General features: G+C 34.2%; 2 protein-coding genes, 2 long non-coding RNA genes and 1 pseudogene across 13 annotated transcripts; 2 read left to right on the top strand and 3 right to left on the bottom strand.

Annotated features, from left to right (window-relative positions):
* Window positions 1-196, top strand: part of LOC113703849 (beta-amyrin 6-beta-monooxygenase-like) — a 1910-nt pseudogene extending 1714 nt beyond the window's left edge.
* A 1323-nt stretch (window positions 197-1519) lies between these two features.
* On the top strand, window positions 1520-7094 carry LOC113703946 (uncharacterized protein At1g32220, chloroplastic-like). Of its 2 annotated transcripts, none has more exons than XM_027225484.2 (7): window positions 1520-1825; window positions 3413-3515; window positions 3611-3699; window positions 3875-3930; window positions 4730-4894; window positions 6316-6441; window positions 6589-7094. In XM_027225484.2, exons 1-7 carry the CDS (start codon window positions 1686-1688, stop codon window positions 6867-6869), a joined length of 960 nt encoding a protein of 319 aa, XP_027081285.1. In that variant the 5' UTR covers window positions 1520-1685; the 3' UTR covers window positions 6870-7094. The 2 variants fall into 2 exon arrangements, with proteins under 2 accessions (XP_027081285.1, XP_027081286.1); XM_027225485.2 differs by having other exon boundaries at window positions 1522-1825; window positions 4748-4894.
* Window positions 7095-7462: 368 nt separating this feature from the next.
* Window positions 7463-12659, bottom strand: LOC113703947 (uncharacterized). Of its 9 annotated transcripts, XR_003451538.2 has the most exons (7): window positions 12361-12659; window positions 12010-12068; window positions 11047-11516; window positions 10915-10977; window positions 9453-9567; window positions 8046-8399; window positions 7463-7813 (listed from the first exon to the last, which is right to left on the bottom strand). XR_003451538.2 is itself a non-coding variant. In XM_027225486.2 (5 exons), the coding sequence occupies exons 1-5, from the start codon at window positions 12439-12441 to the stop codon at window positions 7771-7773; spliced, it is 900 nt and encodes a 299-aa protein (XP_027081287.1). In that variant the 5' UTR covers window positions 12442-12646; the 3' UTR covers window positions 7463-7770. The 9 variants fall into 9 exon arrangements, 2 of the variants coding, with proteins under 2 accessions (XP_027081287.1, XP_027081289.1); XR_003451536.2 differs by having other exon boundaries at window positions 10915-11516; window positions 12361-12657; XR_003451537.2 differs by having other exon boundaries at window positions 8046-8345; window positions 10915-11516; window positions 12361-12654.
* A 21766-nt stretch (window positions 12660-34425) lies between these two features.
* Window positions 34426-38866, bottom strand: LOC140012610 (uncharacterized). Its single transcript, XR_011819793.1, has 5 exons — window positions 38658-38866; window positions 37101-37213; window positions 35599-35739; window positions 35316-35495; window positions 34426-34507 (listed from the first exon to the last, which is right to left on the bottom strand). It is a non-coding gene; the product is annotated as an uncharacterized lncRNA (long non-coding RNA).
* Window positions 38867-43651: 4785 nt separating this feature from the next.
* LOC113703848 (uncharacterized) lies at window positions 43652-48092 on the bottom strand. Its single transcript, XR_011819789.1, has 5 exons — window positions 47885-48092; window positions 46327-46439; window positions 44825-44965; window positions 44542-44721; window positions 43652-43733 (listed from the first exon to the last, which is right to left on the bottom strand). It is a non-coding gene; the product is annotated as an uncharacterized lncRNA (long non-coding RNA).
* Window positions 48093-72089: the final 23997 nt, after the last annotated feature.

Here is a 72089-nt window from a genome sequence, read left to right as displayed (position 1 = left end):
CGTAAACACAACTCACAAAAATCCCAAGTATTTTCCTGATCCTGAGGAGTTTGATCCAACAAGATTTGAGGGGAGTGGACCTGATCATGTTCTTTGTTTCCCAGATTGGAAGCGATTCATTGGCCATAAATCCTCTGGGGTTGTTTCTTACACAATGACTTTCTTGATTGAGCTGCTAAAATTTCCATTTTTGTGAAAAATTGGTTGTCAAGGGAAGAAGAGGATGTTATAAGAAGATACTCAAATCATTATAGAAAAAATCTAGACCCAAGGCATGGTCAGAGATTATCTCTCATGATTTTCTTCTGGTTTTTTCCATTGTTGATGATCAACATGCATGCAATATGAGTGGATCTATTTTTAAGAACTTCTAAAATCTTAATTAAAAAAAAAATACTAGTAACTTGTATCCATAATTGTTCATTTTTTCTTTAATATAAATTTAAAATAGAGTATGTATGAAGGAAGTAATATAAATTTGCATTCCATTTTCCATTCTTTGCAAGTTGCAACTCAGTGTAATCAAAGACGCTTAGACGTTAAAAGAAAATCTCTATAACTTATAATTCTATCGTGTAAAAACCTATAGGATAATACATTGTAGTAGTATAATTTATCTATGAAAAAATTCCAACTATAGAAAAAGATATATGTAAAAATTCCGACTATGTAAAAATTTCTATGTGGTTTCCCTATTTAAAAATTCCAACTATTGTTTGGATTGTAATTTTTTTTCAAAAAAATTTTATATTTTCCGTAAACATACTTTTCAATTAACATTTTATCTCATGTCCATCATATTATTACAATATACTTTTTCTACAAAAATTCCAGAAAATAGTAATTGAAACGAGAAATTTTGAGATTTTAGAAATATACAATTTCGCAAAGTTTAGACATAAGTGTATCTTTTATCTTTTTCGTTTCCTCTTTTTTTTTCCTTCTTTTTTTCTGGTAAATAATTATGGGGTATAGATAATATGTGAAAAACTGCTATAATGATTTGAATTAATCTTTGCTATACACGATCAATTTTTTATAAATGATAACTATATAAAATTTAAATTTAAATTTTATATTTTATATATGTATCATGCATCCAACAGTGATAATGTATATACGTTCTAATGATTTACTCTAATGACTTTCCATGACACCAAATAGTAGCCTTGATACTTGAAAATTTTACCCCTACACAATCAAAATGGTGAAACAGAAGAACATGGCTCCGACGCCTTTACAAGTCATAACAATTGTACAACTAATTGGCCCCCGCGTGAATGGTCCAGCGGTAGCGCCTCACACCAGTGACCCTTGAGGTCACAAGTTCGAGTCTCCGCTACGTTGGATTTCTCCGCGCACTTAACGCGTTCGGGCCGGGTTGGGGCGTCGGGTCCGGATCGCAGGGGATTAGTCGGGCCCGTAAGGATTGATCCGAACACCGCTGTGTCGAAAAAAAAAAAAATAAATAAAAATTGGAGCGTCTTTTTGCCACTGCCTTCACAATTCACGCGCACCACCACACCACCAAATCTGGCAATTCTTTTCACTCACAACAAAGGAATCACATATTCACACATTTTCCCCATTTCCCATCTCAGTTTTTAACAGAGCTTTCTTTCTTTGCTCGGTTCCAAAACTTTGCTCTCTACTAAGTGGAGTCCTCAATTTCTGGACAGGGAGAAATGATGATGTCGCTTTCATACGCTCCTCCTGCTGCCATATCCACAGCTCCATCATCTTCTTCCTCTTCTTATCTTGCTAGCAGGAGGGCTCTTCTTCCCACTTCTCGTACCTCTCATTTTCCCCGCATTTGCCACTCTGGGTAAGTTTTTTTTTCTTTTTTAATCCACTTAATTAGTATTACTGTTAATTTTATCATCAGCTCTTGTGATTGGAATAGTAAATTTTTTTTTTTGGTTTGTTATTAAAATAGAGAGAAAAGGGTCCTTGTGGTATGAAATCTTGTTGGATATGTGTATCTATCAAGACCCTTTTAAAATAGAGAGATTTGGCCTTTTCTTTTGTTTTTGTTTGGGGATTTTAGCTTTTAAAGATGATCAACTCACAGAAACAAAAACTCATTAATAAATCTAGGCCTTTTGTTTGTTTGGTAAAGATAAAAAGGACAAACAAACTCTGGTTGATAGGATGGTAGCTTGGGTTTTGCCCTTGTTTTGTAATAGAGTTGTATACTTGTATAGCTTCAGCAAACTCCCAAAGGAAATGGCTTTATATGTCCACGATGAAGGGCACCATTATAGCATTAACCAAGACTTACAAAAAACTTGTTTGAAGTTACGTATACAGTGCTGAAAGCTCATAGGGTATTGGATTTGCATAAAGTGCAACGTTACAAAAGGGCAGTAAGGAGAAAAGTTCAGTACAGGGAAAAGTGGATGATCTTGAATAAGTTGACTATTATAAATGCGAAGTATCCAACCTGAACGTAATTTGACAGGGATATTTACTCACGTATTGCCTTTCTGATTGTAAGGTAAAATATATATATTGTTGATTTTAATGGACTTCCAGAGATACAGAAGTCAACTTCTTGGATTTTTTCCTTCGATTTACTTAGTCTTCCCTTCCCTTCTGAAAGTCGAAGTATACTAGGTGGTTGTTTTTCTATGAATATGGCTATAGAGGAAGTCTGGGGTTTTTGTGGCTCTATCCTTCAACACCCATGTCCATTCAGTGAATTTTCCCTGTCCTTCATCAAGACTAAGAGAATTAAGAAGGTGAGTATAGTTGGGAAGCATGCAGTTAAAGGGAAGGATGTTCGTATTTGGGATTCAAAGACTAGCAAAGTCAATGCCAGCAGTGCTTACACATTAAACACTGTTAGTGCTATGACTGACAGGAGCATCATCTGTAGCTTGAAGGAGCAGAATGAGAGTTAGATGAATTTTGGTGGAGGGCTGGAGAAATATACATTTTAAACTAAATAAAATTTTAAAAAACCATTGAAACCGACACTAGTTTCTTGATTTTTGATAGAAGAGATAAAATTTGAGTAAATAACACAAATTTGACTGGTTTTGTTGGCAAATATGGCATTATCGCACATCTACAGACTGGGAAATGCTCGACTCAATGAAAACTTGTAGATTACAAGTTTATGACCTCATTGGAAAGGCATGCACCTTGAAAGCCTTTTAAGTTAAAAGAAGACCTCTGCTTATCCTTATATGTTATTGAGTGTACAATAAGCAAATTTACATGATGTTATCTGATATCAGCACATATATATTTCTGTGGCTGGGTGGGAGGGTGGAAGTTTTGCGTTTCATCAAACAGTGTGCCAACTGGGGATTTATCCCTTTTGTATTTTGTATTCCTGTTCTTGGTGTCTTTTAGTTATTTGAGGCTTGAGGTGATGCTGACATCTAGTTGTTGTTCTTTTTTGAAGTTCACATAGGGCTGGAATTAGATGTAGTTATGCAGATGCTGGCATAAAAGAGAATGTCAACCCTGGCACTATTGATGTTGTGGCTGATGTCAAGACTGAGCGAGTATGACTAACGACTTCTGCTTTGTCTCAGATGAAGTTTCTTACAACTCCGTTTCCTTTTATAGAGTATATCAATTGTGCATTCTATTATACCAGGTTGTAGTATTAGGAGGTAGCGGTTTCGTTGGTTCTGCAATATGCAAAGCTGCTGTATCCAAGGGTATTGAGGTCATAAGTCTTAGCAGGTGTAAGTTTATCCAAAATTTGGCAATTTGATTCAATTTCTTTTACTAGTTCATTTACTCAATTTCTGCAGTTAAATTGCATGACTTTTGGGTTTTCATAATCAATTTGTTCCTCTCTTGGACACCATGGGCTATCATGTACTGGATTTTGAAAAAGAAAAAAAAAATTTTGCAGGTCAGGACGTCCTTCTTACACAGATTCATGGGTAGATCAGGTCACATGGAAGTCAGGCAGGTCTCTATCATACCTCATCTAGGCTTTCCATTTTGTGGCTTATCTTTTTGTAACTTGACTGGAAGTAAAAGGGTTCCAAATTTACTGGCCATTTTACGCAGTTCGTAGTATTTAGCCTTACCTTTACCTTGATTAGTATAACCTTTGTTTCTGTGGTCCCCTAATATACCTTCTTATGGTACTGGAAAGAACTCAAAACTAGGAATTTTGTAATACCATTAGACTCCTGTAAGTTGACTGCTACTTTTATCGGATGATTTGCTGCAGATAATGTAACAACTCATTCTTATACTCCTTACAGATTGTGTATGTATGCTTGCTGCATGTATTTCTTGGATTATCTTTGTCCATAGGAAATGGAAACCAAGAATAGGCATCCTCTGCAGAATATGTGGTATGGAGCCAAGAACCCTTCGACTGTGTAAATCTGTAGAAAAAGGAGGTCTACACTTATAGGAATGCCCATTGTGTTTCTGGTCCCATTGCCTTGGGGATTTAGACTAAAGTACAAATTTTCAGTTGATGTTATGGAACATGATGACCTACTTTGTTAATGCAATGCCAACTTTTTCTGACTCTGGGCTTCATTCCATGCTACAGTCAATGGGCAAGGAAAGATAAACGAAACTAGTTATTCAGCTAAAGCACGGATGCTTTATGACATGAACTTGAAACTCTTCTGCTGTTAACTTTAAATGCAGATCTCTTTTGGGATTTTGGGTTTTAATTTTTCTCTGGAGGCCTTATTTCAGCTCTATGACTGGTACTTTCACCCACATGGGCAGATTGTTTTAGTCATTCTTCTTCCTGCAGGGGATGTTTTTTATGTTAACTGGGATGAAGTGTTTGTTGGGGCCACTGCAGTTGTTTCAACTCTTGGTGGCTTTGGCAGTGAGGAACAAATGCTAAGAATTAATGGCGAGGCTAATGTCGTGGCAGTTAATGCTGCTAAAGATTTTGGTAAGACTTGCGAATTGTTTTGCTTATGAGTTTGCAATCGTAATGTAAATGGATCAAATGCTTTTTCTTTCAAATTTAGCTAAGTATTATGTTCATCATTCTTTCTGTTGATAATAATTGTTAAGAGAATATAAGTACTCTTATAGATAATAAATTAGTAAGGGTATTTTTGTAAATAGATTGTTAGGTTTGTACTACTATTAATACTAGTTGGTCACTCATAATACATGGGCTAGACATTTTTCTCCCAAAATGCATGTTATCAATAATCAAAACTCTATCAATGCTAATTTTATTGCGGTTATTTGTCATAAATACTTCAGTTTTAAACTACTTACTGCTGCCCAGATTAGTTGAAAACTAGTTATCAACTGCAAGAGGCTTTACGCATCAAACTGGCAAATATGCAATGCATCGTCAACAACTTCACATCAAAAAACCAAGATTGATCCCAAACCTTTGCATTTGCATCATCTGCCAGCAATGCTACTATTGCTTGTGTTGTGTCAGCACATGCTGATTTATTACTAATGTTTGAGTATGTTGATGATAAACAAAGATAAAAACTTCAGAAAGTAGTCACTAACATCTTTCCAGAAAAATTATACATAACACAAAATAAAGTTTGATCATAGGTTCAACTCAGTGAGAGGTCACAAACCTTGCACATGCATGGCCCATAAAGTGATAAAAATAAGTTCAGGTTATGTGTCAGGTGGCATCCCTTAGAGCCTACAGATAGAAGAATTTACTTCTTTCTAAGAGCTGGAGCTTTTGTACATGTCATACTTAATCAATTTAAGACGGTATCCGCACTATGTAAATCATACAGCATTGATTTGTTAAGAGAAGGTTGTATATTTATGATTGCAAGCATCAATTTTGGCTGGACCTTAGTGAATACGAGTGAGGATGTTTACAGTTACGATGAGGATTATTTGGCCTAGCATCATCTTTTTCATCCTAAGAAACTAAATGTATTCACATACACAGCTGGGATTGTAATGAATCTTGGAAAGCTAAAGTATAAGATTTTCTCTTTCATGCTTGCTTGCATGATGCTCCACAGATTGTTGCCAAATGCCTGTTTATTGTGTATGTCAATTTGTGTTACAACCATAAGACATATGAAGCACATGTTGAGGAAACCAAAAAACCGCAAATATGAAGGAAAAATCAAACAATGCGCTGTATGAAGACATTATCTATTTTGACTGAAAACCTAATGGGGTGAAACCTCAAAAAAATTGATAACACCTATGCCAACGAGCCCTCTCGATGTTTGTCATTCGTATATTCTATAAAAAATATATATGTATTACATGCAAGTGTCTGTCTTCAGCTAATTTATAATGGAACATGATTTGGACGGTTTTCTCCCATTTGCAACAACGATTCTTCCTTTCCTCTGTCAATTGCAGGGATCTCTAAGTTCATCTTAATATCGGTGCATGATTATAATCTGCCATCCTTCCTACTTAATTCGGGATACTTCACTGGAAAGAGGAAAGCGGAGTCTGAGGTTCTCTCAAAGTATCCAAACTCAGGTACTTCTATCCACCCCTTCTTCGTTTTTGAAACTCAGATACTTCTCCGTCACATTAGTCCAAGCATCAACAACTTGACAAAAATAATATAGCCAGCAGAATGTGTTCCAAGAATGGTATTCATTATCTTAGATTTGAGTGCAACAGGTGTTGTGTTGAGACCTGCTTTCATCTATGGAAAGAGGAAGGTTGATGGCCTTGAGATACCTCTAGATTTTATAGGGAAACCACTTGACAATTTTCTGAGTGCTACGGAAAACTTTATTAAGCCTTTGAGCTCTCTGCCTGGCTCTGATTTGCTCTTGGCTCCACCAGTCAGTGTAGATGATGTCGCCTATGCAGTGATAAATGCTATCGGAGATGATGACTTTTTTGGAGTATTCACTATTGAGCAGATAAAGGAAGCAGCGGCTGCCATTAGAAGCTGAAAAATATCCTGATACATGATTCACCATACTTCCAAGAATCCTTGAATTGCTGCAATTCAAGTAGTATGTTACTGTTTCTTCTTGCAACGTTTCTTACTTTGTCTTCTACGCTTAGAGAGAATTATATGTTAGCAAAAGAAACGCGACATTTTTATTTCGAATCGCTGCTGGATCAGACATGGCACTGTCAGCTGAATCAAATATAGCACCAACAGTTACAATTTCTGCGCTTCTGGCCTGAGCTCTCTCATTTTTATGTCGAACTTTTTAACTTATAAGAGAATTTGGACGGCAACCCTATCATTCTGTTGATTTCCAAGCTATGACTTTGGTGCTAGGAGTAGGTTCAGCCATTTAAATGCCTGTCAGAACAAAGTCTCAGATCAGCATTAACTGAAAAAGAGAGATTTTGTACGAGTTCCAACTCCAACTCCAACTCGTTGAGCTTGGCTGGCAACGTTGTTCTCAAGTCCTTCGGAAGAGCAGTTTTTGTTAGATTTGGCTTGTGGCATCAAATTACTACCGGCGGAAAGTTGCTTAGCTCGTTATCTTCGCTACCAGATTCGCAATTGTAGTACGACAATTTTTCTACGTACCGAATATTAGCTTTCTTATAAGATGCCAATGGCCAATATTGCCACTTTACAAGGATCCGTTGATACATACTCAAACATCCCTTGGTACAGAGAAGAAGAAACTAAAAAGGTGAAACCAATTCAGGCAACACACACATAGCTGTCTAACAAAAGAGTCCATGGCATTGCTGCCTGGTCATAGCATGGGTACCATAATACCACTTCTCGTTTGCCATTAGATGTTCGTAGAGCAAGATCTTCTTCGGACGCATCATGGATGCGAGTTACTTGAAATTTCAATTTTTCTTAGCTGAAACATGCGAGGCTTAGCCATGTCCGTGCCTAGCAGAAGACTGCTCGGTAAGATACCTGGATCACAATGTGGAAGTGTTATTAGATCGAAGACATCAAATTTATCATGAACTGAAATAACAACATTACAACTGATAATATTTGGAAAAAAAATGGGCTAGCAATACAGAAGTCAACCATGGAAGATAAACCCTCAGAGGGAAGGGATGATTAGTATCAACATGTAATGGGAGTATTTACATAGATATTTTTTAATCAATTTAAAGAAATATTGGGCTTTTGCAATTACCAAAATTATAGAAGTCGATATCTTGAAAATCAACTTCAACCATAACAACTTTGAAGTCGATAATCAGAACATAGACTTTAGAGTGAAACCACCAATAATCCTCACTATATGATCTCTCCCTCATCATGCTCCTTTTAATACTTCAATGGCAATCCCCGGCAAAACCACCAACACCGCTCAGAGAGACCTCCCAACGCCTCCCTTCAAAATGCGGCAGCAACTAACATTTCTTCTGTGACAGCAACTACCATTGCTACCGCGGCAGCAACTCACGTTTGTTCACCCTCAAGCCCCTCTGCACTTGAAGAGAATGAAAGAACACTCCCATAATCCCACTGATTTGGATGGAGGTTTCTAGAAAAAGTTCAAATATATAATGAAGATACTCAACTATGTGGGTTGCATTTAAATTGCTGATTTAAGGCATATGATGAATGTAATTTTTTAATCTTAAAATTGGTTGCCCACAACTTCAGGTTAGAAAGGTTAAAATATTTTACTTCATCATCTGGGCAACTGGATGTCATTTGTGTTGGAGTTCAGCTTTTTAAGCGGTTAAAATATTTTACTTCATGTTATTTGCATGTGTTGTTCGTGTTTGGATCTTTAATCATAAAATGGTGTCAGGGAGGCTTTAGACTATGTCTGTGCATCTTAAACTGGTTGTTGTTGGAGGAGATAGATGCTGAAGGAAAATGGTTGATGTCCAAGACATAGATGCTGGGAGGAAGGGAAGAGAGAGAGAGAGGAGGAGGAGAAGTCAAATTAAAAAGCACAAAGCAAGAATGAGAGGCAAAACAGTGAACAACGTGGTTATTTCCTTTAAGTCGACTTCCATTGTTTTGGAAGGCAAAATAAAGGTGCAATAATTTTTGAAATTTGATTAAAAAAAATAAAAACAACAATTTCATGGAAGAAACCCAAAGGAGTTTAGATGCAGATTTCAGATTGTAGTCTCAGTGTTACCCTCAAAGAGCCAGACCCAACATGAGACAAAGCAGATAAGCTAGTCATGTACCTACCTTGGGAACCAAGCTGTAAGTTCCAGAGATACATCTAAAAAATGTTTTAACAGATTTTATCGCCTGCTGATAAGCCTCTTGTGCAGATATTGTAATCACTTAGCAGAGTTATCAAGTTCCATTTTTGTGCTATTCTGGTAATGAGCACTATTTCCTATGGGATTTTGTCGAGGTGACCCCAACATGAAGTTAGCTTTGTATGTTATTTTTTTTCGCTGAGTGCAACTTCCAAGTGAACTAGACCACCACAAGAGCTTACTTCAAACCAAAACAAGAATATAATTTGTCACAATTGATTTTAAGTGCCAATATCAGGTTTAGAATTATTTCTCTCTGAATGCAGCATAATTTAAGGTATCGAAACAGGAGACTCTTCCATACTTACTTGCCAGTGTAGAAACCAGCAGAATACCAAGCATTCAAAACAACAGTAAGATCTGTTTCCGAACTGGTACTTTTCTCTAAATGACAGAAATTTTTCTGTGACTGTTTCTCTTTCCCTGCAATTCAATTACAAAAGTAGAGGAGGCAGTAATGAGTAAAGTCCTCAGATGTAGATCCAAAATATGATTGTTTCACCATATTATGGCACCAACATACTAAATAATTGAATAACATAAATCCGCAAGGTGCAGGCATAGCAACCTACGTATATGTCAAACTTGCAAATATTAAAACACAGTAGTCAAATACATAGGATAATTATATCTTAGACAACTATCACAAGATGAAGAATTTTGCACCAATAAGAGATGTAGTGTCATGTTGTTCTACTTTGAAGTCCAGTAAAAATTATCTTAGAAGAAACAAACATTCTGTTCTACAGATTAAGGATCAGTACATTGGTCACTGTAAAATCTTTTCTCCCAGTAAATTTATCAGTGAATACAAATGTCGGAAAAGGTTACTTTATAGCACTAATTATAAAGCAATAATTCAAGCTCAAAACTGCCTAACAATTAAAGATAAAAGCCCAAAAACTTTTCACATCGTAATCTCCAAAGAGTAGAAAAGGAAAAGAATTATGAAAAATCTAGTGTGCTGAATAGACGTACAATATTTAGTTCTGACATTGCGGTTTGCTAATGTCCAAAAAGTCTGCCAGTCATCCTAAAACTACTTGATAATGTCAATTTGTGTAATAACTTATTACGAGAAAAGCTAAACCAAATGCAATGTTTATTATGATTTGGCAATATGCATCAGTAAGGGTTTGACTATTGCGAGAGTAAATAGCAATCAGTTGTTCAATAAGGCAACTACAACAATCACTTCTGTGTTTATTAAGCCATATGCAGAAACTTGATTCATCATCGAACATACCATGACATGATAGCTAAAAGCTATTAATTAAATCTTAATGCTGTAATACAGTAGTTCAACTAGACGCTCCAAAATCAGCCTAATCAGCAAATATCTGATACAGAAGCAAGACGAAGATCCACAGCCCGCAAAAATTTTGAAGAATCCCATTGCCTCCTTTTTGTTGATTTTATCTTCAGGCTTTGTGGACTATTTGTATTTCTACAATATGTAAGTATCAAGTTACCACCAATTAAATAGAGATGATATACCGGTATATTCAGTAGTACTTTTTAGAACCATCAGTCCTTCGTTTCCCCCTTGTCCCAACCCAGTGGACCCATCAGGAGCAGAGCAACAATGCTCATTAGATTACTAAACACAGCAGATTTGACAATTGAGGACATTGCTGATACATGCCATGTTAACTACAAGAACATTTGAGTTATATTTCTCTAACATTCATGTCATGGTGATGCAGGTTTGTGCCCAAAGAGGGTGGTATATACATTGTTTGAGGTTATAAGCAAGAAAGCCATCTTTACCTTCATTTACAGAAGCATCACAATTAGTGCAAGCTTGTGCCTTCAAGGAAGACAGTGCTTGTTCTGCAGCAAACATTGCTGTTTTAACAAAATCAGTTTCTCCTGGAGATGTTAAGTTTTTAGAAGTAGCACCTTTTGCAGAAGCATTGCAAGAGTTTCCAGCACAAGCTCCACCAGAGAAATAACAAGGTACTGAAGTGCATGGAGCTACCCAACTTTGACACCCATAAGGACAGAAAGAACTTGGAACTGTTGGATAAGCTTGGGAAGTAGAGGTTTCAGGCTCTTGAGACACGGAAGCAGTTAAACCAGAATCATAATTCCAATAACCAAACTGGTTAAGTTGCTGCAGAATCTTTTGCCTCTGATCCTCAAGCTCATAATATTTGTTTACCAACTGATTGTAGTGTTCAGTCGTCTGCAAGTTTAGATAACCCTCAGGCTCTTGATGGATGTCTTGCCCAGTAGATGAAACTACATGGTCTTCAGGAGCTTCTGATTCCAAAAAAGATGATTCTTTGACAGTTGGCACATTACCATTTTCTTCTGTTTCAGCAGCGCTGTTTGATGGAACCTTGTTGTCATCACTTATCTCATCAACCCTTCATCAATAAAGAAGAAGAAATCAGACTTATGATGAAGATTATCAGCCCAACAATTACAAATACATTGGAGTTCTTCCGCAAAACATGAAAAATATCAACAATCAAGCACCATACAGACACACAAAAAAAGATTGGCTCAACGGTTATAGTTGCCAAACTCCTGTCACTACAGTTTTTATTTGCCTATCACACATTACGAGTATATGCCAATAACTCTTCCTAAATGAAATTCATTTTGGTTCAGTCTTGGTTCATGATACAAAGTGTGAAGAAGCCGTCCAATTCTCATTCACGTTAATTGTTAAAACTCCAACTATTTTCTCCCCTTTATGAATCTTTGACCAGACAGAAGAAACCCTCCCCCATCCTAATTCTAGTACTGCGTTCTACACAGGCCACCAAGTTTCCCTAACCCCTAGACAAAATAAACGAAAAATGAGACAAATAAGAGTAAGAAAAGGGATTGCTTTCCAGTTAGTTATGAACACACCTTCCAGCATGTTCTTGACCATCAGCTGAGCTGACTTGGCTTCCTTGAATATGCATTTTCTGGAAATCATCAAGATTGAAAGAAACATGAGCATGAATATATGATTATGATAAATCAACAAATCTGTCTCAAAAACAACCACTGAACCACCTAATGAAAATGAAGTATTTCAGTACACTATCGAAAACAAAAGTTAAAGCTCCTTGACTCCTTTCTTTTCTTTTACTATAGGTATAGTTATCCAAAAAAAACAAAAAAAAAAAACTGAGTTCCAAAAGACAAACAAAAGAATATTGGTGCAGAAAGAACAAAACCCAGAAAGGTTTAAAGGAGGAAGAGGAGTTGACAAACCTTGTACTTGGAGATGGCATCATTGAAGGCGTTAATCAGGGCAGAATCGTCCCACAGTTCATCTTGCTTATTTTTCCTCATCTTGATTACTTTTCTTTTTTTTTCAAATAGAGAGTTATCAAGCCAGTTTATTAGAGTTGCAGAATCTCTCTGTTTCCAGTTCCAACCCGAGAAATAGGGGTTTTTTGGTGGAACGTTTATGCCAATCCGACCCTCTAAAGTATGTAAAAATCAAATTTTGGCCCTCTAAATTAGAAACGTTCTGATTTTATCCAAATTGAAACAATTGTTCTAATTTGGTCCTTCCATCCAACTTCATTAGGGATGGCAATTAAGGCGGGTGCTCATGGACTAATGGAATGGGGGTTGGGGTGGAGGGGAGGGGGGGAATTTTTTCCCTGTTAAGAAACGGGGTGGGAGGCAGGGGAGTGTGTGTGTATATATATATATATATAAAATATTTAATTTAATTAATTATAAACTTATAATAATGATATCATTAGTTATAAGTATTATATAATGTATATTAATATATGTAATATAATATAATTGATATTATCAATTATACTAATAATTATACATGTCTATTAATAGAAATTATTAATTAGTTATACTAAATTAACTAATACATTTATACTAAATTCCTAATTATACTTAACACAATAATACTTTTTCTCAAAAAAATACAATAATAACTTAGTGATTGTATTTATTTCAAAAGTGAAAACTTAATTACTTTAGTTGTATTTATTTCATCATGTTGGATTGTATTCAAATAGTTTTTGTTTGATTATTTTTATGGATTTCAATTGTAAAATTACAATGGATAATGACTTGGTAATGTGTTGATATTTTAGTACTTAATTATTTGCTAAAATTTGACTACAATTAAATTATATGAAAATTTTTTATAAATCCTGTAGGTGCCCCACGCAGGGGGCTAGGGAGAGGTCCCTCACCTCGTTGCCATTCCTAAACTTCATCCAAATTTTGATATTTGATGGGTCAGTCAGAGGCATAAATGCATATTTTAAAATATGGATGGAGTTCGATTGAAGAACCACAATTTATACTCCTTCCTCTCATTTTGATAGTATTGGTTTTTTCACACAATTAAAAAAAAATTAATTAACTTTGTTGGAAGAGTAAATTTAGCTTACTAGTTTCATAAAATACTCTTACATTAGTATTAGAAGTATGACTAATAACTATACCTATACATTAATTACAACAATAACACAATGGAAAGTTGCACCATTCAAGGAATAAATCCAAACAATTAATGAATAAAGTAAATTATAACTGATAATAAAGTACATTAAATAAGGGTATTTTTAGAGAAATTACAAATTAATTATATTCTTCAATTGAAAAGTGAACTATAGTTTGGAACGGATGAAAAAGGAAAATAAAACTATCAAAGTCGAATAGAGGGATTTTTTTCTCTCTCAGTTTAAAGATTCAAATTTTGGTTTTCAACCACTTTTTAATAGCAGTAAGTGACACTAATCCTAAAAAAGTTTATACTTAACTCTTAAATTTTTAATCCAAAATTTTCGGTATAGATCGTAGAATACCAAGTTAGGTCTATCTATCTTTCAGCCCAATTTTGCACGTATAACCTATTTATTTTGCATGTTTCTGTAAACTAATAATTGTGTTTGTAATTTGGTGAATATGCCATAAGGGAAAATCGTTTAAAACGTCCTTTACATTTTACAAAATAACTTTTTTCGTCCCTCACTTTTAAAAGTGTAATTTTACGTCCCTTATAAAGTTACATTGGTCATATTTGATCTCTATCTAGGTTTCCGACTAATTTTTTATTGGAATCCACCACGTGCCTTGCATGTGATCATTTTTTAAGAGCAAAATTGTCAAATCAAATTTTACATAATTCGATTTATAATCCTTCACATTTCACAAAATGAATTTTTTCATCGTTCACATTTTTCAAATTGGATTTTTTCATTCCTATTGATCATGTGTGCGAATAATTTTTTTAAACACATGTATATATATGTTTGATTTCACCTAAATAGTACGAATAACACATACTATATCTTTATTTGAAATCAAATAGAGATATATTATATGCTATTCATATTATTCAGGTGAAATCAAATAGATATATACATGGATTTTTAAAAAAATTATTAGTTTTTCACTTATATTCATTTCGTTACTCGAAAATTGAAAACAAAGAAGACATTTAATCCTAAACATTAGCGAGCGTTTATATCGAATTAAATCTGGACAGAAAAAATAAACAAAGGAAAAGTATGATAAAAAAACAGTAAGTGCTTGGCACTTTCAAATTTGAAGACAATCATAAGGCAAATAATTCAACTGATGGTCTTAAAAGTGGTGAGTAGAAATTTCAAATTTAAATTACACATACTATATACATGGATAACACATACTATATCTTTATTTGAAATCAAATAGAGATATATTATATGCTATTCATATTATTCAGGTGAAATCAAATAGATATATACATGGATTTTTAAAAAAATTATTAGTTTTTCACTTATATTCATTTCATTACTCGAAAATTGAAAACAAAGAAGACATTTAATCCTAAACATTAGCGAGCGTTTATATCGAATTAAATTTGGACAAAAAAAATAAACAAAGGAAAAGTATGATAAAAAAAAGTAAGTGCTTGGCACTTTCAAATTTGAAGACAATCATAAGGCAAATAATTCAACTGATGGTCTTAAAAGTGGTGAGTAGAAATTTCAAATTTAAATTACAATTTATTAGCACGACTATAGAATTTAAGTTAGGATCCATTAATTAGATGGCGTTATTATACAACTCAATAAATAAATTATTACCAAAAGAGAAAGGTCACAAATATTGAATAGGTTCATATGGTGAAATCATCTAGAAATATATATATATATATATATATATATATATATATGGTTTAAAACAAAATTATTAGTTTTAAACCCCTGTATATATATGTTGAATAGCATATGTACAATTACGATTAACCTGTTTAAATGAAATCAAATAAATATATATTTTATACTATTCGTACTGTTCATGTAAAATCAAATAGATATATACATGGATTTAAAAAAAAAAACTATTCGTACACATGATCAATGAGAGATGAAAAAATTCATTTTGAAAAATATGAGGGATGAAAAAATTAATTTTGTGAAATGTAAGGGATGAAATAATTTATTTTGTAAAATGTTATGGACGAAAAAATTCATTTTGCGAAATATGAGGGATTATGAATAGGATTATGTAAAATTTGATTTGATAATTTTGCTCTTAAAAAATGATCACATGCAAGGTACATGGTAGATTCCGGTTAAAAATTAGTCGAAAACCTAAGTAGGGACTAAATTTGATCAATGTGAATTTGTAAGGGATGTAAAATTACACTTTTAAAAGTAAGGGACGAAAAAAATCATCTTGTAAAATGTGATGGACATTTTGAACAATTTTCCCATGCCATAATATTGCCTTGGCATAGCAACTGATTGTAAACTTACTATTAAGCAGTGTTCCAAGTTATCCTGTATTTAACTTGCAGCATCTCATATTATGTTGCCAGAGTCATTTTTGTCAAGGAAAAGAATACAAAAGTTTTTTCAAGAAAAATTATTATACCAAGAAAAAAGTTTTTTAATTTCTTGCAAAAGTATGCAAAAGTTAAGTGGTCATTCATATGTCAATTTTTTTCGATTTTCTTTTTCTTCATGACTTTTTGGGTATAATAAAATATAGGATGTAAATATCGTATAGAAAATTTTTGCGCTCTATTTGGCAGCTACCGAAGTGTATAAATTAGTCTTTTCTTTTTTTTGAGGAAAGGGGTATAAATTAGTCGATTACACTTTTGGTAAATTACCTAAGGTTCCTCTAAACTATTACTACTATAAACTTTTTCCCCTTTACCTATTTTTTGTCTTATTAATTTGAGGATTTTTTTTGAATTTTTATGATATAGCTTCGTCAATATTTTCACTTCTTCAAACTTTTTTTTGAAAATATTTTGTCAATTTCTTGTAGACAAACCCATTAGCTTTTTCATTGAAATGTTTGAAGTATATTTTGATCCAACAATGAGTTTTAATCTATAATTGAAATTTTTTGGAGGCTTTTCACAAGGCAATTCAAAGGGATCGCATGCCCGAGGACGAGTGGGGAAGGCAGTAAAATTTGACTTGGCCTGTGCTCAATTTTAATTACCTTCGGTCTTTTTGTTTTTATGGTACCATAATTAATTAAGTTCATTACAAATCCTCCGTTGGCCCAAATTTTGGCAGCAAAAGAAGCTACTTAGTCTAAAAGTCTCAGTCCGATAGGATTATTAGTTTTAAATGAGGTACTGCTGTTAGCCTATTACTGAGCCGCCTCTTGACACAAGAATTTTTTTTTAATCCAAAATTATCTATTTATAAGGATTAATCTTTTTTATACCACTGTCAGTGTTGAATGGATGACAATTATGCAAATTTTGAATTTAAAATTCAATTTTTACACACATGTCATGAATCTAACGATAATAGTATATACACTGTTAATGTATTTAAGATTTACTCTATTTATAATCCCTCCCATCATACCATGAGAAAATTTGCATATTATCAGAAAAGCATTTTGATTGGTTTTAGGAATAGACAAATTGAGTTGCTCATTGCTTAGCTAAATAAGTTAAGTGTGTATGTAAACAATTTCTTGGGAAGGTATCCCAGCATCATTTGTATCTTCTTCTTCTGGATTGAATCCGGATTGATTACAGTTTTCGACCTTCAACCATGAAAATGGAGGGGTCATTTATCAACGCTACTACATGATAAATTTGTTTAAGCTGCATACCTTGTCCAATAATTAAAGGGACCCTTAACATTACATCTCATTTAACTTGGGCTAATGATTAGAAACAGAAGCCATTAAGTTGGTCGCAAGAATAACTCACACTTGCACCATCTAAACTAGCACAGCAAACGAGTCGAGTTGAATCGAGTTGAATCACGACTCAATTTTATCAAATTCGAACTGACCTCAATATTGCCTCCCCTAACAAATGAAAATCACTCAGCTTCATCCTTTTTTTAATAGTGAAAACACCACATGAATAAGAAGGAATTCCGAAGACTTGAAAACTAATTAAAAATAATCTTTGAGCAAACAGTTGTTTTCCATTCAACTTTGTGTCATTTACTTTATTGGTTATTGCCCTCACTCATTATCGGTTTCTAGCTCTGCCACTGCCCTAGCGAAGCCTTTGAGGATGATACTGGCTACTAAGGATGCTACAACGAGGCCTTGTTCTTCCTGATAAACCACAGAATTGCAGTCTTGATCTTCAAGACAAATGAAGTCGAAAGTTGTTGCCTCGGAACTATATGTGTTATGTGTTCAGTGACATATTACCTTGATATTGAGATGATCTGTTGCATACATAACCACTTAAAGAGTCTAAGTATTACATCTTTTCTTGCCATGTAAACAATGCTCCCTCTCAAATAATAGGATCGGATCTAATTATCGACTCAATCCACTTGTTTCATGAGACCATACACAATCATTATTTTGATCATGGTATTTTTCAAGTATTTGATGCAATCTGCAAAATTTTTCAACAAAATTCAATGCATTAATTTTTTTTCCCCTTTCACCCAATAGTCTATCTATATGTTCAATTTTCAAACTTCTACTATGAAATTACTACCTGCACTGGGGAAAAGTGCGCAAAAACATGTGTTACTATTGCACATTTCCCCTGTTGTACTTGCTTCTTTTTTTTTTTTTTTTTGGTACAAAAGATTGAGCATTACCTTAAATTAAAGACAGCTTACGAAAAGAGGCATGCAAAAGCCCCTACAATCATTTTCAACAAGTTTGGAAATGGCCACAGGTTTACAAGGAAATAAAAGAAAGTCTTCTACAGCTTCTGCGCCCAATTTGGCCAAAAAGTCTGCACAACTGTTAGCTTCCGAAGACACGGGTAGTTGCTGGAAAACTCTGCGTACAGTCCTGCCATCATTTAGAATAAGAAGGTTCGTGTGAGCTTCACAAAATCCATTAGAAAGCATGTCAACAATAACTTTTGCAACCATCACAATATGGAGCTGGCTGATATTTAGGGACTCAGCAACAGTATTTGTAGCCAAGTCCAACCTTCTACTACAACCGCTTGTCCCTTCCCCATGACGATTTCGAATGACTCCTGCTCCTTCTGGGCCAGATTCCCAAAAGAAGCTCCATCAGTGTTGAGCTTGAAGGAAAATGGAAGGGGTTCCCTAAATACTGAAACATCCTCTTTGTGCCAAAAGATCCTTCCATTGGTAGAACCCAAGTTTAGAAATTTAGTTACAGTTAGCGATGTCAATTGGGCTTTTTGAATCGAGCTTTCATAAGCTCAAACTTGGCTCACAAATTATATGAATTTTTGGACTTTGACCTTTTGGGATTTAACTCATATTAAAAGACTTAAACTTAGCTCACACTATTATATAAGTTTTGGGCTCAAATCGGGCTTAACTCAAACTCATAATAAATACATAATATATTTTTTTATAATTATGAATTAATACAAATTTAATATAAATTATTAACATTTTATTCTGTAATATATATAATTATACATTTTTTACATATATAATTATACTCATATATGGGCTAAGCTTTAATTGAGCCTGAATTTAGTATGATTCAAACTCGGTTCATATTTAGTTTGAACTTAATATTTAAATCCAAATTCTGCTCAGCCCAATTAAAACTTGGACTCAGTGAGCTTTTTGGGCCAAACGGGCCGAGTTCGGGCATTGTGACTCGAGTTAAGTTGTTTGAATGGACTTAGGGGTCAAACAGGTGCTCGTTTCTTTCCTTCCATAACAACCAACAATCAAAGGCCATTATGGAACCCTACGGCTGATTACAAAAGGGTGTTGAAGCAGAAATTGAACAAATTTGATTTAGCCAAGTGCAAAGATTTTGGCCTGTAAATGGCCAAATATTCGTGGGAATAGAAAGGCTGGCTATACTGCCAGAGTTATAATCTCTATGTCAGAACAATTTTTATTTAAATACCAACATTATCTTCAATTAGTCAACCTTATATATTCCCATTAATTTTGTTGAGGCCCATTGTCCATTGATTGTTCTTATTCTTCCTTTTTCTTATTAATGCAGCAATGAGTTTTTTTTTCTCTCATTTCCCCTCCAATTCCCGCATTCGGTTCTCTCTACATCTTTCCTATTTTATAATTTCTCTTCATTTTCTTGAGACATTTGCAGAATGTGGTTCAAAACCTTTTGTATAATATTCTTCTCTGTGTCGCTTTTGCCATTTCTTCATCACTACGAATAAGTTTTTTCCTGCTTTTTTCTTTTCTTTTTTAGTTTTTTTTCCATTATGTTTTATATCAAATAATCTTTGCTTACAGTTTTTGGAGTGATCATAAACTTTGATTAAATTTGGGATACAATTTCGTTGCAATTACAATGAGATTCAAGTTCTCATCTTTTGAGTAATTTTTGTTGCAATTATAGCAATATTGTACGTTTTGTTTTGTTTTTGTTTTTTTGCAATTCACTCCAGTACTATCAGATTATCGATTCTGTATAAATTTTTTCCTTTTAGGTTTTGTATTACTATGAATTTGGGTTCAATTATAGAACATCAGTAAGTCTTGTGACTTGTTGCTTGCATAGGAGTAAATCATGAGTTGTTCAATTATTGTGTCAATCTTAACGTCAATATATGTCCATATTTTTAATAACTAGATTAAAGTAATTTTAATTGCATTATGTTCTACATCCCATAAACATTGAAGGTAAAGTGTGTTTATGTTTTTTTGGATTATTTTCGTTTAGATTGTTAGTTGTCTGAGTTAAATAATGTTGTATTTGCAAAAAAATAACTTTTAAATACAATTTTGAAAATAAAAAAATAAGAGCACTTTAAAGCAAAAGAATTACAATATAAGAAAAGATTATAGTAGAAAACCCAAAACCAAATCAGTGAATTGTGAAAATAATAGATAAATAAATTAAAAAGAGATACGAAGAAGGCAAAATAGTCAATTAATTAGAGAGAAAAGGAAAAGACAGGAAGATTGACTAGTTAAGGGTAATGTTAGATATTTGAATAAAAATTGTTTTGACAGGAAGATTATCGCTCTGATAGTATCGCTAATAGAATAGAAAGGCTGCTCCATAAGGCGCTAGCATGAGGGCAGAAAACCAGTACATGATAAGTGTCTTCCTTAACTGTATTCACAGAAAGGAGGAGACTCATCCTGTACTATTGTTTTCTTGAAAAGATTGCCTTTTGTGGGAAGTTTATCCCGGCATGCCAGCCAAAGAAAGTGTCCCGCCCTGTTACTAGACAATACTTTCCGGATCTCTACTTGAGCAGATTAACTCCATAGCAGATTTGAGACTGAACTGACCATTTGGAGTGGTCTGCCGTTTTATGTTGCTTGTTGATTAAAACAAACATGATGTAGGCAGTAGTTTCGTCATTCTTGATTGTTACCAAGATTTTGAGTCATTTCTGCTTTGTCTTCATTTTCTCTATGTGAATAATAAAAGTTCCTACAGTTTAATAAAGAACAAAATATGATGGATTTTAGCTTTATCAAATACAATTGTCCTCGAGTTCAACTTGATTGAGATAAACCATTTTGGATCCAAGAACATATTTAAACACTTGAGATTAGCCATCGCCTGATGGTTGATGCATATGTAATACTGTAGTCCTCCTAAAATTGAAATGTTCTAAAGACAAAAAAAGCTCGAAAGTAAAATCAAAGGGCTCGCTTTAGACTTTACAATAATTTAGGACTATTTCATCACTAGGTTGCTTGTTCGAAAATGTTAACCTTTTTCCTGTTCTGTACGACTCTTTCGTACGACAGTCGCCGTTCGATCGCCCAATCACCATTAGCCTTAGGCATCACTAGACAGCCACCATACCATCACAAGAATGATCGGTTGATGAATTGGACACTGCATGATAGGATCTTCGAATCACCCGCTCACCATTTGAAAAAAAAGAAAAAAACAAAACGCAAGCTAATGGTTCGATCATTCCTCTGATTCCTATAGAGAAAAACTAGTCCACACGCTTTCGAGCATAGGAAGCAGCGATAGATAAGAATGGCAAGCAGCAATCGCAGATTCTGGAGTTGGTCTTTGCCGTGAGCCCTTACCCTGGGAATAAGACAGCCAAAGTGTCACGTAGAGTTCATAGTTTTTCAACATAAGAATCTAGAGATGGCAATGGGTAGGGTAAAATTCGATATTCATGGATATTTGATCCAATGGTTAATTTGATTAGACGACCGATGGGTAATCGGTTAGAGTTTGATATTAATGATGAGGAGTAACTAACGGATAATTCGATAGATTTGGTAAAGGAACCTTAAAAATTCGAAACTCGAAACCCAACAAACACACATATTGACGCATATATGTGATAATTGTTCCAATACAAAACGATTAAAAACTAACATTTACTACTATATCCAAAAAATAGCTGGTGAAAGAAAGTCCGAATATCTGGTGATGCAATATTCTGATAATTTTTCTCTGCAGTGGCCGACCAAGTTTAAAGGGACAATGGCATGCTTGGTGCCGAAAGTGGCGAAGGTGTTGAAAAGAAGGGAGCAATTTGATTTTATGGAGCTTCATAAAGACAAATATACCAAAGTTCTGACCAAAGCTGTTTTTTTATTTTGACTAAATGGGCTTTGTGTCCCGGAAACAACAAGGAAAGAAGAAGAGATCCTTAATTGCATAGTGGAAGAGAAACTGATTAAGAGTATCACATTTCAAATCCACTGTAAAACATGTAGAATTAAAATTTCAATCATTGAGGATTTTATTAGAAAATCATATTAAGAAAGAAGATTGACAATCATCAGTGGTGCACAGAACCTGATGCAAGAACTGATATTATCCTTGAGGGAAATAGAACCTGATCAGCAGGAAGGCAGTAAAGGCCTCAAAAGCCAATTTCCCAGAAAGTCGAATTATTGGTGAAGAACAAATGTCGAAGGAAATGGCTGAGTACATTGGGTTATTTCCGAGAGTAGCAGAAAGATTACAAAAGGGAAAGGAAAATACATACATGACGGTCCGTAATCTATATCTATATATATTGCAGGGGAGGTTTTAGTGAAGGCCTCTTGAATGGTTTCCAAATCTTCTATACTTATTTCTTTCTAGATTTTTCATTTATTTTAATACATAAATTCAATTAAAAAGTTTGAAATAGTGGTTTACAATTAATCCTATGACAATTCAAATTTAAAATTTAAAACTTTTTTTCCCACTTCAAATGAGTTCTTTATAAATCGTTTATAGTTTATTTTCAAACTTTAACCCCCTTTTTCCTTCCATAAGTAAAGAAAATAAATTTGGAAAATTTGATAAGTCTCATATTAAAATCATTCACCCCATTACAACTTTATCACTTTAACCCATTTTATTCCTTGATTAATAAAGATTGATTTGTCAAATCTGAAGAATAATGTGATTAGTCCCATTTATTAATCATTTATATAGTAACATTTTTAGCACTTTCCTTCCAGGTATATACATAGATTTGTCAAACATTCAAATAACATATCCAATTATAACCATTTTTTAACCATTTTACCTATTGCAACTAAATTAATTTTTTTGGCCTTAAACTTATCCAATTAGATGATTATTCCAACCAATGAAATAAACATTCTAACATACAACGTCATCTAGATAATTTTTGATATGTGCAAAACTTCATCTGGATAATTTTGCATATAATGAAAGTGCACATAAAACAAAATTTTGTATGAATTTCAAATTAATAAAAGGGTCATTTAGATTGCTGTTTTTGGAGTAGTTTATCAAAAATTTTAAAATAAATATTTGTTTAAACAATTATCTTGGGTGATCGTCACAAAAAATTGTAGTATTTCATCAAAATTATACCCAATTACTTTTCCTTGATGACTTTTTTATTGGAAAAAAAACACTTGAAAAGCGAGGTAATGAATTCTAAATAATAAAAGGAATAGAAAGATTGGAGTGTAGGGTTGGGAAGGGTAAAAGTAAGGTAATGAATCTTAAATAATAAAAGGAATTCAAAGATAGGAGTATAGGGTTGGGGAGCTGTAGTCGTAGGTTGGGATAAAACAATCAAAATAGGTGATTTATGTGGGTTAAACTGATATAGTTTTACATGGTTTTGGTTATCTTACCCATTTACAATCCACTACAAAATTTTATTTATTTTTCTCCCATATTCTTTGAGCAATAAAATAAAATATCATTGTAATCAACAAAAATAAGAACACATTAAATTAATTAATAAATTTTACCTAAAAATAAAAAAAAATTACACAGAAGAACCAATAGTAGTGATCCTAAGGAGTTTCAATTTTGTCACTCTACAAAAATCTCAAAATAATTGAGGTGTGAATGTAAGAAATCAATTAACACTTAATGAGTTAATTAAAACTTTGATGGAAGGGAGGAAGGAAGTAGGACAAAATTTAACAAAAATTAAAAATTAAAGAATAGAAAAAGAACATTAAATATGCCTTTGCAAAAAGTAGAATATAATTATTGAATTTGTAGTGATTTAAATTTACTTACTAATTAATTTGAATCTATGTCTAATTTAATTAGGTCTAAATAGGCGGTCTCAATCTATCTATTTAATAGCCACTAATTAATGAGTTTAATTGGATTATCCATTTGAAATTAATATAAATTGCATACCCATACTCATTTGTTGAAGAACAAGTTGAAAAATTAGTCATTATTTACAATTATATATGGGTGAAAAGAGTAACGAGTTTTTTGCCAAAATAACACTCTTTCTAAAAAATATTCCCAATGTGATTCACTTTCAAATTTTATTCCCAAATCGATGTTATTGTTGCCACCTAATTACCCTGATTGCCATGTAGGATAACAAGAAAGGAAAGCTTTAATCTAGTTTATAGTTTCCAATAAAAACTAAAAAATTAAACTGTTTTATTATAGAGGCACAAGAAAATTGCATAACTTTGATAATTTCCTTATAATTATTTAAAATAAATTTTACCATTATTGACCTTGCTATTATTGCTCTCTGCAATTTTTTTAAATGTATCAAACTTATTGCATATATTTTTTCAAAAATAAATTTGCAAAATACAAAAATTGCAATGAACATTATAAGCAATAATAAGAAAAAGTTAAAAAACTTCAAGGTTATCATATTTGTTTATGTTATGCTTTCTACTCCTTGAAAAGTACTTTTACAATAAGTAATCAAACTATTGCAATTAAGATAATGCTAAAGTTTCTCAAAAGTAACACAAGCCATTAATTGATGTTGAATAAATGTGCAAAAATACTTCAAGTATACGAGATTATTTGATTATGTGATAGAGACGCACTACAAATGAACATGCTTATATTGAGCATGAATTTATGTTGTTACGTAGTTTTCCTCTTAGACATTTTATCAAGCACACGGTATGAGAAATCATTTGTTAAAGCAATTAGTATTCAAAATTTTTTAAAGGCCATAGGAATGTTCCAAAAACTGCACAACAGAAAAGGCAAGAGAATAATCTTCATTTATCTTGAAATTATCAATTCGAGGAGAATATTTTCATAATATCAGGAATGATAATGAAGTTTTAGATGTTGTTAATAAAAATATTGACTTTTAACAATTACATTTGACAAGGAAAAATAACTAAAGGACAAAAAATAATAAAGGAAAAAAAAGTGGGTAGGTTCAGAGAGAGAATCAGGGAAGATATTAATTGGGAAAGGGAGATAGTACGTGTCTCTATCTCTATCCTACCACATATGCAACCTATGTGGAAAAAAAAGAATTATAAAGGTAATAAATTTTAAAATTAGATTACTTTGGGTATATGTTTCAAAAGAAGAGTTATTTTGGCAATAAACTCAAAGAGTAATAGGATAGGTGGTAAAAAGGTTACGAAATTTGGTAAGAGATTGCACAATTTAATAGAAGCAGGGTAGGGTGAAAGAAATGTAGAGTTTGTGGGAGAGAGAAGAGTTGGAGGGATATGGGAAGTTTGGGTTAGAAAGGTGTGGAAAAGGGTAATGAAAGGTAGGGGAATGGAAAGTGACGCAAAAAAAGAGAATATGAAAGGAAGGAGTAACAATTTTTCTTTGGTGTGCTTTTAGTATTTCTTTAAATATTTTTGTGACATTTGTTCATATTTTTAGATAAGGTACATAAACAATATAAATTAGACACTAAAATAACACTCTTTTAATTTTTAAACCTTTTTCATGTAACTAATATAAATAATTTATTTACTATTATTATTAGATTAAACGTAAATCCGTGCATTAGCACGGATTGCAACACTAGTTCTGAGAGGAATCACGGACTAATCACTACCGTCCAAAGTATTTTGAACAAAATGGGCAGCGGACGAGCTAGTTAAATTTTAGTCATTTTCATTTTCGACCCAAAGTAACTCAACTTTCTTTTACACCAGTCCTTGGTACTTCTACTTCAATACTTTCTTTTACAATTCTCGATACACCTTTTCACCAATACCACCACAAGTCCACAACCCAGCTGGATGTTCCATTGACTACATAGTCCAGGATCAAGCTTGTAATTTGTTGGTCCTAGGTTGATTTTTTTCCATCTTTATTTTTCTTTACAAAATTAATAATTTTTTACTATATCTGAACAACATAAAGAAAGGATGACCAAAAAAGAAAAGAAAACAATAGGATGATGATTGTGAATTTCTGCTGACATGCATTAAGCTTGAGTGGGTAGGAGTGATCGGATTATTTTTTGAAGTTGGGTTTCATTATTGGTAGATTCATCAGAGGGGGTGAGTTTTCTTATGAACTCTTTTTTTAATGTTTTTATACAACCCAATTACAAATTTCTATTGTTCATGTATGTCAAAAGAAGAAATAGAGGTTGCTCGGTAGGAGAAGAAGAGGGAGGCGTTGGATATGAAAGAGGGTTTAGGAAGAAATAGGGGGTAATAGCCTATGTTTTGAAACTAGGACCGGCAAGCGATTGGACCGAACTTAGGGATTAGGGGTTAATGGGTTCGATCGAGTCGGAGCAGTATTAAAAATCGGATGATGTCATTATGACGTCATAAATATATATTAATTTTTTAAAATAAAAAATATAGAAAAATACAATTAATATATTAATTAGGTTCATTTTCACCTCATAGTCCTTGCATCACATCAAATTTTTAAAACACAATTGAGTTACAAATTGAACAAAATGACAAATCAATATCAAATACTTAATACGAAATTTAAATAAAAATTGAACAATCAAATTTTAAATTAATTTGTTAATGTTTATAAAGTTCAAATGCAATTCATGATAAGTTTTTAGACAAAATTGAGACTTTTTTTGTACAAAGTGCAAAAGCTAAAGTTGAACACAAGAATTATAAAAGAAATTTGCAAGCATAATTGTAATTGTTCAAAACATAAAAGGGTCAAAACACAAAATTAGAAAAGTTTTAGACTTGGAAGGCAGTTGTCCACCTGGCCTTATCTTTTATTTTCCTGCTCTTCATTCGGTCCAAACACCTATCCCCTATACTTTGACTCCATTAATTCCTCATGCACCAGGCGGAAACATTTCCGCCTCATTCTTCTTTCTCTTCTTTTCTTCAACCTTCAACCAGTGTTTCCATTTTTTTTTGCTTTTTCCAATCAACTTCAACCAATGTTATTAGAAAACAGAAATTCACCAAATTAAAAAGGAAAAAGAAAAAACACGACATCATCAGATCACCAGCATGCATCATCACCAAATTACTTGAAGGTTTCATTCTCTGCATTCTTTTTTTTTTCCTTTCATTTTATGATTTTCTTTTTTGTTTCTTTTCTTCAAATAGGCAAGATTCCTTCTCTCTTCCTTTATTTTCATTCTTTTTGTTAATTTCTTTCTTTCTTCTTTTTCATTTAGATCTAAATCCTTAGAAGATGATAATGAAGATATATTCATAGATCTATCCTCTCTCTTCCTTTTTTGTTATTTTCTCTTAGAACTTTTTGCTTGTGATTTCCAATACATATTACCAAATTGTTGGAGGGATCAAATTCAGGCTTTAAAGATGAAGAAAATTTTGGGAAAAAGAAAAAGAAATCAGCAACGGGAAAAAATACAGCCAAAAAAATGTATAAAACTGACCGGTCTTACTTGTTTTATGATCAAACCCGATAACCCGGTTTTTGATCGGATTTGATCAAATTTTTGATATGCAATTTTTTAAGATGATTTGAACTGGATAGCTGGCCAGTTTCCAATTCGATCAATTGAACTTGACGGTCCGATCCAAGTTTAAAAACATTGGTAATAGCTGCTTATGAGGTTTGGATCACTTTGTAATGTATGAAACTGCAATATATTTTTTTTCAATATTGAACAACCAATAGTACAGGCGGTTGTGAGTTTCAAACTCACCGCGACTTTGCCACATCAGCTAACTAACTTCGAGAAATGAATTTTGGTATACCAACTTTATTAATGGCTATTTTTTTTTTTTTCGGAAACGTTAGAAGTTTATTAATGGCTACTACTAGTTACAAATTTGATCAATCAATCAGATCATTAGGAACTACTAGGCGCAGAACCTTTTCAGCAACCACGGATATTTTCAAGGGACAAAGAACAGATTTAGCACACAATTTTTCACTGCATTGTTTTAAGGATAACTTTTTGGACAAATTACACTTTACCCCCCTATGTTTAGTATTTTTGTACATAACTCCCTATGATTTTAAAAACTATACATAACCCCCTCATAGTTTGAATTAAAGTGTCAAAATAACGAAATTTGCAATCCATAACAGAGTCATCTAAAATGTCAAAAATACCCTATGTAAAGTTGAAAATTATTTATTAACCACAAGGAGATTATGTGTATATTTTGAAAATCATAAGGGGTTATATGGTAAAGTATTAAACCATAAAGAGGTTATATGGTAAAACATAAAATCATATCGGGTTAATACGTCATGTATATTATGTTTATATATTTTGGTCATTTCAATCATTTTAATTTTTAAACAAGGGTAATTTCAACATTTTTAAAGGTTTCGTTACGAATGATTATTTGCATCATTTTGACATTTTTAATCTAAACCATGAGGGAGTGTTATATAATTTTTGAAACCATAAGGGGGTTATGTATAAAAATACTAAACTATAGGGAGTAAAATGTAATTTGCCCTAACTTTTTTTATACGCTATCACTAATAGGTTTAGATCATATCACGTAATATAAATTCAAAAATTTGAAATTCAAATAATGCACATGTGACATACATTCAAAACTATTAGTGTAAAAAAATCATTGCGGTGCTTACATTGTCAGTGCATACAAATTTTCAACCGTCAATGAAATAAGACATGCCATGACAATCTAGTGTGTACCACTCAACTCCAACTAGACTATAGCGTGTTACCAAAATTTCTATATTTCAATATTTCCGGCCTCACAAAACCCCTTTTTTAACATGCACCAATTCTCCAAAATGGTTTTCTTTATCTGATCAATATTTTTAAAGTTAACAAAAAGCTGTTTCCAGGATTTTTAAGACGCACTAAATCTCTATAACGAATCATCAAATCATCTAATCTGTAGAGTACTTCTTTAGCATAAGATGTAACCACTTCTCACAGCATCAATCTCGGATTAGTAACTACTCTAACATGGTGAATCATCACCTTGATACTATGAACATCCAACCAATGTAATTAAAGTATTCGTTTGGACTCTCACCTCTGTAACACTCTCGCTTAATGACTATCTTAATTTGATATACAGCTTATTATTATTTTTTCCTGAAGAATCGGATTTCCTGGGACTTTCTTTGTTTCCTTCAAATAGTTCAGAAACATATTTTGCTGAAGACACTTGTAATTGCGTTACAGTAATTTAATACTACATCTTAATTGGAGGACCAATTTTGGCCTTTCATACTACTAGAAGTCTAGAAGCCAAAGAAACGTATGACGTTCCTTAATTTCGAAGTTATTAGTATTGTCATGGTCCACAATTCCTCGGGATTGAAGGGGAGAGATTTTAGAGCAAAGAGATATGGCAATGGTAGATTTCTTGGGATAGGTACATAGTAAATCGATCTGGGGAATATTTCAGCTCGAAGTTTGGCATCCCAGCTGTATTCAGCATCGAAGGGTTGTAGGAAAGTGATGAATAGCAAAAGCAAAATAGCGAGGGAACATAGTTTCGCTTGAATTTTTTTATCAAAGATTATTTTTACCTGTTACATGCGGTGGTCTTCATCGTCACTTGTATGTGATAGCCTTGAACCATTGTATGACCCTTTTGGCCGGTAAAATGTGGAGTTAAATTTTCAAATTTTAAAAACAAAATCTAATGGAATATAGACCTTATTTAATTATGTACCAGTAAGCTAGTATTATTCTAAATAGGGTAAATTACATATAACCCCATGTGGTTTCATTTAATGCCAAATGGCCTACCTAACATTTCAAAATATCTATTTTACCCCCCTATGTTTTATGTAAAGTGAAAACTTTACGGAAAATAACCTATGTAACATTATTAATTAAAATATTCATAGTACCTTTACTTAAATGCTAAATCAATTGATGGCTTAACTACCTTGTATAAAAATATAGGGGATTACAAGGATAAATGCAAAAATCACAAGAGAGAAAAGTGGATATTTATACAAATTATAAGAGGGTTACATGAAAATTAAAATTTTTTCATATGTATTTGGTATAAATGCCGAAACTGATTATGCATTTCATCCATTTTTCACTTTGCATAAAACCATATGGGATTATGTGACTATTTTGAAATATTAGGGAGATCATCTAGCACTACATAAAATTATAGGGGGTTATAAATAATTTACCCTTCTAAATAATATGTTTGACTAACGGGTGTCCAATGGATACTCATTAAGATATATTTCATGTGTTAAATTTTTTAAAATGTAAGATTAATAAGGAAAAGTGTATAAATATAAAAGAAGGTAACAATTGTTAGTATCTGTATATACATGATAGGTTAGGTGGAATTAATAGGCACTTGTTAGAAAAACCCATCTAATAAATTAACAGTTGTTACCCTACAAAAAATGATTTATATTTACCCTTCATTAATATGTCCAAAAACGACTAAATAAACATCTTTTGGTGCAATATATACATGATCTCATCCACTTGTATAACTATTTCATATTTCCAAACTTCAGAAGGGAAAATGTCCAATCTTTAGACTGTAGGGCCAATCTTTATTCGGTGAAAATGTCCGAATTTTAAAGATGCAATGGCAATTGGGTCTTGTTATGTTTTTTATCGTGTCACGTCGTTGTTGCGTTCGTATCAAGAAACCTCACTCCCAACCCAACATACTACACTCTTGTGTTGTGTCATAACCTGCATATTTATAAGCTGACTCAACTCGATACACATAACTAGTTAAACATTTTACACAATTAAAATCATTCTTACATGATTCAACATTTTACAAAATTAATTAATTAAAACACTAGGGGTCAGCCCAATGGTTAGAAAAGAGCTCTTAGAGTATTTTTTTATTACGTACTAAGTTCAAGATTCGAATATTATGTCTGACAGTTGAGATGAAGAGAATGTGAGGAGGGGTGAGAGGATTAAAAGAAAACTAATTAGTTTTGTTGGCAAATTCTAGCATCTACATCACATAATTTAGCCCGTCTAATCATCTAAATATTCAGAAACATAATATATATATATATATCTCAAAGTTTTCCAAGTACAAATTTAGTTACAAATCTTAAGTATTTGGTGGAAAGACAGCCTAATATCGTATACGATATGAAACTTAAGAGTTCTTAAAACTCCAAAATTGAAATCAAATCTTCTAGTCAATTTTGATCCGTTGTTTGTTTGCAAGCAAGGAGTTTGATTGTGTTAAAGAGTCACAGAGAAACGTAGATCAACAATAACTCAGCGTTCAACGAACGCTTTGCTTGACTTTGTTCACAAAGAGATCAACAAAGATACAGTAACTCTTCGTTCAACAAACGCTGTGCTACGAGTTACTGTATCAACAATGATACAGCAATCCAACACGATGGTCCACAAAACAAGAAGAAAATAAGAAGGCAATGCTTAACTGCTTGGTGGAGAAGTACCACAGTTTCATGCAATAAAACGATGATAAAAGAAAAGGTGAAGCTGATGAAACATGTCAAGTATATAGTTAGTAGTTCTACAAAACTTTTGTTACTGGAATTAATTGAAGTGTGATAGTGTACTATGCCTATCATACTAGAGTGATAATAGAAAAATGTAGAATTTCGTATTCCTAAGCTGTCTAATGTCCTCTATGAGTGTAGCCGGCAAAGAGTCATCTTCACACCCACAATTGATACTTCCTTGATACTTCCAATCAGTAATTATGCAAGTAATTACCTGTCATGTAACGATTTCAAATTGCTATAAAAGCAGTTATTACCCTAGCCTCCCACTTGTCGTCTTACTTTCACACTATCTTTTCTCCCCACTGATTTTCCATCTTACTTTCACTATCTTTTCTTCCAAAAGGTAAGTCATGTCCATGTGAGGTATTCCCACTCATTAGTAGGCGGAATGTTGGGAAAATTCTCTTGAACACACGTATTGCTACGAATTGTCATGTGAAATCCTAAATATGTTAATGTCTTGAGCTCATATTTATAAAACTAAAAATGAAGCGCTATTGCTTTTCCACCTACTAGGAAATAATGCTTTTTTAGCTTTACTCAGTCAACCACCAGTCCAAAGTGTGAGGTAAGGGTTCAAATCTTGCCTTCCATCAATTCCCACATTAATATGTGAATTTGTTTTAAAAAATCCAGGCGGGTGTATAGTGCACCGTTTGGTCCGGTGATGGTTCAGTCCCCTCCGAATTACCCCTGGACCTCCTTAGATCCACCCCTTCCCCCTAGTGTAGGATAGATTAGGATATACTACAGTTGTCGTCTTGAAAAAATAAAGTCAACAATTAAGTCTCTGTACACGTTGTAGGAGAATCTTTGCTTGTGAGACTAAATACGTTGGACTGATTAATTTGTTTGGATAGCAATTTTCTGTGAACACATTTTTCAATCACCTTTTTATCTCACAAATATCAAATTGCTACAGTAATTTTTTTACAAAAAATCCAGAAAAATGTAATCCAAACATTCATTCATTGTGGTTATGAGAAGCTATGCATGCCCCTTCATGCTATTAGTGAACTGATTATTGTATTAATATAAGTCATCTTGACACAATGGAATTCGTGGCACAGATTTCAATAACTAGACCGCATTAACTTTTATGCAAATGGTAATGTGCTGTGTTATACGATTATTTTAGACATCTCCTTTAGAGTAATTAATCACTTGATTAAGAAGAGTTTTACTACCTGCAGAAAGCAATTCTTTTAGGAAAAAGATATTTTACCAAAGAGAACATTCCTGGCACATAATTGTTACTCCAGTGGGATCAAATTTTAAACCCATCTCAAACTAAACGTAACATGTACGACAACCACTCTAAATGATATTATGTGATAAAACCAAAAGCAACACAAAAAAAATTAAAAAAACACAAGAATATGTAATACAAGAATTTTAAAGTCTTTGCAAGTTCCAGATAAAAGTTTCTGCACGATTTTCAACACTCACTAGCTACCACTCTAAATCGATTTTTATGTCCTTGTGTTTAATTCTTAAAATAGTAAAAAAATTAACATGCTCTAATCAGTGATAGAGATAGGACCTTTATTTATGGAGTACAATAATATTAGCTTTCTGTGACAGGCGAAAGTCGTCACTAAAAATTCAGAAGTCGTCACAAAAAAAGTCAGTGACGACTTTTACTGCTGTCACAGAGCTGTCACTAGTTCTATGTCACAAAAGGGGGTCCATGTGACGACTGTTGAAAGTCGTCACAAACGATTTCGCTTTTTTGATGACTCTTGTCGTCACTCATTGTTGTACATTGTGTGACGACTTTTATTGTCACTAAACTGGCTAAATTCTTGTCATAGTCAACCCTTGGAGTTGTCACATTATGCTTCCGTTCAGTGACGACTTTTGTTGTCATTGTTTTCCATCCATAAAAAGTGACAACTTTCTGGTGTCACTAGTGAAACTTGTTAGCAGTGACAACTTATTTATTGTCATTTATTTTTTTGTAAAAAGCAATAATCTAATGTTAATTACGCAACATAGCTGCCAACAATCACAAAACGTTCATTGAATAGCAAGGAGAAAAAAAAAGCCAACATACGAAAAGAAAGCCAACATTCATTTCCAATAGAAGATCAACCCAAATACATATATATATATATATAAATGTTGCCTCAAATGAGTCATAAACCATGCACCATCCAAAATAAGCCATTCAGTTACAATACTAGTGATTTCCCATCCACAATAGAGAGTAGTAAAGTTCTATACAAAAATATGAGCACGATTCCCATCTAGAACAAAACATGAGCACGATAGGCCTTGTAGTCTTCAATTCAAAAACCATCTTCACAGCAATGACTGGCTTCTTCTTCTTGGGAATCGTGTTAGAACCTACACGCTACCAAAATTGAAGCAATGAGCACTGGTGTTAAAACTGGAACTACACTTCTAGATAGGCACCATATTATAAAAACTAATGTCACTCTAATTTGAAATTATAGCAATCTAAGTAAATTGCTTAACACAAAAATAAAGTGAAATTATAGCAAATAAGACATTGAATGTATATTCTGTGAAATATAGAATAACAATACAAACACAATAAATATCTGCATGTTCACAAATATATATGCAATAACAATAACAATAACAATAACAACAATAAAATCCTAAAATCATTGAGAGCCTAGATGATCGTGAACCACACAGTATATCAAGAAAAAAAACACACACACACACACACAATCACAGGTGCCTCTTTTTCCTTAGCACAAAAAAAAAATTCTGATACAGAAAAATTTAGATGAGTTCGACAAACGAAGATCAATTAGACTAAACGAAGTTTACAAAATTCAGTTACCATTGCACAAAGAGGTTCTAGACCAATTTCAGAAGCAGGTTCCTCTAATCTCTGCCTTTCAGCTGCTTGAAAATCAATCATCACCTAAGGAGAAGAGATGACCAATTTAGCAGAAAATAGGAGAGAGAATGGGCAAACTGGTATAATGATTAATTAACAACATAGTGAGAAGGGAATATATATTAAGATAGGGACAAGACCAGATATAAATTAAGTAGCAGCATTTGTTCGACTCTGCTGTATGAAAATGTAGATTGAATTTTCTGATGAACTTGGGCACACCACAGATCATGCAGAAGATAGGCTGGAGACTAGTAACAAATTTTCAAATGTTGTTGTAACTAGAAAATACTATAGAATCATACTGTGCACAAGTGTTAACAATGTGTAAACTGTTTAGTGATATACCAGCTAATCATGTTGTTCAGAAGTATCAACAATATAGGTACTATAAAAGAATACGTCCACTAGAAAGATGAGGCAAAAACAAGAAAATTTTCCAATCTTAGAGTTCTTGACAGCTTAAATGATCTAGCAACATAGATCCAACCTACTCTAGTAATTTGCTTTTAGGAAACAAGTAGTGGAGTGGGAATTAATATCAATAAATTGGAACATGTAAAATTGCTAGAAACAGATTCTGGCACAAAATGGGCACAGTGACAACGAAAATGTAGTTTCAATTCAGACCTTTCCCAGTTAACTGTATGAGTTGGCAGCAAATTCAAAAGGGATCTAAGCAGATAATGTTCATTGACACAGTAATTACTATAGCACAAACAAAAAAAATACTATAAATGTAAAGTACCTGAGGTGAAATTGGTTCGGTTATATCCTCAAATGAACAGCTCCTTTTGACATGATATGAATGACAAAACTATCTCAAACTCACCTGAATTATAGCCAAAGAGATTCTATACAACATGACATCAGTGCTATTCTCCCGAACTATTTGTACTTGCTCTCCAAGGATTCTAAATAAGTCAACAGCAGCTGGTGTATAAAGCTTTCCATCATCTGTTTTCTTAGGTGCTTGTACCTTGTCAGCCTCAAGTATATTCAAATACTATTTCTGCAGAACAAAGTTAAAAATGAAATTTGCAGTGCTGAATATATTTGTTAGAGGAGCAAAATGAAGGAATAGCAAAGCCAAGTAGACATCATATAGTTATTACCCTTGTGGTAGCTTGCATTCTTTCTACATATGCATTCATGAGGGGATCCATTGAGCCACTCTCGGAACAAACTTGAGCTAAGGACTCGTCCACACCAAGTCCAATTAAATTTTCTTGGTATTCCACTACCCAACCTGTAACCTAATTGAATATATTGAGAATTAATTTCTTTAAAAGAAAAAGAAAAACCAAATTACTAACTGATATGAGTAAAAGAGAGTGAAGATTAAACGCTTCCAATATATGCGCCATGTTTTTTTATCACCAAAAATACTCACAGGACTTACATAGTGTATATATAGAGAAAAGGAAAACCAAAGAGCAATTAGGCTGAATGGTTTTGCAGTCCTATTTGAAGTTATTTCTTTTTCACTCTTGACAAAACCCAAAATCCATTCTAGAATGTATTAAAATCTCTGACCTTCTCTTTCTGAGAGTTTTCTCTTTTAATTTATGAATTGACAGGAAAAGAAACACTAAAAAATCTAAACTTACCTTCTGACTATGACATTTCTTATAGACAAATTCTTGCAGATTTGAAATATACATTTAAAACAAATGATGAAACAGTTTCAGACATAATTTGTAAGTAAAAGATCTTCAAAATAACACCACTACTGGGGGATTTCAAATTCGTACTGAGAGAGGAATTTCAGAATCTGGGGAAACTCAGATATTAGGAAGTGGATGAAAAGGACATTAACATTTTAAGAATCCAAAAATCTGCAGTTCATCCTTAAAGATAACATATCAGAATAGGTTTTGATCTGTCATGTGTTATTTCTATTTTTCTAAATTTTAATCTAATATAAGATGGCTAGTCCTCTATTCTTTATTTTACCATCATATCTTCAAACCCGACCTATAACAAAGCACCAATTAAATCCAGAATATGAAGAAAATAGATACAGCAAAAGAACACATGATTTTATACATATCCAAGAGTGACAGCATTTGATCCCATATTTTTAATTTGGGAGCAGGTGATCCTCTTTAAGATGCCTTTAAATCCTCTTTATATTTTGTCCTCTTTAAATCCTAAAATCATTGAGAGCCTAGATGATCGTGAACCACACAGTATATCAAGAAAAAAAACACACACACACACACACAATCACAAGTGCCTCTTTTTCCTTAGCACAAAAAAAAAATTTGATACAGAAAAATTTAGATGAGTTCGACAAAGAAAAAAGTGGAATACATCCAAACGTTCAAACACATTTGCTTTAAAAACACTAAAGTTTTGGTTGCAACATCCAGCACCTCAATGGCTGTAATTAAACATGAACAAGATTTCAAGCACCTAAATCAGCCTCAAGCAACTCAATTGCATTAAACAGGAATCAGATTTGGTGGAACCAGATTTCAAGTGCCATCAAGCAACTAAATTGACATCAAGCAACCCCTTGTCCTTTGATCCATATAACCACAAAAACATATCTAAATAAAAGCTAATAGCAAAAAAGACATGGAAACTGATGCATAAAGTATGAGGCAAATACCTATCCCCAATCAATAAAGGGTAAAGAAGGAGGATATCCAGCTTCTGGAGGAGGCATCAAGGATGGAGGTAGGTTGCCCCATGAAATTTGCACATTCTGACTGGACATCTGACCTATTTCAACCACGAAGATAACAAGATTAGATAGAAACAAGTTAAGAAAGAATATGTTTAATATTCCTTCTAATACTGAGAGTAGAGCAAAAAGGGGAAAAGAGTAACTGGTCAATATGCCTTTAAAAGGATTTGATGGAATTATTTGACTTCCAAGATTATTTTGTAATCAACCATTATCAATGAAATTTACTGCTAAATGTAAAACCAATGGGAGAGAAAAGCAGTATCAGATATTCTTCAACCACAATTTTGTGAAGTCTATCGGTAGGAATAACTATTCATAACCACCCCTTCTCCCTCCTCTTCCCCCAATAGACTCTCCTTTAATTAACAAAAAAGAAAAGCTTTGAATACTACAGTAAAACAATGTGTTTGATTAAATAGCTCTATCTGGTTCTGCCTTGAAAAGGCATGTAGACCAGCGGACAGAGTACTTCCCCATGGACCCCTCTTGCCAACAAGCAAAAATAGCCTAGCAAACTAAAGCCTTTCCTGCATCAGGATGGACTACAACTAAAATGGTGGCTATCCAAGTTGTGTCACTCTTTGTTCTCTGTGCTCAAATTATGAAAATAAGCTGTAGTATGGTAGTAATTGTAGTTATAAGAAGGTGATACAGAGAACATAGGATCAATGGCATAGGCATCTTCAGTTTCAGCTATTACTATAAATCTACCAAAAACCTGATTTCAGTTTCAGCTATTGCTATAAATCTACCAAAAACCTGATTAGTAACTTCATAAAACACAAGTTAGAAGGGGTAAAACCTAATGTTACCGTTCATTTTTTTTAATATAAAGAAGAAAAAGCATCATCTATGCAGATTGGTACTCAGAGTTTGGATGGGCTGTTTCAAGTCTGGTCTTAGGATTCCATACAAGCAAAGTATCAAGCCTTTTGACAAGATTTCTGATGACTAACAGTTACATGGATGGACAAGCTCCCAGAGAGAGAGAGAGAGAACCAGAGAGTAAATTACATGGTATGGCATAAAGTACATTTAAAACAGCCAAATAAATTAGGCAAATCAGTCAAGTTCTCTTCCCCTTAAGGAAGCAATTGAATGGCACGACAAATTGTTTAATTTCTCTTTCATCCAACCAAATTAATGCAGTCAAAAAATGTTCGCATTTCATAGCTCCTCAAAGAAAGCCGGTTCTGACCATCCTAATCACAAAAAGGTTCCATCAAAATATAAAGCAAGCAATTTTTGGTTTAATCAGTCCAAATTTCTCGAAAACAGTGAAAAAATCCACAAAAGAAAAAAAAATTCTTGGACGAACCCTAACACTATTCATACTCCAGATCGCAAGTGTTTTGGATGCGATTTGGCCAAGAGTATTACCTTCCCCACTGCTAATTAACAATCTAGTTCATAAATTAGTCTTTACAATAGAAGGCTGAGCAACTTTTGAAAAAAAAAAAAAAAAAAAACTCATACCGCACAATTAGCTGAAGAGGGGGTCGGAGAAAAGTCTAAGCTGAAGTCGCTGAACGAGGAGGGAGCTTGGAAGTGTTCTGACTTCGCTTCTTCGGCGAGCTTGACCTGAAGATTGGCACTTGTCAATGGTGCTTTAGAGGAGCATTTTGCGGAAGCAGAAGGTGTTTGAGGTCCAGAGTTTTTCGGTGTTCACCGTAGGAAGGAAAGACTGAGAATGAAATTTGTCCAAGTGTTGGAAGAGAGAAGCGGCGAGACTTTTGTTTGTCTGTGAACAACCAAAAATGACGTCGTTTTGTAGAGATTTCAACCACCCGCCTCGCGGCTCTTTCAGATTTCAGACTGGCGCTCTTTTTTTTTTTGGCATCTAAGCACGTCTTTGAGATTCCAGGATTCACGCCTTTAACTTCATACATCTTTTTTCTTTTTTTTTTCCCTGGTCAAATTTTTTTTTTCAGATTTCTTTTTTCATACTTAATCTCTTTTTTTTTTCCTTAATCTCATCTATAAATATCAAATAAATTATTTGATATTGGTTTCTTTTTTGTACATGTATATATATGTGTGCTTGTTTGTGTCTATATACATCTTTTTGGGTTTGGATAACTCAATATACAAATTATTTAAGAAATTACCTTACAATAAAACTTACACAATAAAACATGTTTCAAAAATTTAACATGCATAGAATTGCTTATATACAGTATATCACTTCTTACTCATGCTTATCCTACTCTTTGTCTATTACTTAGTTTTTATAATAAATTAAAAGAAACATGTAATCAAATATTCTGTTAAATGTGTTACAACTCTCAATCTTATTGCACGACAGATATTTTACTGAATAATTTTAATTTCGTATATACCCATTCCATATGAAAATAATTATTACTTATGATGTATTACACGTTATACTAATCTTTCACAGTGCTAACATTAGACTACAAATTATATTCAATTACACTTTTTCAAATTATTTCAGTTATTGATTTTTGGGGGTTGTTATAAGTAATAATAAACAATTCATCAAAAAAATTTTATGCTCAAACATGTCTATTATGTCAACTTAGCAAAAATTACAAATATCTAAAACTAGTTTGTTATTATATCATTTGCATTTTGCTAATACGTAATGAATAGGGGCTAAATTATAAAATTAGGGTGTCATATCTTCTGTGCTTTTGCTCATATAAAAGAATTGGGGGCTAAATAATAAAATTAGGGTGCCATAGTAGAATTAGTGAAATTTGATGAAAATACTATAGAATTGCTTATATACAGTATAGCACTTCTTACTCATGCTTATCCTACTCTTTGTCTATTACTTAGTTTTTATAATAAATTAAAAGAAACATGTAATCAAATATTCTGTTAAATGTGTTACAACTCTCAATCTTATTGCACGACAGATATTTTACTGAATAATTTTAATTTCATATATACCCATTCCATATGAAAATAATTATTACTTATGATGTATTACACGTTATACTAATCTTTCACAATGCTAACATTAGACTACAAATTATATTCAATTACACTTTTTCAAATTATTTCAGTTATTGATTTTTGGGGGTTGTTATAAGTAATAATAAACAATTCATGAAAAAATTTTTATGCTCAGACATGTCTATTATGTCAACTTAGCAAAAATTACAAATATCTAAAAATAGTTTGTTATTATATCATTTGCATTTTGTTAATACATAATGAATAGGGGCTAAATTATAAAATTAGGGTGTCATATCTTCGGTGCTTTTGCTAATATAAAAGAATTGGGGGCTAAAAAATAAAATTAGGGTGTCATAGTAGAATTAGTGAAAGTTGATGAAAATACTGTAGTATACAGTGATGCAAAAAGTTGTCACAAAATTGGAACCGGGTAGACTTTCAATGACAACAAGTTATGTTGTCACTATAGAGAGAGCGTTTGTGACGACTTTACTTGAGTTGTCATAAAATCATTTCCCGCGGCATCAAATGAGATGAGCGCCAACTATTTCGTGACGAGTTGAGAATGACAACTTCCAATGTTGTCACTGATTATGCTTGTGCTGTACTCATCTGTGATGACACCTAATGTCGTCACTGAATTAGGTTATCTGTGACAAGATTTTTGTTGTCACATAAATTTTTGTCACTGAAAAATATATTTCTTGTAGTGTCAAGTATATAGTTAGTAGTTCTACAAAACTTTTGTTACTGGAATTAATTGAAGTGTGATAGTGTACTATGCCTATCATACTAGAGTGATAATAGAAAAATGTAGAATTTCGTATTCCTAAGCTGTCTAATGTCCTCTATGAGTGTAGCCGGCAAAGAGTCATCTTCACACCCACAATTGATACTTCCTTGATACTTCCAATCAGTAATTATGCAAGTAATTACCTGTCATGTAACGATTTCAAATTGCTATAAAAGCAGTTATTACCCTAGCCTCCCACTTGTCGTCTTACTTTCACACTATCTTTTCTCCCCACTGATTTTCCATCTTACTTTCACTATCTTTTCTTCCAAAAGGTAAGTCATGTCCATGTTAGGTATTCCCACTCATTAGTAGGCGGAATGTTGGGAAAATTCTCTTGAACACACGTATTGCTACGAATTGTCATGTGAAATCCTAAATATGTTAATGTCTTGAGCTCATATTTATAAAACTAAAAATGAAGCGCTATTGCTTTTCCACCTACTAGGAAATAATGCTTTTTTAGCTTTACTCAGTCAACCACCAGTCCAAAGTGTGAGGTAAGGGTTCAAATCTTGCCTTCCATCAATTCCCACATTAATATGTGAATTTGTTTTAAAAAATCCAGGCGGGTGTATAGTGCACCGTTTGGTCCGGTGATGGTTCAGTCCCCTCCGAATTACCCCTGGACCTCCTTAGATCCACCCCTTCCCCCTAGTGTAGGATAGATTAGGATATACTACAGTTGTCGTCTTGAAAAAATAAAGTCAACAATTAAGTCTCTGTACACGTTGTAGGAGAATCTTTGCTTGTGAGACTAAATACGTTGGACTGATTAATTTGTTTGGATAGCAATTTTCTGTGAACACATTTTTCAATCACCTTTTTATCTCACAAATATCAAATTGCTACAGTAATTTTTTTACAAAAAATCCAGAAAAATGTAATCCAAACATTCATTCATTGTGGTTATGAGAAGCTATGCATGCCCCTTCATGCTATTAGTGAACTGATTATTGTATTAATATAAGTCATCTTGACACAATGGAATTCGTGGCACAGATTTCAATAACTAGACCGCATTAACTTTTATGCAAATGGTAATGTGCTGTGTTATACGATTATTTTAGACATCTCCTTTAGAGTAATTAATCACTTGATTAAGAAGAGTTTTACTACCTGCAGAAAGCAATTCTTTTAGGAAAAAGATATTTTACCAAAGAGAACATTCCTGGCACATAATTGTTACTCCAGTGGGATCAAATTTTAAACCCATCTCAAACTAAACGTAACATGTACGACAACCACTCTAAATGATATTATGTGATAAAACCAAAAGCAACACAAAAAAAATTAAAAAAACACAAGAATATGTAATACAAGAATTTTAAAGTCTTTGCAAGTTCCAGATAAAAGTTTCTGCACGATTTTCAACACTCACTAGCTACCACTCTAAATCGATTTTTATGTCCTTGTGTTTAATTCTTAAAATAGTAAAAAAATTAACATGCTCTAATCAGTGATAGAGATAGGACCTTTATTTATGGAGTACAATAATATTAGCTTTCTGTGACAGGCGAAAGTCGTCACTAAAAATTCAGAAGTCGTCACAAAAAAAGTCAGTGACGACTTTTACTGCTGTCACAGAGCTGTCACTAGTTCTATGTCACAAAAGGGGGTCCATGTGACGACTGTTGAAAGTCGTCACAAACGATTTCGCTTTTTTGATGACTCTTGTCGTCACTCATTGTTGTACATTGTGTGACGACTTTTATTGTCACTAAACTGGCTAAATTCTTGTCATAGTCAACCCTTGGAGTTGTCACATTATGCTTCCGTTCAGTGACGACTTTTGTTGTCATTGTTTTCCATCCATAAAAAGTGACAACTTTCTGGTGTCACTAGTGAAACTTGTTAGCAGTGACAACTTATTTATTGTCATTTATTTTTTTGTAAAAAGCAATAATCTAATGTTAATTACGCAACATAGCTGCCAACAATCACAAAACGTTCATTGAATAGCAAGGAGAAAAAAAAAGCCAACATACGAAAAGAAAGCCAACATTCATTTCCAATAGAAGATCAACCCAAATACATATATATATATATATAAATGTTGCCTCAAATGAGTCATAAACCATGCACCATCCAAAATAAGCCATTCAGTTACAATACTAGTGATTTCCCATCCACAATAGAGAGTAGTAAAGTTCTATACAAAAATATGAGCACGATTCCCATCTAGAACAAAACATGAGCACGATAGGCCTTGTAGTCTTCAATTCAAAAACCATCTTCACAGCAATGACTGGCTTCTTCTTCTTGGGAATCGTGTTAGAACCTACACGCTACCAAAATTGAAGCAATGAGCACTGGTGTTAAAACTGGAACTACACTTCTAGATAGGCACCATATTATAAAAACTAATGTCACTCTAATTTGAAATTATAGCAATCTAAGTAAATTGCTTAACACAAAAATAAAGTGAAATTATAGCAAATAAGACATTGAATGTATATTCTGTGAAATATAGAATAACAATACAAACACAATAAATATCTGCATGTTCACAAATATATATGCAATAACAATAACAATAACAATAACAACAATAAAATCCTAAAATCATTGAGAGCCTAGATGATCGTGAACCACACAGTATATCAAGAAAAAAAACACACACACACACACACAATCACAGGTGCCTCTTTTTCCTTAGCACAAAAAAAAAATTCTGATACAGAAAAATTTAGATGAGTTCGACAAACGAAGATCAATTAGACTAAACGAAGTTTACAAAATTCAGTTACCATTGCACAAAGAGGTTCTAGACCAATTTCAGAAGCAGGTTCCTCTAATCTCTGCCTTTCAGCTGCTTGAAAATCAATCATCACCTAAGGAGAAGAGATGACCAATTTAGCAGAAAATAGGAGAGAGAATGGGCAAACTGGTATAATGATTAATTAACAACATAGTGAGAAGGGAATATATATTAAGATAGGGACAAGACCAGATATAAATTAAGTAGCAGCATTTGTTCGACTCTGCTGTATGAAAATGTAGATTGAATTTTCTGATGAACTTGGGCACACCACAGATCATGCAGAAGATAGGCTGGAGACTAGTAACAAATTTTCAAATGTTGTTGTAACTAGAAAATACTATAGAATCATACTGTGCACAAGTGTTAACAATGTGTAAACTGTTTAGTGATATACCAGCTAATCATGTTGTTCAGAAGTATCAACAATATAGGTACTATAAAAGAATACGTCCACTAGAAAGATGAGGCAAAAACAAGAAAATTTTCCAATCTTAGAGTTCTTGACAGCTTAAATGATCTAGCAACATAGATCCAACCTACTCTAGTAATTTGCTTTTAGGAAACAAGTAGTGGAGTGGGAATTAATATCAATAAATTGGAACATGTAAAATTGCTAGAAACAGATTCTGGCACAAAATGGGCACAGTGACAACGAAAATGTAGTTTCAATTCAGACCTTTCCCAGTTAACTGTATGAGTTGGCAGCAAATTCAAAAGGGATCTAAGCAGATAATGTTCATTGACACAGTAATTACTATAGCACAAACAAAAAAAATACTATAAATGTAAAGTACCTGAGGTGAAATTGGTTCGGTTATATCCTCAAATGAACAGCTCCTTTTGACATGATATGAATGACAAAACTATCTCAAACTCACCTGAATTATAGCCAAAGAGATTCTATACAACATGACATCAGTGCTATTCTCCCGAACTATTTGTACTTGCTCTCCAAGGATTCTAAATAAGTCAACAGCAGCTGGTGTATAAAGCTTTCCATCATCTGTTTTCTTAGGTGCTTGTACCTTGTCAGCCTCAAGTATATTCAAATACTATTTCTGCAGAACAAAGTTAAAAATGAAATTTGCAGTGCTGAATATATTTGTTAGAGGAGCAAAATGAAGGAATAGCAAAGCCAAGTAGACATCATATAGTTATTACCCTTGTGGTAGCTTGCATTCTTTCTACATATGCATTCATGAGGGGATCCATTGAGCCACTCTCGGAACAAACTTGAGCTAAGGACTCGTCCACACCAAGTCCAATTAAATTTTCTTGGTATTCCACTACCCAACCTGTAACCTAATTGAATATATTGAGAATTAATTTCTTTAAAAGAAAAAGAAAAACCAAATTACTAACTGATATGAGTAAAAGAGAGTGAAGATTAAACGCTTCCAATATATGCGCCATGTTTTTTTATCACCAAAAATACTCACAGGACTTACATAGTGTATATATAGAGAAAAGGAAAACCAAAGAGCAATTAGGCTGAATGGTTTTGCAGTCCTATTTGAAGTTATTTCTTTTTCACTCTTGACAAAACCCAAAATCCATTCTAGAATGTATTAAAATCTCTGACCTTCTCTTTCTGAGAGTTTTCTCTTTTAATTTATGAATTGACAGGAAAAGAAACACTAAAAAATCTAAACTTACCTTCTGACTATGACATTTCTTATAGACAAATTCTTGCAGATTTGAAATATACATTTAAAACAAATGATGAAACAGTTTCAGACATAATTTGTAAGTAAAAGATCTTCAAAATAACACCACTACTGGGGGATTTCAAATTCGTACTGAGAGAGGAATTTCAGAATCTGGGGAAACTCAGATATTAGGAAGTGGATGAAAAGGACATTAACATTTTAAGAATCCAAAAATCTGCAGTTCATCCTTAAAGATAACATATCAGAATAGGTTTTGATCTGTCATGTGTTATTTCTATTTTTCTAAATTTTAATCTAATATAAGATGGCTAGTCCTCTATTCTTTATTTTACCATCATATCTTCAAACCCGACCTATAACAAAGCACCAATTAAATCCAGAATATGAAGAAAATAGATACAGCAAAAGAACACATGATTTTATACATATCCAAGAGTGACAGCATTTGATCCCATATTTTTAATTTGGGAGCAGGTGATCCTCTTTAAGATGCCTTTAAATCCTCTTTATATTTTGTCCTCTTTAAATCCTAAAATCATTGAGAGCCTAGATGATCGTGAACCACACAGTATATCAAGAAAAAAAACACACACACACACACACAATCACAAGTGCCTCTTTTTCCTTAGCACAAAAAAAAAATTTGATACAGAAAAATTTAGATGAGTTCGACAAAGAAAAAAGTGGAATACATCCAAACGTTCAAACACATTTGCTTTAAAAACACTAAAGTTTTGGTTGCAACATCCAGCACCTCAATGGCTGTAATTAAACATGAACAAGATTTCAAGCACCTAAATCAGCCTCAAGCAACTCAATTGCATTAAACAGGAATCAGATTTGGTGGAACCAGATTTCAAGTGCCATCAAGCAACTAAATTGACATCAAGCAACCCCTTGTCCTTTGATCCATATAACCACAAAAACATATCTAAATAAAAGCTAATAGCAAAAAAGACATGGAAACTGATGCATAAAGTATGAGGCAAATACCTATCCCCAATCAATAAAGGGTAAAGAAGGAGGATATCCAGCTTCTGGAGGAGGCATCAAGGATGGAGGTAGGTTGCCCCATGAAATTTGCACATTCTGACTGGACATCTGACCTATTTCAACCACGAAGATAACAAGATTAGATAGAAACAAGTTAAGAAAGAATATGTTTAATATTCCTTCTAATACTGAGAGTAGAGCAAAAAGGGGAAAAGAGTAACTGGTCAATATGCCTTTAAAAGGATTTGATGGAATTATTTGACTTCCAAGATTATTTTGTAATCAACCATTATCAATGAAATTTACTGCTAAATGTAAAACCAATGGGAGAGAAAAGCAGTATCAGATATTCTTCAACCACAATTTTGTGAAGTCTATCGGTAGGAATAACTATTCATAACCACCCCTTCTCCCTCCTCTTCCCCCAATAGACTCTCCTTTAATTAACAAAAAAGAAAAGCTTTGAATACTACAGTAAAACAATGTGTTTGATTAAATAGCTCTATCTGGTTCTGCCTTGAAAAGGCATGTAGACCAGCGGACAGAGTACTTCCCCATGGACCCCTCTTGCCAACAAGCAAAAATAGCCTAGCAAACTAAAGCCTTTCCTGCATCAGGATGGACTACAACTAAAATGGTGGCTATCCAAGTTGTGTCACTCTTTGTTCTCTGTGCTCAAATTATGAAAATAAGCTGTAGTATGGTAGTAATTGTAGTTATAAGAAGGTGATACAGAGAACATAGGATCAATGGCATAGGCATCTTCAGTTTCAGCTATTACTATAAATCTACCAAAAACCTGATTTCAGTTTCAGCTATTGCTATAAATCTACCAAAAACCTGATTAGTAACTTCATAAAACACAAGTTAGAAGGGGTAAAACCTAATGTTACCGTTCATTTTTTTTAATATAAAGAAGAAAAAGCATCATCTATGCAGATTGGTACTCAGAGTTTGGATGGGCTGTTTCAAGTCTGGTCTTAGGATTCCATACAAGCAAAGTATCAAGCCTTTTGACAAGATTTCTGATGACTAACAGTTACATGGATGGACAAGCTCCCAGAGAGAGAGAGAGAGAACCAGAGAGTAAATTACATGGTATGGCATAAAGTACATTTAAAACAGCCAAATAAATTAGGCAAATCAGTCAAGTTCTCTTCCCCTTAAGGAAGCAATTGAATGGCACGACAAATTGTTTAATTTCTCTTTCATCCAACCAAATTAATGCAGTCAAAAAATGTTCGCATTTCATAGCTCCTCAAAGAAAGCCGGTTCTGACCATCCTAATCACAAAAAGGTTCCATCAAAATATAAAGCAAGCAATTTTTGGTTTAATCAGTCCAAATTTCTCGAAAACAGTGAAAAAATCCACAAAAGAAAAAAAAATTCTTGGACGAACCCTAACACTATTCATACTCCAGATCGCAAGTGTTTTGGATGCGATTTGGCCAAGAGTATTACCTTCCCCACTGCTAATTAACAATCTAGTTCATAAATTAGTCTTTACAATAGAAGGCTGAGCAACTTTTGAAAAAAAAAAAAAAAAAAAAACTCATACCGCACAATTAGCTGAAGAGGGGGTCGGAGAAAAGTCTAAGCTGAAGTCGCTGAACGAGGAGGGAGCTTGGAAGTGTTCTGACTTCGCTTCTTCGGCGAGCTTGACCTGAAGATTGGCACTTGTCAATGGTGCTTTAGAGGAGCATTTTGCGGAAGCAGAAGGTGTTTGAGGTCCAGAGTTTTTCGGTGTTCACCGTAGGAAGGAAAGACTGAGAATGAAATTTGTCCAAGTGTTGGAAGAGAGAAGCGGCGAGACTTTTGTTTGTCTGTGAACAACCAAAAATGACGTCGTTTTGTAGAGATTTCAACCACCCGCCTCGCGGCTCTTTCAGATTTCAGACTGGCGCTCTTTTTTTTTTTGGCATCTAAGCACGTCTTTGAGATTCCAGGATTCACGCCTTTAACTTCATACATCTTTTTTCTTTTTTTTTTCCCTGGTCAAATTTTTTTTTTCAGATTTCTTTTTTCATACTTAATCTCTTTTTTTTTTCCTTAATCTCATCTATAAATATCAAATAAATTATTTGATATTGGTTTCTTTTTTGTACATGTATATATATGTGTGCTTGTTTGTGTCTATATACATCTTTTTGGGTTTGGATAACTCAATATACAAATTATTTAAGAAATTACCTTACAATAAAACTTACACAATAAAACATGTTTCAAAAATTTAACATGCATAGAATTGCTTATATACAGTATATCACTTCTTACTCATGCTTATCCTACTCTTTGTCTATTACTTAGTTTTTATAATAAATTAAAAGAAACATGTAATCAAATATTCTGTTAAATGTGTTACAACTCTCAATCTTATTGCACGACAGATATTTTACTGAATAATTTTAATTTCGTATATACCCATTCCATATGAAAATAATTATTACTTATGATGTATTACACGTTATACTAATCTTTCACAGTGCTAACATTAGACTACAAATTATATTCAATTACACTTTTTCAAATTATTTCAGTTATTGATTTTTGGGGGTTGTTATAAGTAATAATAAACAATTCATCAAAAAAATTTTATGCTCAAACATGTCTATTATGTCAACTTAGCAAAAATTACAAATATCTAAAACTAGTTTGTTATTATATCATTTGCATTTTGCTAATACGTAATGAATAGGGGCTAAATTATAAAATTAGGGTGTCATATCTTCTGTGCTTTTGCTCATATAAAAGAATTGGGGGCTAAATAATAAAATTAGGGTGCCATAGTAGAATTAGTGAAATTTGATGAAAATACTATAGAATTGCTTATATACAGTATAGCACTTCTTACTCATGCTTATCCTACTCTTTGTCTATTACTTAGTTTTTATAATAAATTAAAAGAAACATGTAATCAAATATTCTGTTAAATGTGTTACAACTCTCAATCTTATTGCACGACAGATATTTTACTGAATAATTTTAATTTCATATATACCCATTCCATATGAAAATAATTATTACTTATGATGTATTACACGTTATACTAATCTTTCACAATGCTAACATTAGACTACAAATTATATTCAATTACACTTTTTCAAATTATTTCAGTTATTGATTTTTGGGGGTTGTTATAAGTAATAATAAACAATTCATGAAAAAATTTTTATGCTCAGACATGTCTATTATGTCAACTTAGCAAAAATTACAAATATCTAAAAATAGTTTGTTATTATATCATTTGCATTTTGTTAATACATAATGAATAGGGGCTAAATTATAAAATTAGGGTGTCATATCTTCGGTGCTTTTGCTAATATAAAAGAATTGGGGGCTAAAAAATAAAATTAGGGTGTCATAGTAGAATTAGTGAAAGTTGATGAAAATACTGTAGTATACAGTGATGCAAAAAGTTGTCACAAAATTGGAACCGGGTAGACTTTCAATGACAACAAGTTATGTTGTCACTATAGAGAGAGCGTTTGTGACGACTTTACTTGAGTTGTCATAAAATCATTTCCCGCGGCATCAAATGAGATGAGCGCCAACTATTTCGTGACGAGTTGAGAATGACAACTTCCAATGTTGTCACTGATTATGCTTGTGCTGTACTCATCTGTGATGACACCTAATGTCGTCACTGAATTAGGTTATCTGTGACAAGATTTTTGTTGTCACATAAATTTTTGTCACTGAAAAATATATTTCTTGTAGTGTCAAGTATATAGTTAGTAGTTCTACAAAACTTTTGTTACTGGAATTAATTGAAGTGTGATAGTGTACTATGCCTATCATACTAGAGTGATAATAGAAAAATGTAGAATTTCGTATTCCTAAGCTGTCTAATGTCCTCTATGAGTGTAGCCGGCAAAGAGTCATCTTCACACCCACAATTGATACTTCCTTGATACTTCCAATCAGTAATTATGCAAGTAATTACCTGTCATGTAACGATTTCAAATTGCTATAAAAGCAGTTATTACCCTAGCCTCCCACTTGTCGTCTTACTTTCACACTATCTTTTCTCCCCACTGATTTTCCATCTTACTTTCACTATCTTTTCTTCCAAAAGGTAAGTCATGTCCATGTGAGGTATTCCCACTCATTAGTAGGCGGAATGTTGGGAAAATTCTCTTGAACACACGTATTGCTACGAATTGTCATGTGAAATCCTAAATATGTTAATGTCTTGAGCTCATATTTATAAAACTAAAAATGAAGCGCTATTGCTTTTCCACCTACTAGGAAATAATGCTTTTTTAGCTTTACTCAGTCAACCACCAGTCCAAAGTGTGAGGTAAGGGTTCAAATCTTGCCTTCCATCAATTCCCACATTAATATGTGAATTTGTTTTAAAAAATCCAGGCGGGTGTATAGTGCACCGTTTGGTCCGGTGATGGTTCAGTCCCCTCCGAATTACCCCTGGACCTCCTTAGATCCACCCCTTCCCCCTAGTGTAGGATAGATTAGGATATACTACAGTTGTCGTCTTGAAAAAATAAAGTCAACAATTAAGTCTCTGTACACGTTGTAGGAGAATCTTTGCTTGTGAGACTAAATACGTTGGACTGATTAATTTGTTTGGATAGCAATTTTCTGTGAACACATTTTTCAATCACCTTTTTATCTCACAAATATCAAATTGCTACAGTAATTTTTTTACAAAAAATCCAGAAAAATGTAATCCAAACATTCATTCATTGTGGTTATGAGAAGCTATGCATGCCCCTTCATGCTATTAGTGAACTGATTATTGTATTAATATAAGTCATCTTGACACAATGGAATTCGTGGCACAGATTTCAATAACTAGACCGCATTAACTTTTATGCAAATGGTAATGTGCTGTGTTATACGATTATTTTAGACATCTCCTTTAGAGTAATTAATCACTTGATTAAGAAGAGTTTTACTACCTGCAGAAAGCAATTCTTTTAGGAAAAAGATATTTTACCAAAGAGAACATTCCTGGCACATAATTGTTACTCCAGTGGGATCAAATTTTAAACCCATCTCAAACTAAACGTAACATGTACGACAACCACTCTAAATGATATTATGTGATAAAACCAAAAGCAACACAAAAAAAATTAAAAAAACACAAGAATATGTAATACAAGAATTTTAAAGTCTTTGCAAGTTCCAGATAAAAGTTTCTGCACGATTTTCAACACTCACTAGCTACCACTCTAAATCGATTTTTATGTCCTTGTGTTTAATTCTTAAAATAGTAAAAAAATTAACATGCTCTAATCAGTGATAGAGATAGGACCTTTATTTATGGAGTACAATAATATTAGCTTAGAATTACAAGATGTTAGTTCGTGGATTTTGGACCAACTAAATGTTTGTTATAGTAAATCAATTTATTCAAAATTACAAAAAAAAATTAAAAATTTGTCTACAACTTGAGATTTATTATTTTCCAAGTCATCTAATTCTATAAAATTGTATAGTAATTAAAATTATGCCTAAGAATACATGTGAACTCCATTAACCATATACAGTAAGCGAATAATTTGTACACAATCAAATTGTCAATTGATATTTGGTTGGCTTGTAATTCACATGAATGGAAATATAAGAAACATTCAATGTTAAGCAAATAACAATTTGTTTAATTAAAAAAAAATAACATTTAATAGAAAGGGAAAACATAGCATCATGTGATATATTTTAGTTCAAGGTTCACCATTGTGGAAATGGTAAAGATAGTTACAAAAAAATTTCAATAGAGAGAATACTATCAAAAATTAGAGCGAGCAAGAGCAGGGAAAATACTAAAATTTTTATAGGCTCTAATTTTCTAAAACGATTAAATAACAAAAACATTTTATCACATAAAGAACCTATCAGATTTTAGCAACATCACATAATAGTGCTCTAATAAAGCCAAAAAGCAGAACCGACACAAGGCAGATTATAAAGATAAACGCCTTTTTGTTCTATAAAGAGAGGTACTCAAGACAAATCAGAAGAGAGGTGGAAGAGAAGAGATTAACATGCGGCCCCCACCAAGATTCACCGAAGAGCAGAAAGCCGCTCTGGGGGCTCATATTCATGAATACTTGAGTAGGGATGAGAAGAAGGAATTGGCCAAGGAATTGAAACTTGGCTTGGATCAAGTATCCAACTATCTCAACCGAAGGAGAAAGGAAGAGAAGGAGAAGAAAAAGATGGTTGATCTGGAGAATAGGATCAAAGAACTGGAGAATGAGCTTCAACAAGCAAACGATCAGATTTCCAGTCTCAATGAGACATTGGGACTCTGGCAGCAGTTGCAGATTGCAGGGCTTTAATCCACCACCTACGTAGTATTGTACTGCATGCATGCAAGTAGTAGTATTATTTGAGCAGGTTTGCACGGTATCTTTTGGTGGAAAGTTTGCACGGATAATGGTGCTCATATATTAGAGCGTCCTATATATAGCATCAGCGTCTTTGTTCTCCAGGTCGAGGCTAAGTAACAAAAATATAATACAGTCCATCTTGGGTTTGGTGTGTTTTGTTTGGAGTCACAAATAAATGTAAAATATTGCTGCTGCATGTCTTTTTCCAGGTCGTCATGTTTGGTCGACATGAAACACTGAAGTTTCCAAGAAACTAGCAGCGGTATCGGGTTCTGCTTGTTTCATCAAGTCTTGTCTGTCTGTGTATTCTCGGACACGGAAAGTAATGATATGATATGATATGCATACCATTAATGTGCTGAATTCAGCAGTATTTGCTTCTCTTTCAACATGAGTAATTTAATGATGTGCAGAATATTAATTTTGCGGAATTTAGTATATATGCTTCTGTCAATATCAAACTTTGTCTTGGCTCCCATGATTTTCTGTGCGTGAAGGCTTTCTGTAGCCGCCATCCGATCCAATCCGATCTGTGTACCCTTCCTATTGTGTAATTCTTTTTCTGTAATAACATTTGTTGATTTTTCACTGCCACTTTAGCCGTCGAAAAACACCCATACAAAAGCGCTATGAACCAGGCCCCACTTGCCCCAAAAGTCATTCACCAGGTTGGTATACTACTGCACATGCATGTAAAGAAACAGAGGTTACTGTAACTTTTCTTTTTGTCATGTACATAAATGGCAGTTTTTATTTTTAATTGAATATTTGTTCAACTATTTTTCGATTAGCCAAAAATCATGAACATCTCTCCGCTCAATTCTTCTCTTCTTTCTCTTTTTGCCTTTGCCTTCAACCCTTATTTCCCTCTTTTTTTTTCGTCTTTTTTTCCCTTCAAATTTTTTCTTTATAATTAATTATATTAAGATTATTTTCCTACTTTTTTTAGGTGATTACAACTATCTGGTATGTTTCATTTTCTTTTTATCCCTGTTTTTCCCCCATTTCACATTGCCTATTAATTATATTTAAGTTTTTTTTCATTAACTATATTTTATTTAGCCTTTATCATTTTTCTTTTTTTTTTTGCCGCTTTATCTTGTTATCATGGTGTATTTATTTATTTTGGTTGATCTCCTTGATATTCATTAAACCTTTCATTATTTTGGTTATGCAAGTCGATTCTCCTTTTGTGAGGTTTGTCTTAAATTTAAATACAAAATTTGTATTTTTTTTGCTGATTAATTGCTTTAAATATAGATTTTTATAGGATTATCTTCTTTTTTTTATCTATTTTTTTAATTCAATCGGAAACCAAGAACCCTGAAAGCATAACGGAAGAATCACAGAGAACTGCTACCTACTAGCTAACTAAGCTATGCTGCTACGAAAGTTCGGAAGCCCCAACCGATCTAGTGCAAGATCACCTCTCACCAGACGAGGCAACTCACTGAAAGACTCATAGGTCGAAGATACTCCAGTATCCACTCCAACATTTGACAGTCTATCCGCAGGTTTATCCGCTTCCTGAAAGCAATGTGATATCTCTCTAATACAGCTTCTAGCTCGTAACAGTTCCTGTAGATCCCCTTGCAACTTCCATGGACACCTCACTTTTCCTTGAATAATCTAAACCAGCACCAAAGAATCAGATTCTAAGTGCAAGTCAAGATAACCCCGAGCAAGAGCCAACCGAACACCATATAGAAGTGCCTTTAATTCCACAAAATTTGTATTTTGTAATTCTAATGTTTTAGTTCCTCTTTAATGCACTTCCTTTAGTATTTCTTTGTTACTGAATTTCTGTACCCTTTTTATTTATTGAAAAGCCTTCCATTCGAATTTCTTTCAAGTTTTGTTGTGATTTTGTAGGGTGAAAGTTTTTACATAATGGTGTCTTGTTTGAGAAAGAAATAGTGGTGAAATTTTATACATTTGTAAATATAATAGTATGATATTTGAGCTTTATGAAGCATATATCATTTATGTTAATATTAAACTGATTTTGCATTTCTCAGATAAATCTCAACTGCATCACAATAAGCAAGTTGGAGCAAACTTTTGGAACATTCCACTAAAAATAAACTTTATTTTTAGGCTCATTTTTTGGCAATTATAAATTTATAATTGCTCTTTGTTTGAAAGCAAATTATAGTGTGATGAATTTTAACCAAAATTTTATAAGTGGGCCTAAGTTGTGCTTACACAGCCTGGTTCCTTCTAGTGCATATCAGAACTTTGAGAATTCGGGCTAGCAATTAAAATTTTTGGCAAAAAAAATCTTGAGTTTTTCAAAAGTATACTTCTAAAACATCTTCCAACAACTTTTTTTAACTTAAAATACATCATATTTTGTTTTGAGTTGATTTGACTGCCAAAATTTTGAGAATTTTGCCCATTTGGATTGCTATTTTCTAGAGTTTTTTGTAGAAAAATTATAATAGCGATTTGATATATGTGAGGCAAAAAGATAATTAAAAATTGTGATCACAAAAAATGTCAAATTTTTTCTGGAAAAAACTTCAATCCAAACATTTGGTGAAAAAAATATTGAGTTTTTCGAAAGTATTGTTTTATAACATTTTCCAACAACTTTTTTTTAACTTAAAATACATCATATTTTGTTAAATGCTACACCAAAAAATCCATACAACCGCATAATTACAATTTACAATTAGTGGCTCAATTTAGCATGAGCTAATCCCGTAGTTAACCTGCGGCATTGACTCTTGTGAGTCAAGTGATTTGAATTGAATGACCTAAGTCCGCCAAAGTCTTAACTCGTTCTAATTGTGTCCAGTCATTGCAGGGCCCTACCGAACATATGTCGCCAATGGGAGGGAGCAAGTGGGAGGCAAGGAGAAACCATTTGATAGTAGTAGGGTTCTTGTGCGTGACTTTAGAAGACACATCCGTCATGGCTCCATGGGGCTTCAAATCCTCGGTCGGCATTAGGCCTGTCAACGGTCTGGTCTTCAAATCCGACCTAGACCTGCTAATTTTTTTCGAGAATAGGTACAAATGTAATTTCGTTTATCCGATCTGGGCTCGGACATCTTTTTTTAATAAAAAAAACAGGTCGAGTACGGAATATTACATTTTAGCTCATGTTAGATTCGAACATGTTTAAATAAATTGATTAGGGGTGGCAAACGGGTCGGGTTCGGGTTGGCGGGTCGGGTTGAGCCTAAGTATAACAAAGAACCTGCTGACCCGAACCCGACCCGCCAACCCGAAACGGGTCAGGGTACCTGACACGAACCCGAAAATTTCTGGTTGGCGGGTCGACCCGAAATGACCCGAAACTTAATTTTAATTTATTAATTTATCACTGTAATTTCTAATAAAATCAATTTTTCACAAAATTAATTACATCATCAAGTAATAAAATTTTAAATAAATAATTTCAAACCAAATCTAAAATAAATTAAACACCATAAAAGTGTTTTATCCCAAACCAAATATAAAATAAATTAAAACAACATAAAAGTAAAAAATAACATAAAATATTATTTGTCCAAATATAATAATTTTAACTTCACACAGGTTAAATAAATTCAATTAGGATCAAGTAATTAATGCCTTTGGAAAAAAAGAATGATTTAGTTTAGTTAGATAAAATAATTTTTATGTTTATTAAATTAGTTTTAATTCATAAACGGGTCACATCGGGTCATATCAGGTCACCACGGGTTGACCCGAAATTGACCTGTTTTTTTTTCGGGTTCATCGGGTTCGACTCGATTCTGACCCGAACTCCCAAAATCTCAACCCAAACCCATTAATTTCGTGTTAGGTTCGTGTCGTATTTTCGGGTCGTGTCAGGAATTGCCACCCCTAAAATTGATAATTATAAACTATATATAATTGTTAATATGATAATACTTATTATACAGAATTATAAAATTTGATTCGTATTTGATCCGAGTCGTACATGGACCCATTTGACTTGAATCTGAAAGATCAAGTGTAAGATCTGTCCGACATACGAGTCCAATTTGAAACATTTACACTAAAATGAATCGAATTTGGAATGCAACTACCCTACATTGATAAGCTCCATACGTGTTAAGTTGGGATTCCAACAATAGACGAATTCCCTCCTATTATTATATCGTTTCTCCCATCCTCCCAGTTGCTCCCAGGTTCCCTCCCATTAGCATTTTCTAACATTTTAGATTATGATTGTAAAGGGTTTGTTTTGCCTCGGTTTGTAAACTGCTTAACTTATTTTTGTTTTATGCACTTTTATCATTACTTAAAAAGAAAGGGAAAAGAAGAAGAAGAAGAAAAGAGGGGAATTTGGGAGAAGAGAGTTTATGAGCCACTTACATCAATTTCTCTCACATAAACACGTGAAGAATAGCCAAGCTTCATTTTTCTTGTTTAAGTGATGCATGGCGAACTGAGGATTTGAAGCCCCACGGGAAGTCATGACTGATGTGTGATGTGTCTTTACACTAGGAAGCAAGCACAAACCGCCCCACGGGGATTCATGACTGATGTGTGATGTGTCTTTACACTAGGAAGCATAAACCGCCCATCAACAGCATGCATGCCTAGTTACCTATAGACCAAGGACTTAAACAATTTTTTTTGTCAATTATATAGCATAAGTGTGTTTAGATACAGTATTATTTGAAACGTTATTTAGAATAATTACTGTAATACTTTTTGTAATGTGATATAAAAAAGTGAGTTGTAAACTGTGTGTACGATGCAATCAAAATATTATTTGAAATAATTTGCTATCCAAACACTCTCATCGCCTTGTCTGGATTGGTGTTTTTCGTGAACACATTTTCGAATTATTTTTTTACTTCACATACATCAAATTATTACAATATATCTTTTACAAAGTAAAGAAGAGTAGCACAAATGAATTAAAAAATGGTTATGGGGTGGACGAATAATCAAATAAATATGATGCAGTGTATGGGGGCTAGTTTGGAAAATAAAATAAGAGTTACATTCGAGATACGTTAATTACTAAAAAGTACTTCATTTAATAAAGCTTTTAGTAATAGCATTTAAGTATTTAATAAGTGCCTAAGGCCCCGAATGGAGTTACGGAGTTACGGTGCATTTACCAAAAAAAAAAACTGTTAAACAGTAAAGTACTTCTAGCATGTTTGATAACTAATTTCCCCTAATTTAAGGAACCTAGTTTTTAGTAATTTAAAAACCCTTGTGTCAAAATTATAAGTCATCGCAACTCTAAATAGAATAGAGTCTAAGTGCTTATATTGTCTGGATACATAGTTAAATAAGTACTTATTATATTAAATAATATATAATTTAAGATTTTTAAATATATATATATATCTCTTTATTTAGTTCATAATATAGGATAAAATGATTAAGTCAAATATTTTATTTTTTAAAAAACAAAAGCAATTTTTAAAGCATCGAATTTGAGCTTTTTTGTTTAAAGTTCTTTTAACACCAAAAGTTCCATTTCTAATTTTATGGGACGGTATTTACCAAACATTTCAAAAGCATTATTAGCACGTAAAAGTTATTTTTTTATCAAAAGTATCACAATCGCGAACGGATCCTAAGTACTATAATTTATAATTCTTGGGACCCCTGAACAATTTTGAAAAGGCAATGATACTACAACAAAATAGGGGATATGGAAGTAATAACAAATGAAGAGTTAGTAATAAGTGTTAGAAATCATGCAAGGTCAATAACAGTAAAAGAAATAATAATAATTTGAATGGAAAAGGCATAAATCCCTCGTTAAGCAGTTAGTCACTAATATAACAAGCTTGATATCAGTGAAAAATAATTACATGTATAAAATAGCAGGTCAAGCAAACTATTACAAATATAAAATATATTTACACGAAACCCAAGTAATGAAGAAAAGGAAGAAGGAAAAATGAAAAGATGGAAAAGGAAATAAAAGAAAATAGATATTAAGAATATAAAAGATTTGCAATAACATAGGGTTTACATGTGTAACATGTCACAAATTGATGCATACTTAAGTAAGGAACAATGTAAATAATGCATATTATATAGTTATATACACATACATACACACATATATACATACATATTATATACATATGCGTGCATGCATACACACACAGAGATATATATCCTTATATTATATAAGATTGAGTTTTGGTCAAAGAGGGGGTTGAATTTCAACCGCATGATAGGGGTTTTTTGGGAAGCAAAAATTGACAGGCGTCAAACCTGTGCAATAATAAATACCTGCTTAAATAAAATACAAATTCTGTATATAGCGGTAAGCAGGGTCGAATCCACAGGGACTGGGGATAATCTAATTTCTTCTCAAGTTCCAGATATGGGGGGTTTTTGAAAATGATAGTAACTAAATTACTTGGGATAAATTAAAATAAAATAAAATAACTACAACTCAAATAACTAATTATCACAATAAAAATAATAATGGACGAACTCTAGTCAAGAGACAACTTCGGAGATGGTTCACTTAATTCGATCACAGATGCAAGGATTATTCCAGTTACTATCTGATAAATTAGTTATAGTTGTCATACACGCGATAAACAACCAACTCTTCCTCAATTTGTCGATAGTCAAGGTACGACCGTTGACTATTTCTCTAATCAGGAAATAACCCTAGGTACGACCATAAAAGTTCAATTCCCTAATTGCATGAATAATTAGAAGAGCCTAATTCTAACCAATCAACACGCTACGAGGGTCTCTTTAAGTTAGCCTGCCTATCTCCCTGACACAAACCCAATCATGCCAGTTGCCACCAGTTTAGAATAATTAAACAATTACGGATTTAACTACCCTAATTGGCTTCAGGTTATTGAATTAATCTAGAATCCGGGCCCTGGATAATCGAATAATAAAACAACCATATGAACATAAAGCAGAAGATAGACAAATACCAGTGAATAATGGGAATAAATAAAAACTAATTCGATCTCACAAATTTAGTAGAACCAAATCCTCCGTTGTTCTTGACTAGACAAACTTAGCCACGCGTCATGAGAAAATCTTCAAGTAATTCCACTGAGGTCCAGGCCATCAAAAGAGGCAAGAAAGAATAAAACTAAACTATGTTAAAAGCTAAGCTAAAACTCTCTTCCCCTCTCTGTACGCCCCTTTCTCCTTTAAAGCCAAAGATGACTAATGCTATCTAGTCCCGTGGTCCCCGCACGAATTGAGAGTCCAATTCTACTTCACAAGCCTCTGTACGTTTCTTTTCCAAAGAATCACTAATGATCCATCTTTTTCGTGTGGTCCCTGCCGAAATTGGAGTAAAAGAGCACAAGCCGTGAACTGAAGCTCTGCCGACTTTTTCTCCTTCTTGTTTCCTATTGCTAGGCAGAGACTTCCTAGTAAGAGTCCTAGTCAGCAATTCTTCTAATCAGCCAAAAGAAATGCCATCCGTCTGTAGCTTCATGCAGGCCAGTTTTGTGAGGCTTTTTGGACTCTTTTACGTGTGGGGCAATTTCCTTCAGCAGATCCCCCTTTTTTAGCACTTTTCACATCTCTTTCCTGTAGATAGGTCCAAATACCAAATATAAGTATATATCAACAATTTAAAGCAATATTTGGCAATGACAAAGGGGAAATTAACAATAAAATTACTAACAATTAACGCCCTATCAATTCCCCCCACACCTGAATCATGCTTGCCCTCAAGCATGGGAACAGCAATTGAACACCAAAATTTGACAATGGCTGTTGCTCCAACTACCGTATTGCAAAGATGCCCAGAAAAACATATATCAAGCATCACAGGTTAAAATCAAAGAAAAATCACCTGGTTAGCTTCCCAATCACCAACTCCTCCAATTTAAAGCAAACTAATCTAAGGAAAAGGAATGGTTGCTCACATCTATCAGTAAATGGTCCAACCATTAATCAAAATCTCGACATTAAGATCACAAACCGGCAAGCTGACTTGTTCACATACTAACACAATCTTTATTTTATTTTATTTTTTTCTTTTTTTTTTCTTTTTTTTTTTAAATAACAAAAGACTTAGTCTATAGCCCTTAGAGCCTTTTGACGCGAACTCCAACATTTGACAGATGGAGGAGCCCGGTTACTCAGTTCTAATTGCTACGGGACCACGCACTCATAGTAACTACTACCTTTTGACGCGAGAATCGACACTTTAGGTGAAGATCCCCGGTTACTCAGTAGTAACAACTAGTGGAGTACAGTCACCTCTTATTTATGATAACATACCACAATAACTAGAAAATATCACAAAAATAACAGCAGCCAGCCTCAAATTTCCAAACATGGAGAACTAAAATTAATAATTGGACCAATTCACATGAAGAATGCCAACAATCATTCCCCATGCCTAGAAAAGTTAACCAAAAATTGGAAAAGTTAAGCAAGTATTGATATTCACCAAAGAGATGTTCCTGAACTCAACCACATCAACTTGATATCCTTTTATTACTAAAATTTGGCAAGAGCAGAATTAGAGATAACAATCCAGTATCAAACTTGGTATTCATATGAAGACTGACCACTAGAAAAAGAAAAGAAAAGAAAACAAACGAAAACGGAGATAAATATCAAACTAAAACAAGGAAAAACCTCTAGAAACTAAAAACAAAAATACTAGCACCCCAACTGATCCCCCCACACCTAATTCACACATTGCCCTCAATGTGATAAATAAACAATAATAGTAAGCAAAAGAGCAACGGTACTTCCCTGAAATCACGGGGACCATGGCGGGGCCACAGCAGTGAGTGAGGCGGGGAATGGTTGAGTTGGGTTGGAGTAGGTTAAGGTCAAGAGATTCTGGACCTAGAAGAGAACCTTGATCTCACTATTGCCGCTAACAAGTAACCTAATCAATAGAAACAAAATTGCCAACATATAGAGGAACAAGTAAATGCAGATCAGTAGAAATCCATATCCTCTAATGAAGTCAACAATCAACCCAATAAGCACAGGTATCTCCCAATTCAAAAGGGTAGTGCATAATAAATGGCTCACCAAATTAGCAATTTAAAGCCCTGAGCAATTTAAACCCAACAAGTCAATCAGTACCAGAAAACCACTCCAAACAATGTAACAGTTAAACTCCACAGGCAAAGGACGTCCAACCAATTTCACTCAAGCAAACTAGGAGCAATGCTACTGATTAAACAAAGCAACGAATTTCAACAAATGGACTCATAGCCACCCAAAATCCCAACAAATGCCCTAAAGATTTAGCAATTGAAATCAATAGGTAAAATACTCCAGCAAGTCAATTAGACGCCACCAACAGCAATAAGCAATGGAAGTGGCACAGTAGCCTTCCAATTCAACAAACAAATGAAGAAAATACCCAACCAAAGGCACTTCAAGGGACGCAAGACAGAAATCAGCAAAGTAGAACTCAAGTGATACCAAAAATAACCTCGACAAAGCAGTAAATTCAACCAATTTGAATACGTAGAATACGTTCAGAAATGCCTCCCAAAGATCAACAGAGAGCGACAAAAATTGCCCACCCAAAATCTGTCCAAATGGTTCCAATTGGATAAGAAATTACACAACTCAACCAACCGAAATTAGCAAATGAGCCAAGAAACCGTCAAAACCAGCAATAGTAGTTCAAATTTTGGACTACAACTAAATCAAAACGTTTGGCAGTTTTCGATCAAGTAGCCCACCAACTAGAACCAAGTGGCAACAATTGTAGTTATAATACCCCAACCAGTACCACTGGTGCATCCCACAGATAATGAAGCAACATAAACGGCCACCCCAATCAAGAAAATGGAAACTTCAGGCACCTAAGGACTAGGCGAAAGTCTCAACAAAGCAGCTATTACAAACAATAAGCAGTGGTGGTCCGAATATTAGTCAATGCAGAAATCATGCAACTCAAAATCTCGGCAAGTGCTCCAATGAGCTTAGCAATTGAAATCACAAAACCGAATACTCCCCAAACAAGGTACTTAGAGTCAACCAATGGCAATACTAATTCAACAAATCAACCCAGAAAATTACTCAACTAAGGGTGCAATAGGGGTCTCCGAACACAGCTCCAAACACCAACAATTGAACAAATAGAAACTAAACAGCCCAAAAATCAATTAAGTAGATAAACACATAAAAACTTCACTCAAAAACTAATTAAACATGGAAACAATGAAATTTTCCCCAAATTACTTCAGATTCCACCCCAAAATTGGACAAATAGTCGTCAACCAACCACAGATGATATCACAGCACTCAAATCAACCACATTAATGCCTGGCCTCAGCTAACAATTTAAAAATCTGTCCTCAGCTAATTAGAACTAATAATCTGGCCTCAGCTAATTAGTGACAGTAAATTAAATAAGAAGTCACCGGAGTGTTTGACTGGCCGTGGGTGAAATGGAGAGCAGGGTAGGACCTAGTACGCGCGTGTGTCGCACGTACTCTGGCAAGCACGCGGAGGCTGAGTTGCTGCTCTGCCACTCTTGTTGCGCGAGGAGGCTCGGCTAGAGGCGCGAACTGCTGGGCTTGGTCCACTGAGGAGCTGGATCTGCGCACGGTGGAGTCGCGCAGGAAGCTGCTGATGGCTGCTGGTCCGTGCGGCGCTCGACGTACTGTGCGCCTGGCTGCTGGGCGCGCAGGAGGCGAGCTGCTGGCGCGGGGAGTGCGAGCTGCGATCGCGCGAGGCTGGGCGCTGGGGTGCAGGCTCACGGCAGCCTGCGAATGGCTGTTGCGGCTGGTGCGAATGCTGCCTGCGAGGGGGGTCGCGCGAGGAGGGGCGCGCGGGCTTAGGAGGAGGCGATGGCAGGCGACTGCGTGGCTGCAGCTCGCGAGGTGGTGGTGGTCGTGGAGCTTGAGGCCAGCGGCGGCTCTGGTTGCGGATGACGCTGGCGGCGGGCGAGGGTGAGTGAGGGGGACGAGCGTGAGCTGGAGGTGGAGGGACGAGCGTGAGCTGCGGCAGTGGCGTGAGTGGGCGGTGGCAAAAGGGATTCGGACAACAGAGAGAGAGCAGGGGAGAAGGAAGAAAGAAAAAAAAAAGAAGAAGAAGAAAGAAAGAAAGAAAAAGAAAAAGAAAGAGAAATTGTTTTTTTTTTTTTTTTTTTACTTTGAAAATCTAAGCTACGGTGAAACAAAAAAATATTTTTTTTTTAAAAACTTTTTTAAAATTTTTTTTAAAATTTAAAATTTAAAATTTAAAATTTTTTTTTTTTTTTTGTAAACGAAGAACTCTGTCCTAGGCGTGGGCACGTCTAACTGCTATAGAGTTCGCAGATCCTGAATGAAAATTTCTTTCCCTCAGGCGTGACCACCTGGCGTGGGCACGTTTAACTGCCTTAGAATCCGCAGATTCTCGACTTCCAACCCTTTTCCCCAGACGTGACCACCTGGCGTGGGCACGCCTAAATGCCAATTCCCTGTCACCAAACATCAAACTATTAATTGCTACCAACACCTAACTAAAACTTCAAAAATGCATGAAAACTGAAACAAATAGTCTTGGGTTGCCTCCCAAGTAGCGCCTTTCTTTAATGTCTTTGGCTAGACATTTTCATGTGTATTCATGGAGGATAAAATCTTGTGGTTCGTTTCAGTGATTCATCTTCTATGTAATCCTGATAGCCCTCGTAAATAGAGTAATTCTTGGGCACACGAGCTACGGGCTTCCATGGACTAGTAAATGGCACCAAACAAACAAGTGATGATCTTAAATCTTCACTCACTCCTCCATCAAGAGCACTTATGGGTTCGAGATATTTTGCCATCATGACTCTTAATTTATTCCTGGCATGAAATTCAAAATCGTCTGGTATAATAAAATCAATCTCACTAACAGGAATTAAAGAATAAGAGTCAGGAAAATATTGATCAAGGAATGGAGGAGATGTCACCGCATTTGGAGATAGTTCACTGGATTCATTCACTTGAACCATTTGATGTTGGGGTCTCAATTCTTTCTCTTCAACTTTCTTTTCAACTATATCTTTAGATTCTTCTTCTCGAGACTCTTGCAGTACCATGTCATTTGTCAGGATAATTGCACTCTCATATTCCTCATGGTCGATAATAGTTTGTGAGGGCAATTCTTCACTCATTCGAGAAGCCAATGACGTTATCCTAAATGTCAATTGATCCATTTGATCTGCTAGGTTACGCCTGCTCACTTGTGTCTCCTGTTGAATTTGATATGTGTTAGTAGCTATTAATTCAACTATCTCTTCAAGAGACATACCTGACATAGATGATGATTCTTGAGACTCATACTGCTGAAAATTCATTGGCACTGTTGTATAATCATAACTGGAGTTATCCCACCATCCTTGATCATACCCGTTTGGATTAGGGTTATACCACGTTTGAGACCATGGTGAAAAATCTCCATAATTATTGAGTGGGACACTCAGATTATCTTGATATTTGGGGCACATACCGGTCGAATGATCCCTGGCATAACAAATTTTACAGGTTGCAGCAGCCATTCTTTCTCTAATAGAGTTTACTGCCTCTGAATATGCAAATTTAGCAAAAAAACTAGTCTCATCGCCTTCCCCGGAAATAAAATCCAGCCTATCACCAAAATACGGAGTGTTAGAAGCCATAAACTATAATAAAAAAAATAAGAGAAAAATAAATAAAAAAATAAGAAATAAAAACAAGATGAACTCGAAAAGAAACAAATTAATCTGGCACCAGTCCCCGGTAACGGCGCCAAAAATTGACAGGCGTCAAACCTGTGCAATAATAAATACCTGCTGAAATAAAATACAAATTCTGTATATAGCGGTAAGTAGGGTCGAATCCACAGGGATTGGGGATAATCTAATTTCTTCTCAAGTTCCAGATATGGGGGATTTTTGAAAATGATAGTAACTAAATTACTTGGGATAAATTAAAATAAAATAAAATAACTACAACTCAAATAACTAATTATCACAATAAAAATAATAATGGACGAACTCTAGTCAAGAGACAACTTCGGAGATGGTTCACTTAATTCGATCACAGATGCAAGGATTATTCCAGTTACTATCTGATAAATTAGTTATAGTTGTCATACACGCGATAAACAACCAACTCTTCCTCAATTTGTCGATAGTCAAGGTACGACCGTTGACTATTTCTCTAATCAGGAAATAACCCTAGGTACGACCATAGAAGTTCAATTCCCTAATTGCATGAATAATTAGAAGAGCCTAATTCTAACCAATCAACACGCTACGAGGGTCTCTTTAAGTTAGCCTGCCTATCTCCCTGACACAAACCCAATCATGCCAGTTGCCACCAGTTTAGAATAATTAAACAATTACGGATTTAACTACCCTAATTGGCTTCAGGTTATTGAATTAATCTAGAATCCGGGCCCTGGATAATCGAATAATAAAACAACCATATGAACATAAAGCAGAAGATAGACAAATACCAGTGAATAATGGGAATAAATAAAAACTAATTCGATCTCACAAATTTAGTAGAACCAAATCCTCCGTTGTTCTTGACTAGACAAACTTAGCCACGCGTCATGAGAAAATCTTCAAGTAATTTCACTGAGGTCCAGGCCATCAAAAGAGGCAAGAAAGAATAAAACTAAACTATGTTAAAAGCTAAGCTAAAACTCTCTTCCCCTCTCTGTACGCCCCTTTCTCCTTTAAAACCAAAGATGACTAATGCTATCTAGTCCCGTGGTCCCCGCACGAATTGAGAGTCCAATTCTACTTCACAAGCCTCTGTACGTTTCTTTTCCAAAGAATCACTAATGATCCATCTTTTTCGTGTGGTCCCTGCCGAAATTGGAGTAAAAGAGCACAAGCCGTGAACTGAAGCTCTGCCGACTTTTTCTCCTTCTTGTTTCCTATTGCTAGGCAGAGACTTCCTAGTAAGAGTCCTAGTCAGCAATTCTTCTAATCAGCCAAAAGAAATGCCATCCGTCTGTAGCTTCATGCAGGCCAGTTTTGTGAGGCTTTTTGGACTCTTTTACGTGCGGGGCAATTTCCTTCAGCAGATCCCCCTTTTTTAGCACTTTTCACATCTCTTTCCTGTAGATAAGTCCAAATACCAAATATAAGTATATATCAACAATTTAAAGCAATATTTGGCAATGACAAAGGGAAAATTAACAATAAAATTACTAACAATTAACGCCCTATCAATGGGGGATGTTGTGTGGTTTTCTTAAAACTTTTGGTACAACTGAGGGGAACATGTATTTAGGTATGTTTACCGAAATGTCCTTATTTTGGTACATTAAAAGTTTTGATTTATATAGGCATCTGGGTATTTCTGGAAGGTAAAATTATTTTGCAACCATTTTTGCACCGTGTACAACTCATATATGCTTATATGTTGGTGTAATTATTGGAATGGTATTATAGATACATTTAATTTAATTGTGGCTTTTATTGTGCAATTAAAACAAAGACATGTTGCTATAACTACTCGTTTGAGGTTATTTCTTTGTTTGAAACAACTTGTCTGATCGTTTCCCAACTCATATGAGCTCATGTCTAAAACAACCCATTCCTTTTCCCATTTACATCTCAATTAAATAGCCAAAAACATGGGTATTGAATGAATAAACGGCTGAGCATCGTTATGGTTGTTTCAATGCTTCCCCTTTCACCTTCTTCAGTTTCTCCCCTTTCGGCTTCTGGAATTGGGATATTTTTTGCAGCCTTTATACTATACATCTCGGAATGGTTTTCAGCCGCAACTATTTGTGGTGGTTTAGCTTGAGATTAGATTTGTTCCTCAATTTTGTTGTTTATGTGGGTGGTTCTTGTGGTTTGTAGCATCAATGTGTGGTCAGATCCTAAATTTGAAACTTTGGTTGTGTAGTTTAGCTGCAAGATAAAGATTTTTGCACAAAATCGGTGTCCTGTAAAATTTAACTGGTTTGCTTATAATGATAGGTTCGGAGCAACTTTAAGAAAAAACTTCCCAGGAGGTATTTGGAACAAGGTCAGCTTTCTAGGGTACTCTAGCTTACTACATTAATCCGGTAATGGTGTGTTTTCTGCTATATGAAATAAGAGATTCACTTCCTCTTTCCTTTTGGGAATAGCCAGTAGCAGGACAGAAATCCATCGATGTAAGGCAGGGCAGGAGAACGACTGGGATCTTATAGAGTTTTTGGCTTTCAAGCATTTTCCTCGCTCGTTTTGTTAGAGAAAGTGAATGGTTTGCTTGACGAGGGAAGAGATGTGCTAGCTATTTGCTTTCTTAGAAAACTAAGTGACTAATTTACTGTTGAGAGGTCAGAAATTCCTACAACAAACTCTTTCTTTTTCTTTTAGTGACATAGTGAACCTTCTTGCGAAATTAGTAGCCAACAGGGAATATCCCTTTAATGGGAATACGGCTACCTGCCTTTCTTCCTACGCTGGCTAAGCAAATTAGTCCTCAACTGAAAAAGGAAGGTTCTACCAGGGTTGGGGTTAGCCATTCCTGTTAGCCTTGATGAGCTCCTCTTTGCCTTTAGGTAACTGTAGTCACTTGCTAATTGATTATAAAGGTAAGTTTATTCACCTTGACTTGTTTTTATAGTTTACACACTTTTGTATTGGTGCTTTTTACTTTATGTAGGATGAATCTGATTAATTTCCTGAACCACCCGCAGTTGACTTTGGGCATTGAGTCCTTACTCCTTTCGACAAGAGCGCTTACTTCTATGACACCATCGCCGGTACCAGCTGCTCCTCCGCACCATGCCTTGGATATGCCATTTAACATTTGTACAGCAAACACGTTTTACATAAAATATCAAACTCCAGCTTCTTTAACTATTTCTTCTCAAATTATCTTCCTAATTATAGGCACCAAATACTCGCGCGATGCGTGAGCACTCCTCCCTAGTATACATATATAAATACACACAAGTTAAACAAGTTAGTAAAAACAAGTTACACAGTTTGACTAAAACAAAAAATAATAAACTAAAGAATATAAAATAGTAAAAGGAAAGCAAAGTTACATAGTTTTTGGCTAAACTCAAAATAAAAAACTAAGAATCAATTTCAAACCAAATAAGCGCTTTCATAATTTTGTCTTTACTAAAACCAAATCAAAATCAATTTGACCAAAGTCGATTCACCAATTTTAATTGAATAATTCATCATACATTTGGTTAATTGAATTCTTGCATTTTCACCCCTAGCTATGAAATTGAAACTACTTATGATATGACCAAGATTAGTTGCTAAACTCCCAATCATGCTGCGAAAATCATATAGTACAAGTTTATGATTTCAATCTAATGCAATTTTTTTGAACTTGAGTAAACAGCATACAAAATGAAGTATGCCATAAGATTTTCAGAATTGAAAGGTAGGTATGTCACGAATATATATGAATTACAACTAGGAAAATAACTACATCACAGTCTGTAACTTTCTTCAAAGTTACGAACAAGTCCGAGCCACATAATGATTTCCAAGCAAACCAGTAACTTGCTAATCCGGCTAATGTTTAATCCTATCAAAAACTTGCTTAAATTTTTTCCTCCCTTCTTGCTAATCTCCAGAACCCAACTTTCCAAATTTCTAATATTTCTGCAGAACTTGCTATCCCTCATCCATAAGATTTATCTGCATCCCTCATCTTTTCTTTATCTTCTTCAATCTTTCATCTGCCTATATTTCTTCTCACTCATCCCACTACCTACTTGAATCTCCTCATTCTTTTTCATTTTCTTTTTCAAATCATTAAATGTGGGACTTGAATAATTAACAGTAGCATTCTTATACTCTTTATGCACATGACATTAATTTGAAGTGCATATTGAAAACAATGAGAGAAATCGTTGTCATTAATCTATGATTTGGTATTGATTTGTGTTGAATGGTGGATATCCTCAATTATTGGAGACTTGAGACGAAGACCAAAATTTTGTGGATTGATAGGAATTTCTCTCCCAATAATGCATCAACAGGGGACATGGTTTTTGGATTTGGATTGAGGTTGCCAAGAAATAGCGATATGTAATTCTCTTTGCTAACCCTTTTAAAAAAGAATTGGGTGGTATTCAATTAATCCCTACGTATGGTATATAAACATTAAATTAGTCAGATAGTGATAGGTGTAGCTTGGGAAGAAGGGCAAAGTAGGATCAAAATGCACTTCATGTAACAGGTGATTGTAATCTTGAAGATTGCAATGTCTTCAAAAAGAGAATTTGGTAAAATTTGGTGGGATTAACTGGTATACAATTTTAAAATTTTCTAAACTTTCTAAGCCTAAAAACTAATTTTTCCAACGTTAAAAACTAATTTTTCCAAAGTTAAGTGGGGTCAATTGACCCTACTTGCTTGTACATGGCTCAGCCACTGTCTCTGATCGTTTCTAATTGAATTATTGGTCGTGTCTGGTCGCACCAATTGCTACTAGATTGTCAGGCCCTTGGCAATGTGATGGTAGGAGAATTGAGACCAGCAGGCGTGAATAGGTTTGAATGTAGAAGAAGAGAAATGAGAGGGAAAGAGTGGGAAAAGAGAGAGACAGAGAAATTGGAAGAGAGAGACAGAGAAATTGAGGGAAAATAAATGTGATTAACTTCTTGTTCCCAAATCTATTACATTGCCTGGATTTATACACCTCCAATGATCAAACAGAATCTTATTGGCAAGAATTTCCGTGCAACTAACTACTTTTTCAGCAAAATCAGTTATAACTAACTTTTAACAAATTTGGCTCCATATGCGAAATTACACTAATGCCCTCTAAACTTTCAATCCTATTGCAATTAAGTCCCTGTGCCTGACAATACTTCCTCCCTGAAAGCAGCCTTGTCCTCAAGGCTGAAAGTCCGGAAATTGGCTATTAATAAATGATTGATCCTCCCACGATGCCTCCTCCTCCCCCAACTAATGCCACTTGATAAGGTATTGTATGACAGGAGCATTATTGCGCATGATGACCCTTCTTTGTAAAATGGCCGCAGGCTGCAATAGGCACTGATCTTGGTGGTCAAGCTCTGGAAGTGTAGGATTAGTAGGTTGATGTGGCCCCAGTTTTGGTTTAAGGAGTGAAACATGGAATACTGGGTGAATTTTGGCTCCTGCAGGCAGTTGGAGTTTGTAAGCCACAGCACCAACCTTTTCTATGATCTGAAAAGGCCCATAAAATTTGGCAGCCAATTGCAAACACTTTCTGATTGCTATAAATTGTTTGCGGTATGGCTGCAACTTAAGGAAAACCCAATCCCCTACGTCAAATTGTCTCTCTGTCATGTGCTTGTCAGCAAATACCTTCATCCTATTCTGTGCTTGGTACAGATGCTCCTTGATTCTTTGCAGCATTTGAGCTCTAGTTTGTAGCATATTGCTAGCTGCTGGTGTCACAGTGTCCTGATAAGGTCCTATAGGTAAAGACAGTGGTTTATAGCCATAGAGAGTCTCAAAGGGAGTAGCTCCTAGACTAGTGTGATAAGAGGTGTTGTACCATAGTTTTGCTAAGCTTAACCACTGACTCCACTGAGTTGGAGCCTCGCCTGTCATGCATCTCAAATAAGTCTATAAGCACTGGTTAAGCCTCTCACTTTGGCCATCAGTTTCAGGGTGGTAGGAAAAGCTATAATGAAGCTCAGTTCCAGCCAACCTGAACAATTCTTGCCAAAATTTGCTAGTAAAAATTCTGTCCCTGTCTGTGATGATAGATTCAGGTATACCATGCAGCCTGTAGATGTGGTCCAAGAAGAGTTGAGCTACCTGTGCTGCTGAAAAAGGGTGTGAGAGGGCCACAAAATGACCAAATTTGGTGAGTCTGTCTATGATCACCAGAATTGTATCAAACCCCCTAGAACAAGGTAGTTTCTCTACGAAATCCATTGTGATGTGAGACTAAGCTTGAGTTGGTATAGGAAGAGGCTGTAACAGTCCTGGATATGATACATGTTCACTTTTGTTCCTTTGGCAAACCTCACATTCTTGCACAAACTGAATAATATCTATCTTCATGCCTGGCCAATAGAACAAGCTTTGCACCCTCTGAGCACAGGCTTTTTGGCCAGAATGGCCCCTAATAAGAGACTCATGCATGGTTTTGATGATCTTCTGTTTAATCTCCTGACTATTCCCCGCGTACAGTCTCCCTTTATACCTGAGTATCCCTTGGTTGAGCCTGAAGTCAGAATCCTATGGTTTAGGGTCAAGTATCAGTTGACTCAACAGGTCCTGGCTATGTTGATCCCCAAAGTAACTGTCCTGTAATTCTTGCATCCATACAGGTTGAACTGTGGTTAATGCCAGGAGCTGTTGTTGCTCAGGAGCAGCTCTCTTAGACAACACATCAGCAACTGTGTTCTCAGAACCTTTTTTATACTGGATTTCATAATCCAATCCCAACAGCTTGGTTAGCCATTTGTATTGTGTTGTAGTGGTTAATCTTTGCTCTAATAAAAATTTCAGTGACTTATGATCTGTCTTGATAATGAAGTGGTTGCCAACCAAGTAATGTTTCCACT

This window comes from Coffea arabica, chromosome 8e, assembly GCF_036785885.1.
Source record: "Coffea arabica cultivar ET-39 chromosome 8e, Coffea Arabica ET-39 HiFi, whole genome shotgun sequence".
NCBI lineage: Eukaryota > Viridiplantae > Streptophyta > Magnoliopsida > Gentianales > Rubiaceae > Coffea > Coffea arabica.
Note: the sequence above shows the minus strand (reverse complement) of the source record. Positions and strands in the feature narration are given on the sequence as shown.

Coding starts and splice junctions, on each gene's coding strand:
- LOC113703946 (XM_027225484.2), top strand. CDS start 1,686: ATGATGATGTCGCTTTCATACGCTCCTCCTGCTGCCATATCCACAGCT. Junction 1,826..3,412: donor CCCCGCATTTGCCACTCTGG/GTAAGTTTTTTT, acceptor TCTTTTTTGAAG/TTCACATAGGGCTGGAATTA. Junction 3,700..3,874: donor GAGGTCATAAGTCTTAGCAG/GTGTAAGTTTAT, acceptor AAAATTTTGCAG/GTCAGGACGTCCTTCTTACA.
- LOC113703947 (XM_027225486.2), bottom strand. CDS start 12,441: ATGAGGAAAAATAAGCAAGATGAACTGTGGGACGATTCTGCCCTGATT. Junction 11,517..12,009: donor GGTCAAGAACATGCTGGAAG/GTGTGTTCATAA, acceptor TTATTGATGAAG/GGTTGATGAGATAAGTGATG. Junction 9,568..10,914: donor TGATGCTTCTGTAAATGAAG/GTAAAGATGGCT, acceptor ATTGAATTGCAG/GGAAAGAGAAACAGTCACAG.